General features: G+C 38.4%; 2 protein-coding genes and 1 pseudogene across 2 annotated transcripts; 2 read left to right on the top strand and 1 right to left on the bottom strand.

The window, feature by feature from the left end:
* The first annotated feature begins 5,920 nt into the window (after window positions 1–5,920).
* LOC137759030 (olfactory receptor 7E178-like) lies at window positions 5,921–6,904 on the top strand. The gene has a single exon (XM_068534952.1). It carries the CDS (start codon window positions 5,942–5,944, stop codon window positions 6,902–6,904), a length of 963 nt encoding a protein of 320 aa, XP_068391053.1. The 5' UTR covers window positions 5,921–5,941.
* An 8,598-nt stretch (window positions 6,905–15,502) lies between these two features.
* Window positions 15,503–50,569, top strand: LOC137759029 (centrosomal protein of 78 kDa-like). The gene is given in 15 exon segments (XM_068534951.1): window positions 15,503–15,851; window positions 15,854–15,901; window positions 15,904–15,957; window positions 19,075–19,247; window positions 19,339–19,411; window positions 20,464–20,543; window positions 20,545–20,568; window positions 22,919–23,093; window positions 25,722–25,831; window positions 26,716–26,719; window positions 27,563–27,627; window positions 27,918–28,029; window positions 31,536–31,671; window positions 48,140–48,278; window positions 50,384–50,569. Coding segments are annotated over 15 exon segments (1,728 nt in total).
* Window positions 50,570–69,850: 19,281 nt separating this feature from the next.
* Window positions 69,851–70,816, bottom strand: LOC137759028 (olfactory receptor 2G2-like; annotated as a pseudogene).
* Between the last annotated feature and the right edge of the window lie 1,273 nt (window positions 70,817–72,089).

The raw sequence follows: 72,089 nt of genomic DNA, 5'->3' as shown, positions 1-72,089 counted from the left end.
GACTTTAACATAATTTTTTATCAGGTCCTGGGGTAGAAAAGGGGTAAATTCAGATTTGAATGCAGACAATGAAACTCCATTCATAGGGCACCTAGACAGTATTCTTTCCTGAGAACTCAACCTGTATTCAGAGAGCTGAATTTAGGGGAAATGCAATCCCTCTATAAGGGAGAATTCGCTTGAAAGCTTTTAAGCTGGCATAAAAGACCAACTTTGGGTTTCAGACCTGGCCTTGGTCCTAAATTTCTAAACTGTTCATAGAGGGCTGGATTTGATGTGAAATTAATCCTTCACAAATGTTTAGGATTAGAGACATCTTTTTTTTTTTTTTTAACTTTGGATTTATTTATTTATTTATTTATTTATTTATTTATTTATTTATTTATTTATTTATTTATTTATTTATTTATTTATTTATTTATTTATTTATTTATTTATTTATTTATTTATTTATTTATTTATGGCTGTGTTGGGTCTTCGTTTCTGTGCGAGGGCTTTCTCCAGTTGCAGCAAGCGGGGGCCACTCTTCATCGCGGTGTGCGGGACTCTCACTGTCGCGGCCTCTCTTGTTGCGGAGCACAGGCTCCAGACGCGCAGGCTCAGCAATTGTGGCTCACGGGCCTAGTTGCTCCGTGGCATGTGGGATCTTCCCAGACCAGGGCTCGAACCCGTGTGCCCTGAATTGGCAGGCAGATTCTCAACCACTGCGCCACCGGGGAAGCCCCTAGAGACATCTTTAAGCAGTTTCATCAAGCTACTACAAACAAAGATAGCAACAAGCAAACTCTCTTCCTTTCATCCCATGCAGAGACACCCTGCTCACTGTGCTCTTCCCTTTGGGGGTTCATGACAGACCACAGTGATAAGCATGGGTGGTACCTGCTACATCAACTATAGGAAAGAAGGCTGAGCTGACGGTGGGGCTCTCAGAAAGAATCAGCTCATGACGATTCAAGGCAGTTCTCTCTCTTGCCCCTGTTCTTGGATTTTGTTTCACTCTCCACTTGCTCCTTCCTGCTTGTAATTTATACCCTCTTGCTCTCTAATGGAGTATAGACTCAGGGTCTTGGGTTCTATTTTTAGGCAGGAAACAAGAAACAGTTTAAAGGTATACCTTAGGAAGTTTGGAAGAGACTTCTGATCCTCTGCTTAAAGTCTCTGAAGTGGAGGGAAACAGAGTGGACATGTTCAATGCATAGGCCTCAGAGACCCACAATCTAATTTTGAATCTTATCTGCTCTAGTTATTATCTGAATGACACTGATCAAATTCTTAATATCTTTGAGCCTGAATGTTGTCGTCTAAATTGATATCAGTTGATAGAACTGCATTGTGTAAGAATTAAACAAAATGGGCCCTAAGCATGTGACTAAATGTGTGATGCTTACATCATAGTAAAGCCGAAATAAACTTTAGGTATTTTTATCAGTAGCAGCAGCAGCATCAAGGTTAAGTACCATATCCTGTGATCTGAAGTGTGATCGTCCCTAAATCCTGAGAGAACATTTTATTTTTGTTCTTCTGCAAGTAGATTCAGAGTGCCTGGGGGGAAACATCTGAGTTTCCTTCATTTCTGAATTCTCAGAGACTCTGCTTACTTGGCACAGAATAGGCTACAAGAACAAAAATCTCTGCTAAATATTGAATAGACCCTTCTTTGGTTCTCAAAAAATTGTGTGGGCAACATGGCTTCCACACACTGGGCACTTTCCTGCTTGTTTTGACGTTCCTTCCAGTGATGTAGGACTAGATAAAAGATGTATCAGTGTTTGTAAGCCTCTGTGTCACTTTCTGCAGGAGCTATTATTTTCCATATAATAGAATCTACAACGTTCGGTTATTTAAAAAAAAACACCAGTGGATCATAAAAATAAAAGAGAGACAGAGAGAGGGAAAGAAAAAGGGAAATTAATCTGACTGCATGGACTGAGACACATTTTAGGATTTCCACTCATTCTGTGAATGAATTCGCTGAAACATGGTAGGCTTCTATGTCTGTCCCTTACGAGAGAATATAAGATCATTAAACCTTTATTAGGATTGTACGTCATCAATACCTAACTACTCCAAGGATGATTCAAATTCTGATTTAAAAACCATGACTGAGGGACTTCTATCGTGGTGTAGTGGTTAAGAGTCTGCCTGCCAATGCAGGGGACACAGGTTCGATCCCTGGTCCGGGAAGATCCCACGTGCCACAGAGCAGCTAAGCCCGTGTGCCACAACTACCAAGTCTGCACTCTAGAGCCCGTGAGCCACAACTTCTGAGCCAGTGCACCATAAGTACTGAAACCCACGTGCTGCAACTACTGAAGCCTGCTCGCCTAGAGCCCCTGCTCTGCAACAAGAGAAGCCACGACAATGAGAAGCCCATACACCACAACGAAGAGAAACCTCCGCTCACCGCAACTAGAGAAAAAGCCCGTGAGCAGCAACGAAGACCCAACGCAGCCCAAAAAAAACCCCAAAAACAAACAAAGAAAAAAAAAGCACTGACTATTTATCGAGTACTGACCTCTCTTAGATGTCCCTACTGGGACTCAGGATGGGTCACCCCAAAACATGCTGAAATAATATATTGATCAGTTTGAATTGAAGTTGCTTGTGAAGGAGCTGATACAAGAGGGAAACTCTGACCTTCTCTGTCTCCCTGAAAGCAGGAAAGAAATCTCTCATATGAAAGGAACACTCCCTGCATCTGGAGGTAGAAGGACCTCCTTATCATCAGACATAGGGAATTTGGAGTTTAGAAGCCTGTATAAACAAATCTTATTGTTTCTTTAATTTGCTATCCCAAGCCTAAACTTTGTTTAGATTCTTCACTAATTAAGCCCCCAAATACCAAGATTCTTTGTCCTGTCAATCCCTCACCAATTTATTGTTTCTTCCTCTAAAAAGTATAAAAGCTGCCTGCTTTGACCACTTCTTAGGTCCCATTTCTATGAGACCTGCATATGCATGAATTAAAATTTGTTTCTTTTTCACCTGTTAATCTGTCTGTATCAATGTTATTATTATTCCATGCACAAGAACTCAAGAGGGGTAGAAGGGGAAATTTCCCCTTCCTTGACACCACGCATGTCCTGCAAATGGATGCTGTTGACGCTACTTCAATGTAAGGGGTACCAGTGCAGAGAGGTGGAGAGATCTACACACATTCCACATTTAGTGGGTGAAAGACATGGGACTCAAGACTAATGCCTCCTGATTTCCATTTCAGGGCTCTGTCCCACTGGAGTGGAATGATTGATTGTTTTCTTTCCAAACCTGCTTTAGTCCCAGATGATCAAATGGAAGTACAACCATGGAGTCCTTCTATTTGGATTTGGTAAGTTCATCTGTGAATTAGCAGAATGCATCAAGTGGTTTGCAGGGGACTTTTTGCATGAATATAATGGACCATAGACTTTTCTATGAATAGTAATGCATTTTCCAGCCCATTTTGGAAATCTGACATATGGAAATAACATTCCTTATACAAAACAGGAATCTTCATGTGGCTCTATCATGAAAAACTATTTCTAGTCAGACTTTAGGAATCTTTTTTACTTAATCCTGAAAATCAGAGTATGTGCTTGATCTAGTCTGATTTTTCCACTAGGAAAACTATTATAAGTAATTAATAGCAAACTTTCACAAGTTTCCATTTTTACAATTGAAACAATAATCTTGTATGCATATATCTTTTAGAAATTCTAACTTATGTAATATGGAGGATGGCACAAGAATTTCCTTAACTGTCATAATGAGAACTTGAAAAATAAAATGAAGTTTATCCTTCAGGTAATACTATGCTCATTTTACGTATTGAAATAGATGTATGTGCTTCACAGAGAGGCTTAAAAGACAATATTTTGTAAATCAGAATTCAGTAAACAATATGCATTGTGTAATAGTATTTAAGTAAGTTTTCAAGAAAACTGCTTACAAATACATAAATCAACACCAATATTATAGAAACATTGAAAGGAAAATGCATATACCAAATTCATGACAATGTTTACCTTTGGGCAACATTGAAGTTCAGGGGAATAAAATCATGCAGAAATAGCAAGAAATACTCAGGTTTTATCAGTAATAAATGTGAATTCTAAAGTATTATTAAATATTTATATTTTAATATGGTAAAATGGTATTAATAATACATAACATTAATGCAGCATTTAATATGCTGGCAATGGTTCCCTACCCTGGCTAAATGTAAGTATGCCCAGAGGACTTACAGGTAGAGATTCTGATTTAATAGGTTCTAGGCTGTGGCCTGTCCATAGTTAAATTTTGAAAGGTCAAAAGGTAATTATAATAATCAGCTAGCATGGAAAACCACTGTTAAGTACTTTATTTTAATTTAATTTCTTACAGCAACACTGTAAGATCAGTTCAATTAATATAAACATTCTACAGATGCACAAACTACCCATGTATTTGTGATATTAGTCTTTGGCTTTTTCCCTTTTGATTTTCCCCTAATTAATCATGTTTTGACCTGTCAGGAGAAATGAAGACCTGAGTTCCTTCAGGGAGCTGAATGTAGGGGAAACACAATTTCTCAATAAGGAAGAATGACTTGAAAAGCTCTTATGCTGGCATAAGAAGAACTTAGGGTTTGAGCTTGGCTTTGGTTCCCACTTTTTCAACTGTTCATAAGAGGGTTGGATTTGATGAGAAATCAACCCTTCACAAATGTTTAGGAGTAGAGACATTTTTAAGAAATTTTACATAGCCACTACAAACAAAAAGAGCAAAAAGCAAACTCAGCCTCAGAAGTTTCTCTGGGAGTGTATAGTGCTGATAGAAAAAAACCCTGCAAAAATGAAAATAATGAGCATTTATTAAAAGTTTATTATTTCTTCATTGGTGCATCATATATTAATGCTATCTTCAGGATCAGCGATGCTGTATGATTTTATGCTTTTAACAAAAATATGTTTATCAGAATGTGAAGTCCACCAAGGTCAAATATTTGTATTTGAATTATATGTGAAGGGACTCTGACCAGACAACCCACACATTTGAGTGAGCACTTATCTCCATGGAAGATGGATGACATAAAACCAAGTAAAGGGGCTTCCCTGGTGGCGCAGCGGTTGAGAATCCGCCTGCCGATGCAGGGGACACGGGTTCGAGCCCTGGTCTGGGAAGATCCCACATGCCGCGGAGCAGCTGGGCCCGTGAGCCACAACTACTGAGCCTGCGCGTCTGGAGCCTGTGCCCCGCAACAAGAGAGGCCAAGATAGCGAAAGGCCCGCGCACCGCAATGAAGAGTGGCCCCTGCTTGCCGCAACTGGAGAAAGCCCTCGCACAGAAACGAAGACCCAACACAGCCAAAAATAAATAAATAAATAATTTTTAAAAAAGTCATTATTTAATTGAAAAGCTTAAAAAAAAAAAAACCAAGTAAAGATGAAAAACCCTTAAAGATAACTGGCATACAAATTACATCTGTGAACATTGATTTTAATTTAGGATCCAGTTAGTGTGGTTTTAGCTCTTTAGGACTAAATTACAAATCAAGGAAATTTCCTGTACTGTATTTGGATAAGATACAGTACATTTGGGTGCTTTTTGGTGTCCTTTAACTAGAATGATTTTTTTTTGTAAGAGAGAATACTTTTAATTCCATCTGCTTCCTTCAAATGGAGGGTACAGATATTTTATTGTGTTCATGGATTTGTGATCTCAGATTGTCCTTACTTCTCTCATACTCTCTAGCCTCATGCCTCTAAAATAGGTGTATAAAGAAATGGTGACTATTTGGGGCATCAATAAAAATGTGCTCACAACTGAGAAATATTGCTGAAGGTGCTGGAGTGTACGGTTTTCAAGCATGGATACTTTATTTGTGAATTTCTTAAATCCAAAGTATGGAAATTATTAGGGTGCCTCTACATTTGTTTGCTTATTCAACACTCTCTTCTTTTTCAAAAGGTGTCCCATAAACATGGAAGCACAGAATCTAACAGATGTCTCAGAATTCCTCCTCCTGGGCCTCTCAGATGATCCAGACCTGCAGCCCCTCCTCTTTGGGCTGTTCCTGTCCATGTACCTGGTCACTGTGCTCGGGAACCTTCTCATCATCCTGGCTGTCAGCTCTGATTCCCAGCTCCACACCCCCATGTACTTCTTCCTTTCCAATCTGTCCTTGGCTGACATCAGTATCAGCACCACCACCATCCCCAAGATGCTAGTGAACCTCCAGACACACAGCAAATCCATCACTTATGCAGGGTGCCTAGCTCAGGTGACCTTGTTTTCTCTTTTTGGATGTTTGGAGAGTCTACTTCTGACAGTGATGGCCTATGACCGGTTGGTGGCCATTAGTCACCCCCTACACTACCTGGTCATCATGAACCCCTACCTCTGTGGCTTGTTGGTCCTGGTGTCATTTTCCATCAGCGTTTTGAGCTCCCTGCTGCACTCCTTGGTGATGTCACATGTTACCTTCTGTGCAGATGTGGAAATCCCTCATTTCTTTTGTGACCTTTCTCAACTCCTCAACCTTGTCTGTTCTGACACCTCCGCCAATAACATATTAATCTATTTCATTGGTACAATCTTTGGTGGAATTCCTCTTTCAGGGATCCTTTACTCTTACAGTCATATTATTTCCTCCATTCTGAGAGTCTCAACATCAGGTGGGAGGTATAAAGCCTTCTCCACCTGTGCCTCTCACCTGTCAGTTGTTTGTTTATTTTATGGAACAGGCATTGGTGTGTACCTCAGTTCAACTGTCTCATCTTCCCCCAGGAAAGCGGCAGTGGCCTCGGTGATGTACACTGTGGTCACCCCTATGCTGAACCCCTTCATCTACAGCCTAAGGAACAAGGACATCAAGAGTGCCCTGTGGAGGATATCAGCAAAATACCTAATGTCAACACCCATGCTATCTTTTTTTGGTTCATAGGACTGGAAAAGGCCGCAAAATCAAATATGTGCAACGAGAAAGTCTCAATCTGCTGTCATGTAGCATATATATACCTTTATGGCTCTCTGCTTTCTGTTTACACAATTTTTCATCTTAGAATAGCTCTAATGGAATTGGGAAATTATTTGGATCCTCCTTGTGAGTCATAGCCCTTCCAGGATTTTACATAACACCTCAGTATACTCTCTCACTTTTCTTTATACATTATCCTGGACCCTTGGTAATGGGCTGTCTTGTTTCTATCATTGCAAAATAATCATAGCTCTCTCTCTTTTTTGTTATTTATTGTTTCTATACTTTTCCTATGATTTTTCCCTATTTGTTTGGTGGATCTAAACCCTACCTTAATGACAAAGACATCTAATATATTTTTGCTCCTTAATGATTTTTGAACAAATAGGATGGCTATTTAATTTTATTTCCAACCCAAGGTTTTTGAAATTGAAATAGGAACCTATTAATACTGAGTTCGGATACACAGTTATCAACTGGGACTTTCCTAAGAAAACTGGGGTGTATGCTTTCCAAGGAGCAGGTGGGAGAATACCTACCAAAACAAAGTTGATTCCCAGGTTTTCTGATAATTCTCTTTCCCATTCCATTTAACTTCTCCCCAATCATATCACATAGCTGGACACAAAGGGGCAATAATTGAATGATTCCACACCTAAAGTAGTCAAATTTATAGAGACAGAGAGTAGAATGGTGGTTGCCAGAGGCTTTGGGAGGAGGAATGGGGAGTTAGTGTTTAATGGGAAGAGCGTTTCAGTCGGGAAAGATGAAAACATTCTGGAGATGGATGGTGGTGATGGTTGCTAAGCAAGGTGAATGTACTTAATGCCACTGAACTGTACACTTAAAAATGGTTAAGAAGGTAAGTTTTATGTTATGTCATTTTACCACAATAAAAGAAAATCTCCTGTCAGGAATGAGGGACATATGCTTCCATGTTGGGTGTTACTCAGCCCTGAGGAATCAGGTCCTAGAGGGATCGGCCTCAGCTACAGAGACCACCAGGCAGCCTACATCCGATGACTGTACAATGTCAGTGTGTAAGCATTTGGCTCCTTTGCCCCAACTCCAGCTAACTCTAAGGGCTCATCCTAGCTCCAGAGCTCCCTGGTGGTTTTCAAAGGGCTATGATGGGCTTCAATTTGGCTTGAATTTTTCAACTGTCCTTCCTTGCTACAAACAGTTTGCCAAACTGCAAAGTCTGAGGGAACAGTCCTCACAGGACTGCCCTCATTTCAGACACCAGCGCAAATTCAGTGGTTCCCGGGGGACCCTCACTGCAGGCCAGTTGGCTACAAATTCAGGGACTCCCTCACATTCAATGATTTTCTACAATATTCAAATTAAGGGAACTCCCTCAGGTTCCATACTGACCTAGCATGGCTCACAGAACTCAGGAAAACACTCTACTTAGGCTTATAGTTTTATTAGAGCAAAAAGATACAAATTTGAACCAGACAAAGGAAGATACACATAGAGAAAGATCTGGACGGTCCCATATGTGAAGTTTCTTGTTGTCTTCTCTCTGTGGAGTGCAGACCCATTACCTCCTCCTGGCTACAATGTATAACAATAACCCCGCCCCCCCCCCCCCAAAAAAAATTGCCAACTGGGTAGCTCATCTGAGCTTCAGTGTCTAGAATTTTTATGGAGGCTTTATTACATAAACATGATTAGTTAAATTGTTGCCCATATGGTTGAACTCAATTTCCAGCTTCCCTCCCCAGAGGCTGGGTTGGTGTCACTTTACCCAAAGCTCCAACCCTTCAATGGTTTGCCTTTTGGGCATGACTGGACCCAATCTTGAATCATCTCATTAGCATAAAGTATCAGATATGGTCCACAGGGCCCACCGTGCGTGAATAATCAATCACTCCTATCACTAAGGAAATTTCAAGGGTTTAAAAGTTACTTCCCAGGAACTGGGACAAAGGTCATCTCTCTCTTTAGGTAAGGCCAAATTCCTTACTATGCATATGCCCTTCCATAAGTTTTGACTCCAGGGCACTGCCTGGTAAACTTCCTGCATGCTAATCACTGTCTCAGTCAGCTTCCCAAGGAACTCAACTTTGGACACCTTGTTACTAAGAAAATTAATTTGAGAAGGCCAAAGAGACAGTTCCAAGGTAGTTCTTTGAATAGTAAGCAATGTTCTATGAATTACAAACCTGTTGCTGGGCTCAGTGATGGGAAGATTTAAGGAGAGGAGATGAAGAATAGACACTTTGGGGCAGCAAGGAGGTCCCCATAGAGAATCTTAATGAATCTGGAAGTCCAAACTCAGAGATGTTTTATAGAAAGAAAGTGCAGAGTTTGAAATAATAAGGTAACACACATAGCTGCATGTGTATTATACTTTATAAATATATTTAAAATATTTGACCCCACAGTAGAAATAAAATGACTTATGAATAATAATTTATTTGTCTGCTGTCATCCTCCTGAAATTTCTGCTCCTCAAATTTCTAGAGTCAATTGTCAAACCCTAAGCACTCCCTGCTTCCCCATTCCCGATTTTCGTTACAAATTTGATAAGGGTCCCAAAGTTCTTCCATTCATTAGATTTTTTTTTTTATGGGTTTTTTTTTTTTAAATTTTTTTTTAAATTTTATTTATGGCTGTGTTGGGTCTTCATTTCTCTGCGAGGGCTTTCTCTAGTTGTGGCAAGCGGGGGCCACTCTTCATCGTGGTGCGCGGGCCTCTCACCATCGCGGCCTCTCCTGTTGCGGAGCACAGGCTCCAGACGCGCAGGCTCAGTAGTTGTGGCTCACGGGCCCAGCTGCTCCGCGGCATGTGGGATCTTCCCAGACCAGGGCTCGAACTCGTGTCCCCTGCGTTGGCAGGCAGATTCTCAACCACTGTGCCACCAGGGAAGCCCCTCATTAGATTTTGAAGACATTGATTATGGGGATGACCTCAGTGTTTAACACTGAGTACATTCCTGCCGTTCTGGGAAGAGGATATTTCTGAAGAACAGAGGAACACTCCGAGGCTTGTCCACTAGAATGGAGAGACAGGTGACACCAACTTGCAGAAGGTGCTTTATCTTCGTTTTGCAGACATACTACTTTATTCTTGTTTCCATTGTCAAAATTCAGTAGCGTGTAGCTATTCAGATTTTCAGGTGAGAAACCTAAACGTTTCCAGGTCACGCAATCTCCCAAATTTTGTCATCTTAGATCCTTGTTTCCTTTCTCCCATATCAAAGCAATTAAATTATCTGAAAACTATGCCTCAGTTACATGATTTAATTTCCCCATCCTTCAAAAACAGTTCATACAGCCATTTTGCTCTTGCAAGAGTGTCCTAAATGGCTTCTCAATACTCAGTTTCTCTCCCTTTATGTGGCATCCAGACTGACTTTTTAGGTGGAACCAAAACTTATGATTTCTTTGCTTAAAACTTCTTAGTCATTTTCTATTCCTCCTGAGATAAAATTGGAGCTCTCTGCCAAAGTTCTAAGACCCTTCATTATTTAGCCTCTTCCATCCCTTTCCAGCTCCCTCACTGGTCCATGGGCCAGCGCCATCAGCATCATCTGGGAACTTCTAAATGCAAATGTTCAGGCCCCACACCACACCTGCTGAATCAGACCACTGTGGCTGGAACCCAGGTATCTCTAGTTCAGCAAGCCCACCCGGTGATTCCACTACACAATAAACTTGAGTATCCACTTGTCTAGAAATATTGGCTTTCTTGGAGTTCTTCAAACCGACCATGTTCTTTCCAGCCTCTAGACCATTGCATTTATTTCTCTATGTCTAGAATTTTCTTCCTCTTTCCTACTCAACTTTTTACTTAAATATCAGCGCTTAAAGATGCCTTCCCTGACCTCCCATCTAAATTCTCCTAATGTTCTCTCCATCAAGTTAGTCTCTGCTCCCCTTTTACTATTATTACTTTCTGAGTGACTCACACATTTTGAGTATTATGAGGGTGAATCTTTGCACAAGCTGCCTCAACTATCCTATTCCAAGTTAAACTGATCCATCAAGAAAGTGAGTTTTCCTCCTCTTCCAGGCTAACATCCTTCGTGAGATGTGATATTATTGATTTAAACAGGCAAGACAATGGACAGTTTCATTGCCTAAACAATACTTGATAGAAATTTGTTATGAAATCTATAAAGTTGTTGATTGTGCCAAAGGAAAATTGCATCATAGTGCAACAGGTAAGGAAGACTTTATCCAACACTACTGCAATCGAAGTCAAGATTTTTGCAATAGGGGAGGAGATTGAACCTATCTCCACTGAAAGAAAAGATGGGAGGATTTTTAAAGCTGGGGGAAGCTAAAGGAAAAATACTGGAAGATATTAGGGGAGGGAGGGAGGTTGATAGGATTAGGCCATCTCTTTTTGCTAATTGCTGCTTTTTGAATTTAAGCTCCTACCCTCCCACAGAAGATGAGAGATAGGGAAACTAACTTACTTGCTGATTACATTTCAAAGGGATGGCATTAAGAAAATCATTCTTGGGTTGTAAAAAGGACAAGAAGCTTGGAGAAGATTTATCTAATTTGAAAGGAGCAGAGAAAGAATTTGAAAGTTATCTAATGTAAGTGCTCTAAGAAAAGAGAGGTCTGGAACAGATAGTCAGGTAGAAACTTGTGTAAAGTTTAATTAAGCTGAGGTGAGCCTTAAGGTGGTCTCAGTCAGTGGATATCCAAAATTTTCACTGTTGTTCCAACTTTGCAATTCTTTGGGTTTTGAATATGGTCTGGTAAGCTAACCTACATACTGAGGCAGCAGTTTTAAATTATGTTGACAAGTAACTCGAGTTCTAAACTCAAATGACAGCGTTAACAGTGAGAGTCAAGGCAACAAATCTGGAATGGTAAGATCGTAGGTGAGCACACATCAAGAGCATTGTGTGATTTAGATAACCAAAAATATCAAGAGCAATTCAGCAAAAGGCAGAAGTGAGTTGCCACGATTGAAAATCATGCTTCTTTTCGCAGTTTCCAGAACCAAGCCTGATTTCAGTCTCAAAGCCTAGAGATTAAAGGAACTAAAGGGGGAGGTGGGCCCCCCTTTTGGAAGCCCATTATTGTTCTCCAAAATGGTGATATTTTTCAAGGACACTACTTGGTAGCAAGATGATTCCATCAGATTCCAATCCTAGAGTAGACAAAGATTCTTCTTTACCGAGATGAATATTTATGTGTATATGTTTGCCATTGCCTACAGTGCCTTGGCAAACACGACCATCCAAAGACTTAGCACATCATCCAATTTCTTATCGTGTAGATATGAAAATAAACCTTAACCAAGAGATACAGTTGTCTTAAGATATTCTGCATCCCTTGAAGCTGCTCAGCATCATGTACCTAGAGGGTGGCAATTTTGTGATTCAATTCCTACCCTCCTGAATTGTAATCCAGCACTCTGCCCTGGCACCATACTTGAAGATATGTCCCCTTTCAGCCAGATTTCATCACCATCTGGATCTTGTGCTTCAACCTCGGTAAATTCACGTTGAAAATGAGGCAACTAGGGCCAACAACTTACTAGCACTTGATCAGTTCTAATATTCTGGACCATGCAGTTTTTCTATCTCTAGTGACACATTTTCGTAGCTTATTTTGCAAATATACTAAATATATGGAGAAGAGTTCAACCTTGCCAATAACTAAATAAATAATTCATCCATCAGTGTATTTTCTGTTTGGACATATAGCATGATCTGATAAACTCGGAGATCCAGAATTTAAGCTCTATGAGGGCAAAGATTTTTGTCTTTTTTCCCCCTTCACTTCTGTATTCAGATACTCGCATCAGCCTGGCACACCAAAGGTGCTCAGTAAGTATTGTCGAATAAATGAATTTGATAAGAACTAGCAATGGTATTGATAAAATGCACTATTTCACTATTCTTACTCAACGATTCTGAGTCTGTATTTGAAGTGGCTGGTATCAACCTGCAGGACTGGAAATCCAACCTGACGTGCAGTGATAGATAAGTAAAAGGAGGGATGCAGAGAGCAGGACTGAGGCTAACAGAGCAATCACCATAAGAGGTTAAGACAAAGTATACACAAGGCAATTCTGACCAAAGTCACTTACGGAGGATGTATGAGAAACAAAACTCGATGTGATTAAGAGGCAGAATTTCTGGTGGTAGAGGGTGTAGAGAAAAGGGAACCCTCCTGGTGGGAATGTAAATTGGTACAACCATTTTGGAGAACAGTATGGAGATTCCTTAAAAAACTAAATATAGAACTACCATATGATCCAGCAATCCCACTCCTGGACAAATATCCAGAGAAAACCATACTTGAAAAGATACATGCACTCCAATGTTCATTGCAGCACTATTTACAATAGCCAGGACATGGAAGCAACCTAAATGTCCACTGACAGAGGAATGGATAAAGAAGATGTGAGATATATATATATATATATATATATATATATATATATATATATATATATATATATATATATATATAATGGAATATTATTCAGCCATAAAAAAGAACAAAATAATGCCATTTGCAGCAGCATGGATGGACCTAGAGATTTTCCTACTAGGTGAAGTAAGTCAGACAGAGAAAGACGAATATCGTATGATATCGCTTATATGGGGAATCGAATACAGAATGATACAAATGAATGTATTTACAAAACAGAAACAGACTCACAGATCTCAAAATCAAACTTATGGTTACCAAAGGGGAAACGTGGAGGGAAGTGATAAATTGGGAGATTAGGATTAACATACACACACTACTATATATAAGGTAGATAACTAATAAGGACTTACTGTAGAGCACAGGGACTCTATTCAATATTCTGTGGTGACCTATATGGGAAAAGAATCTGAAAAAGAATGGATATATGTATATGTATAACTAATTCACTGTGCCGTACACTTGAAGTTAACACAACATTGTAAATCAACTATACCTCAATAAAAATTTTTAAAAAGAGGCAGGATTTCTTTAGCTAACTGCTGCTACCACTGTCAACTCAAAAGCCCTGGACCAGTGTTCCCATCTCTGAATATAGAGTGTTCTCCCAAGAACTTTTTGTAGAGCCCTCTTGATGTCCTTGTTCCACAGGCTGTAGATGAAGGGGTTCAGCATTGGGGTGACCACAGTGTACATCACTGAGTCAATCATGCCTCTCCAGGAAGATGAATCAGAACTGAGATACACACCAAGGCCTGCCCCATAGAACAAAGAAACCACGGACAGGTGAGAGGCACAGGTAGAAAATGCCTTATGTTTCCCATTAGCTGAAGGGATTCTCAGGATTGAGGAGACAATTCAGGTGTAGGAGAAAAGGATCCCTGAGAAGGGAACAATGCCAAGAAATCCAGTCACCATATATAGCAGGATGTAATTGACCAGTGTGTCTGAGCAGGCAAGTGTGAGGGCCTGAGAAAGTCCACATTAAAAGTGTGGAATGACCCAGTTGGTACAGAAAGACAGCCGCAACGTCAAGAGACTCTGGATTAGGGAGTATGACAAGCTGATGAACCAGGACACAAGAACCAGCAGACCACAGAGCCAGGGACTCATGATGACTGTGTAGTACAGGGGGTGACAGATGGCCACAAATCTGTCTTAGGCCATCACAGTGATGAGAAAAGTGTCCATACCTCCAAAAACCAAGAAAAAATACATCTTGGTATTTTTTGCAGGGTGATGCAGCCTGCATAAGTGTTGGATTTGCTCCGTGTCTGGATGTTCACCAGCATCTTTGGGACCGTGGTGGAAGTGAAACAGATGTCAACAAAGGACAGGGTGGTGATGAAGAAGTACATGGGGGTGTGGAGCTGGGAGTGAGAGCTGACGGCCAGGATGCTGAGATGGGTTTCAATCTCTTGTCTTATAGCCTAGCATGTCATCTATGAAAACATTTCACATGTTGAGAAGGATGTGTATTTTACTATTCGGTTGAGTGTTCTGTAGACATTTATTAGGTCTTGTTAATTCATAACGTTTTCCAAGTCTTCTATAACCTTGTTGATCTTCTGCCTAATTGTTCTATCCATTATTGACCGTGGAGTACTGAAGCCTCTACCTAATGTTGTGGAATTATCTATTTCTTCCTTCAATTCTTCACGTATTTTGGTATTTTCTTCTTCATGTATTTTGGTTTTATCTTATTCAGGGCACATATGTTAATAATTTTTGTATCTTCCCTTTTTTTATCATAAAATGTCCCTTTTCATACCTAGTAACTTTTTGGTTTGTTTTAAAGTCTATTTTTTCTGGTATTAGTATAGCCACTTCAGCATTCTTATGGTTTCTATTTGCATGATGTATATTTTTTCACCCTTTTACTTTGTACACATTAGACCTTTGAATCCAAGGAGTGTCTCCTATAGAAAACATTTTTTAAAACTCAGTTTGACAATATCTGCCTTTTGATTGTACTGTTTAATTCATTTACATTTAGTTTACTCCTCAGGCCAGGTCCCCATGGGAGGTGGGGCTGCGTGCGGACGCATGGCGAGCGTGCTGACGTCCACGAGCCCCGCCCCCACGGGGCCACCCGCAGGCGTGAACCGCAGCCTCGCGGCGCGGAGGGCAATGAGACAGGCGCCAACGGCCGGCGATGCGGCGCGCAAGGAGGCGCGGGAGGGGGCGCGGGAGCGCGGCATCGAGGGGCCGGCCTAGCTGGGGCCCGTGGCCCTGCGTCTTCTGGCTGCGACGGGGGTCCACCGTCCGCAGCCACCGGGCGGGGGGCTCCCGAGGGGCCGGGAGGCGAGCCGGGGCCCCCAGGCGGGTGTGGGCATCGTGTCCGCAGCCAGCGTCCCCGAGGCCGCGCTCGGGCCATGACCACTCGGTGAAGTTGCGCTGCGACAGCGCGGCCGACTTCTTCCAGCGCTGTGAGGACCTGTGCGCGCTACAGGACCCGGTGCCTCTGCCCGCCTTGCGCGCTTCCCTGCGGGAGGGCCTGCTGGACTTAACGCCGACCGCCTCCGCGGGTTGGAATGGGCGCCGCTCCTGAGCACCCTCTGCCCCTGATCTGTATCCAGAGCTTCTTCCAGCCACGGCTTGGCGAGACGGGTTTGTAGTTCCCGCTTCCAGGGGCTCTCGTGTGGGCGCTGCGAAGCGGGGTTTTAGATGGTGCAAGGTGGAGGTGGGCACTAGAACCGGTGCCCAGTGCCCGGCTGTGCGTGCACTAGACGGGGCGTGTGGCCTAGGACTCCTGCCGGCTCGGTGACCCCGGCCGAGTGCCTTAAGGCTTCTAGGTCTCAGTGTTCTCATCTGTAGCATGGGCTTAACAAGACCTACTCTCTGTGGCGGTTACAAGGACTCACTCTGTTAATGCTTGTAGACTCTACAATGTAGAACACTTAGCACAGTTTGGAGCAAAGTTAATTGTTGCACAGATGTTACCTGGTCTGTTGAATGACTTTTGCCTGGTACAGACCAAAGCGATTAGGAAATGGATATATCCCAGCTTCATTTCCTTTCCATTAAAACAGGGCTCAGGAAAAAAAAAATTTTTTTCAATAGTCGTATCATATAGTGGAAAGAGCACCGGTGTGAAGGCAGCTTAGGGTTTGAATTCCAGGGCTTATGCTCTCTGTGGCCTGGGCAGGTTTCTTTTGCACTACAATCCCCGCACTTGTAAAATGACATTAAAAACCACTCTTTCTGTGGGTTCTTAGAATTAATTAAGCAGGTTATGTGTGTAAAGTATCCTGGCCCTTGAATGACTTGTCAGAACTAACGGCTGCTGGAGACGATGCTTCTGCCCTAGGTCATCTCCCCTTCTACTGGGCGGCAAGTAAACACAAGCACAGTAGTCAGTGCTCTGGAAGAAGTGAGTTCTGGTGCTGCAGAGCACAGAATCTTTTTTTTTTTTTAATTTAATTTTTATTTTATATTGGAGGATAGTTGATTTACAGTATTGTGTTAGTTTCAGGTGTACAGCAAAGTGATTCAGTTATACGTATATCCATTCTTTTTCAGATTCTTTTCCCATACAGGTTGTTACAGGATATGGAGTAGAGTTCCCTGTGCTATGCAGTAGGTCCTTGTTGATTACCTATTTTATATGTAGTCGTGTGTATGTGTTAATCCCAAACTCCTAATTTATCCCTCCCCCCGACCTTTCCCCTTTGCAGAGCACAGAATCTTGGAAGGGAAAGTTCAGGGTAGGCTTCTTGGAGGTGGTGCCATCCATTCTAAGGATATGTAGAAGCTCCTGGGGTGGCAGGAGGGAGCAGTGTGTGTCAAAGTTTGAGAAACATAAGAAAATATGGCAAAACTAAGGTACAGGAGTGGAACTCAGGGTTTGGGAAAGAAATGAGAGTTGATACTGGAAAGCTAGTGGGGCCCAACAGAAAGGGGCCTTGTTTGTCCTGTCAGAAGTTTGGATGTTTATCCTGAAGGCTGTGGGAAACCCTAAAGAACAGTGAGATGGACTTCTGGTTTAGAGACTCACTCGGACCTCCATGTGGAAGGCAGTTGATTGGGTGCAGGGTGAATTGTAATCTAAGGGTCCCACTTAAGTTATAAAAGGTTGGACTGGATTTTGGAGATCCGAGAGAGAATGCATGAGACCTGGTGACCAGTTAGAAAAGGGAGGGCAGCAGGCGTGGGTGACAGTTTACAGCTGCATCTTTTTGTGAGATACAGAGCACAGTAGGAAGGGATCGGGGTGGGGAGAGGATCTTACTTCATCCTCAGTGCTTTAGAGGGGCCTGGTAGACGTGTCTGGGCCCAAGGTACAGATCTGGGCTTTTTGGGAGGACAGGTATTTGAAGGCATGGGAGAGACTTAGGTTACCCACAAGAAGATCCAAAGAATCATAGGTCTGAGAGTTTTTTAAGTGGGTATATTTGAGGATGTTTATAAGCTGAGAGAAAATAGCCAGCAGAGGAAGGGTGTGAAGATCTAGGAGAGGAAATTATTTTTCATTTGTTTTCAAAAAGCTGAATACTTACCGTGTGCCTGGCCCTTTTCTAGGATCTGGGGTTCACACCATCTGTTATCTCTTCTGCAAAGACAGTTCAACTCATCCCCTGGTGAAGAGAAGTCAGATTATTCTTTGCATCCCATTCAGGTGTAGGAACTGTTCTGTCCCTCTGAAGGGACTTTACTTAACCAGAGTAATAAGTTAGAAATCAAAAGAAATTATAGCTGGAAGGGACCTTAAAGGCCAGGGTACTTAATTTTGCCTAATATTTTACATTGAATGTAAGAACAATTTATTGCAGAGCCCATTCTCTTCAGAGTTCCTTCACTGACCTTTCTTTATGTCTTGCATGCAGTGGGTCTAGCTTGTAGATTTTGGCCTCCTCCTAAATTTGCTTCTTCATCCATATTCCATTTTGCCCGGACTATGGCAGAAGCTCCTGGGTGGTTTCGCGGCTCCTGGGCTCCATTCCTCTAAGTTCATCTGCCTACTCGGGTTGAGTGATCTTCTAACATAAAAAGATATGCTTAAAATAATGCTGCTAATGGCTTGCCCACACAGAGTTAGTGCATACTAGCCGCCCAGCGTGTGCTCTGCGCAGAGGCGTGTAGTCTGAACTGTGCTCAGCCAAGCCTCATGGTTCTCTTTGGCCCTGAGGAAGGGGAGCTTTTTGTGATCACTCCCTTTATCTAATTGGTCCTTCAGCAGCGGGGCGCCTTTTTCTAATCAACGGAGGCACCCTTACTCAGCCAGTGGTAGCCCCAGGCCTCATCACCTGTGGGATACAAGCCATGCTGTCTCCCAGGCTTGCTTCGGCCAACATCTCTATTTTCATTTCTGTCTGTTCTCACACTTGGACCCCTGGCCTTTAGTCATCCCCACCTGCAGTATTTACAGTGCCCAGCAGGTGTCAGGCTTGAGTGTCTTTGCACGGGTGCTCCCTCTGCATTTAATGCACCTCCTACTCCAACTGTGCATAGTCTCTTCTTTCTAGATTCTACTTCAGGGTTATCATGAAGCCGTCAGATATAACTTTTTGCCTCCATAGGAACCTCTGTGCATAAAGGTTATGGTTCTTTATCTCATGTGATTGAAATTTTGAGTTTACACATGTCCCTCCTTAGTGAAGGCTTTAAGGGCAGGAGTCATTTCTAATCCTTAGCACAGAGCAGATGCTTTTTTTTTTAAATTTTTTAGATGCTTTTTAATGATGATAAAACGTTTAAATCACTCATTTTACAATAATTTTGGTTTAGGTTGTGACAGAAATAAAGTTTACAGAAGTCGTGTTCCTGCGATAAGAAATAAAGGTGTGACCTTCCAGTTGTGTAAAGCTCATGAATGCTGTGTAAGTGCGTCGGGTGCGCTAGGGAACCTGGCACTAAATGGGCTAGTTCTGAGAGAGAGAGACTTAACTATGTTAACAAAGGTAAGCCTTCATTGTGTCCTGCCAACATTTGATAGTCGCTTTTGGGGCAAACTAAACCAATAAAAGTTTAAACTTGTTCTCCCCATTAAAGGGATTGAATAAATCAGCCAATTTGGTGCACCTGTGTCTTGTGAATTGTCCTATTGGAGATGGAGGTTTAGAAAGTGAGTTTCAGTCTTCTTTAAGTCTCTTCCCATCAGACTGGTCTCGTGATTTCCTACACACCATGTCACTTCCTGTCTACCTTTTCTTGGTGTTGTTCATGCCTGGATTGTCTCCTGTACCTGCTCAAACCTTGGTCCATTCTCATTTGTACCATGGAAGTTTGTCATGCTGGATGCTGTCAGAACTAATTTTACTTACGTTTGTGTTAAGCCACAAAACACACATTTTTTATATTTTCTGTTTTTTGTGTTTCTTTATATTTTTATGGTTTCTCTTCAAGAAATATTATGAGAAGGGAAATAGCAAGATGTAAAGAGCAAAAAAGTCATCATTCTCTTTAGATTGTTAGAACATGTATCTGCAATCATAATTGTAATGCACTGTGGTATGTGTTAAAATAGGCAATAAATGTAACATCCCGTAGGAGCAGCAAATTCAGTGGTGTTGGTGAGGGTGTGTCATGGAAGTAATCACAAAGCAGGTGACTGTTGGTTGGGGTCCTGAAACATTAGTGTGTTCCCTGTGTCCAGTAGTGGTCTGGAGGGGTCAGGAAGCCTGCCTTTCAGTTTGAGGGAACAGAGGGTTTGAGGTCCTCTCTCTTCTATTGCTCCAGTATACTGCATAGCAGCTAATAAAATACCGGGTTTATAGTTGACATTTAAATCGCTGATTGGTAATCCAGATTGGGATATATCATTGGAAATGAAAATAGGAAAAATCTTATTCTTTTTAGGCGTTTCTTTTTTTTCCTGTGTCTCAAAAGGTATGTAGTACTTTAAAGAGTGGTTGGGAATAAAGTTTGCAGTATTCAGTGTATTCAGTTCTAGTATCAAAATAGACGTAAACTGTTGCTGTAAACTGGAATAACACTTTGTTACTGACAAGTTTCCGAATGCATCAGTTCGTCAATTACCTGTTTGGGAAGATTGTAGTTAATGATTTTAAGACTGTGGCTATAAACCTCCAGTTGACTCAAGAAAAGCAAATAAGTCAAGATTTACAAATGTATAGGCTCTTCATCTTGTGTGTGTGGTTTTTTTTTTCCTTTTAGTTATTTGCCAAGGTATAAAGAACTCTATCACTCTTAAGACAGTACACTTCACGGGGTGTAATCCGACATGGCAGGGAGCAAGATCACATGGCCAAGATCTTAAAGGTGATTTTATGTTTAAACTTTCATGAAAACATATGTGATTGAAGCACATTAATACATTGACCCAGATGGCAGTTAAGTTTTGTCTTTTGGTACACGTGAGTGCAGCTTTCGTTCTGTTGACAGAATACGACCAGTGTTTAGTTTGGGATTCTACCATTTAGTAAAGATAGTCCACTTAATTTTAGAAATGAGAGATTTAATATATAATACATAATAATACTTTTATGTATTTTTAGTTACTGAAAACATTGACTGTGATACTGTGAAGAAACTAGGCCACTGTAGTCTTCAAGACTTAAATAAATCAACTGTTTATTAGCTGCTGTAGTTTATAAACTAATAAAAATCACTACATCAGCGATTTGTAAATACAGTTTTTAAAATAATGCCTTAACTTTACAGTGGTTATAATCACGGTATTTAGGCCTAAAGTTATTTAATACTTTGACATGAAGCCTTGTTAACAGGTTGGTGGTACAGATCAGGGATAGGTAAACTATGGCTGGTGGGCCAGATCCAGCCTGGTTCTGACTTGCTAAAATGCACCTGGTTTTGTAAAGAAAGTTTTTTTTGGAACATAGTTGCACCCATTGTTTACCATGGTAGTTGTGGCTACTTTCGCCCTATGCCAGTGGGGTAGGGTAGTTGCAACAGAAACTGTATAGCCCACAAAGCTGGAAATGTTTAAATTTTAGATTTTAAAAATTGAAAAATTCTTTGAGCCTATACAGGGCAAGTCCATTGACCCCTGGGGTAGAAAACAGTCAAGAACTTGGGTGCCTAAGCCAAATGGCCTAGGTTCAAATTCCCTTTCTCCCATTTCATAGCTAGTGACCATGGACAAATCACTTAACGTCTGTGCCTCATTATGAGGTTTAAATGAACTCATTTGTGTAAATAGTGCCTGGCACATACTAAGCACTGTGTAAGTGATTGCTGTTATTTCTCCTTGGAGCTTTTATAAGTTATTGTTAATAGAAAAATGACACTGATGATTTTCCTTTTAGAGTGTCAAAGGCACTTTGAGTCTTTTATTTTTTCAAGAATGTAACAAGACTGTTTTCATTTAAAGTCAGTGTTCCCTGTTACCAAAATTTATTTTATGAATATAAAGAATTGAATGTCTTGGGGCTTCCCTGGTGGCGCAGTGGTTGAGAGTCCGCCTGCTGATGCAGGGGACACGGGTTCGAGCCCTGGTCCGGGAAGATCCCACATGCCGCGGAGCAACTGGGCCCGTGAGCCACAACTACTGAGCCTGCGCGTCTGGAGCCTGTGCTCCGCAACAAGAGAGGCCGCGATAGTGAGAGGCCCGCGCACCGCGATGAAGAGTGGCCCCCGCTTGCCACAACTAGAGAAAGCCCTAGCACAGAAACGAAGACCCAACATAGCCAAAAATAAATAAATTAATTAATTAATTAAAAAAAAAAAAGAGAATTGAATGTCTTTAAGACAATACGTGTGGTTAAATGTTAAACCATTATTTTCCCAAGGCACATCAAACTGGCTCTGCATAGTCCAGGCCTCTAAAGTTTGTGTGCATACCCTAGGGAGCATGTGAGATCCATTTTGTAAATATAGTTTTTAAAATAATGCCTGGGACTTCCCTGGCAGTCCAGCAGTTAAGACTGTGTGCTCCCAATGCAGGGGGCCTGGGTTCGATCCCTGCTCAAGGAACTAGATCCCACATACACGCCGTAACTAAGAGCCCACATGCCACAACTAAAATATCCGGCATGCCACAACTAAAGACTCGGCACAGCCAAACGAACAAACAAACAAATAAATAAATATTTTTAAAAAATAAATAAAATAATGCCTTAGGAGTTAGGAAAAGAAAATATTAGAACCTATTTACCTTTGTATCATTTAAAAAATATCTGTGTAGTTTATAATGTACATAAATTACATGTATAGAACTTCATGTATATAATTTGTTAATAAATAAGATGCATATTAAAAAGTTTTCTTTGGGTTGCCCAGTCAGGTGTTTGGAGACCATTGGAGGACAGAATGATGACATTTAGAGCCTCAGCAACGATAGAATTTAGAACCAATTCCCTGACTTAGAAGGTAAGGAAAATAATTCATAGACTGTAATTGAGTTGTCCAACTTTACGTAAGTGTTCAAAAGCAGGTCATCCAGTGGCTGGAATCTAATCACTGACCGACTAGAATCTGGGTCGCTGGACTCGTAAACCAGAACTGACTGTTTAATTTCTCAGGTTGATTCTCCTGGCATATATGCTTGATATGTGTGTGTGTAAATCTCTGACATAATAAGCCATACTCAGTAGGCACACACTGTTTCCTTATTCAAGCATCGTAATTTCATCCCATTAAATCTTTGAAGTATCAGACTACCAGAAGGCATGAAGAAACCGGGGCTGAGAGTCTTCATTCCAGGAGACCTGATCTTGACTGTATGGCTGGTTTGAGGCGCATCACTCTGAACTGCAACATGCTCATTGGTGACCTGGGTGCAAGTGCTTTTGCAGAATCTCTTAGTGAGGATTTATGGCTTAGAGGTGAATTCTAAAATTGAAAGTATTGAATTTTTAATATGAGATATGCTTAGCATGATACTGTTGTGATAGGATTTTTTTTAAAGCCTCATTTTTCTGTTAGCTTTTATGTTGCTTTTAAACTTTCTCTAAGAGTTGCATATATTCTTTATAGAAAATACAGAGTAACAAGAGGACAATTACCTGTAATCTTAATACCCAGACATAATCACTGTTCATTTTGGTGTATATATTTTCAGTCTTTTTTTTTTTCTATAAATATATTTGTACACTTAGGGATTACAAAAATAGAATTGTAGTATACTTGCTATTTCATATTCCTGCTTTTTTCACTTAATGATGTATCATGTAGTATTCCATCGTATTGATGTCCCATAGTTTAATCAATACTTTGCAATTAGATTTAGACAGTTTGCTTTTCCCTGTCAGAAACAATGTGAATACGTTGTATATACATCTGTGTGTCCATTGGGATTACCTCTGTAGAATAAGGTCCTAGAAGTGGAATGACTAAGTGTGACATATTTTTAAGACTTTCGATACACATTGCCAAATTACCACCCAGAAATGCTATGCCAATTTGTAGTCCACCCCAACAGTGGATGTGAAGCCTGCCTCTCACAAACACTGGCTTGTAGCACTTTCAAAAAACTGTAAAACTACAAAAATGAGTACCTCTGCCTTTTTCATGCAAGTGGGATTACTCCAAATTTGATAACTTTTTTCCGTTAATTTAGTATGAGCATTTTAGCAAGTCAGTAAATTTGCATCTACTGCATCATTTTTTGGGACTGTTCAGTGTTCCACTATATGAATATGCCACAGTACACATAGCTTATCCATTCTTGTATATAAGCTATGTCCAGTTTTTCAGTTACAAATAATACTCTGATATATGTCCTTACCTATATCTCTGACTATTCCTTTTGGTTAAATTCTTAGAGAGTCATTGGATTAAAAAGGTATACACATTTTAAAGGCTTTTGTTACAGAATCTTGGTTTAATCTGATAGGAGAATAACCACAGTTTGTTTTATTTTGTATTCATTTGATTTACTCGTGAGGTTTACCGGCTGTTTGTATTAATTTGGCTAGCTGGTTAATTACACCCTGTGTCCATTCTTCTGTAGTAAGAGTTTGTAAGGGTTGTATCATATCCTGTCAGATCCATATGTCTGACTTGCTATTTCTGTGTGTTGTGGGGTGTTGAAAGACTCCGGTTATTTTAATGTGATGGTCCACACAACACTTAAAAGAAAGACTCATGATAGTTTCCTTTCATGTAATATTTTTTAATACCTGTGCTTTTGTGATGATCCCTTTGGTTTAAATGAGTAGGTTGTTCAGCCCCAGAACTACTAGAACTCATGATCATTTGTTCTAGTTTTTGTCTGACCTGTTACTCAGAGAGTTCTTGACCATCATACTTTCATGATAGGTTTTTAGTATGTAGTCTCTGTTCATACATTCTTTGAATTTGTTATTTTGTGTATCCTCTTAGACTTGTCTTTTTTGCTCTAAAACTAACAGTTGTTACATTTCTTCTATTTTATTTTGTTTTCCCCTTTTAACTAGTTTCAAGTGTGATTTGAAGCTCAAGATCATGATCAAAAGAATGCAGTGCATTTCTGAGCTCCACCAGTTTTTGCTTGCGAGGTTTACACTGCCACTGCCGCCCTTGCTAATTCTGAACTGAGATTCATTTTGTGATGTTTTTTGCTCATAGGTTATATATAGTTATTCTTCAGTTCTGTAATTGTAAAGTATGTTGGATGATTTATTGGTGCTAAAGGCAGGGTTATCATTGCACATCCAAGAAGAGGTTTGTTTTGTTTTGTTTTTTTTCTTTATTGGAGTATAATTGCTTTACAATGGTGTGTTAGTTTCTGCTTTGTAACATAGTGAATCAGCTATACATTTATATATACCCATATCTCCTACCTCTTGCGTCTCCCTCCTACCCTCCCTATCCCACCCCTCTAGGTGTTCACAAAGAACCGAGCTGATCTCCCTGTGCTATGCAGCTGCTTCCCACTAGCTATCTATTTTACATTTGGCAGTGTATATATGTCCATGCCACTCTCTCACTTCGTCCCATCTTCCCCTTCCCCCTCCCCGTGTCCTCAAGTCCATTCTCTATGTCTGCGTCTTTATTCCTGTCCTGCCCCTGGGTTCTTCATAACCATTTTTTTTAAAAAATTCTGTATATATGTGTTAGCATACGGTATTTCTTTTTCTCTTTCTGACTTACTTCACTCCGTATGACAGACTCTAGGTCCATCCACCTCACTACAAACAACTCAATTTCGTTTCTTTTTATGGCTGAGTAATATTCCATTGTGTATATGTGCCACATCTTCTTTATCCATTCATCTGTTGATGAACACTTAGGTTGCTTCCATGTCCTGGCTATTGTAAATAGAGCTGCAATGAACATTCCAAGAAGAGGTTTTTAAATTGGATTATGCATTATGTGTGTGCGTATACGTTTCTGTTTTTCTCCATACCCAAAATTACAAACCTGCCATGGCTGGTCTTGTGCAGGCCTCTTCCACATGTGAGAAAATGAGAGTTGTCTATATGTTAAATCTGTATAGAGTTAGCAAGTGACCTTTTGTCTTTCATCGAAAGCACTTGACCTGCAGCAGTGTGGCCTCACCACTGAAGGAGCAAAGGCTTTACTAAAGACCCTTGAAACCAACAGAACTCTGGTCGTTTTGGATATAAGAAAAAATCCACTTGTTGATATGTGGTCACTTTTTTTTTTAATTGATAAACACATAGCAAAACAAAAAGAATTTGTTCACGTATTGACAATTTTTAAAACTTAATGTGTTGAACTTTCCTCATCATATACAGTAGGCCCTTGAACAACGTGGGGGTCAGGGGTGCCGACCCCTACGCAGTTGAAAATCTGGGTATAAGTTTATAGTCAGTGGTTCCGCATCTGTGGATTCAACCAACCTTGGCTCATGTAGGACGATAGTACATATTTATTGAAAAATATCCGTGTGTCAATGGACCCGCGAGGTTCAAACCCATGTTGTTCAAGCGTCAACTGTACTTTTATAATGTTGCACTTCCCTTATGTTTTTAGCAGATAATGTACTAATTAAAGTGAGTTATACCTTTAAATTGTTCTTATCTCTACTCTGAATAGAGGTGAACCTAGATACTAAGCCTGCTCCTACCAAGAGCATTATTTCCTTCTTGTGTAACCTGTGAATTCTTGCAAGGAGTACATTATTCATTTGTCAGTTTCACAAGTAATTTTTTTAATACCTTCTGTGTGCCAGATACGGGTTTAGGCACTAGGGATAAAGTAGTGAACCAGACAGACAAAAGTCTTGCCCTCGTGGAGCTTACATTCTAGTGAAGAAGTTCAGATAGAAATGAGTAAACAGATAAGTAATATAATTTTAGACAGTAGGAAGTGCAGAAATATTGTAATGTAAGGAGAGTGAGGAGGGGCAGGTAGGACTCCATTGGATAGGTTTGTTAGGGGACGGCTTCACTGGAGAAGTGGCATCTGAACGGAGACCTGAATGAAGAGAGGAGCAAGCCGTGGAAGATCTGGGGTAAGCACATTCCAGGACAAGGAGGCAATGCGTATGCAGGCATGTAGGTGGGTGGAGTATTTAAGGGAAAGCAAGGAGGCCAACATGACCAGAGTACTGAGTGAAGAAGAGTGTGGTATGACATGAGGTCAAGGAGCTAGCCAGGGGTCTGATCTTGTAAAGTCTTGAAGGCCAGAGTAAAGATGTGGATTATTCTAAATGAGTAGAGGGTTTTGAACTGGAAAAAGGCATGATCCAAATAGTATCTGAATAAGGTGACCTGGTATAGAGAATAGACTTGTGGGGATAAAGAAGAGAAACAGGGAGACCAGTTAGGAGACTATCACAGTGGTCCAAATAAGAGATGTTTATGGCTTCGCTTAGGCTGGAAGTTTGGAGCAAGTGAAAAGTGGTTGAATTCAGGCTGTGTTTTGAGGGTGTAGCTAACAAGACTTGCAGATATATTAGATGTGAGGTATGAAGGAAGTAGTAACAAGGAGACAAGTCGTTGATGATTATGTGTACAACTGGGTGGTATCACTTAGAAGAAGGGAGCTGATGGGAGGAGCAGCTTTTGAGGGAATATCAGGACTTTGGTTTGTTATCTTAGATGCGCTTTAGGTATCTAAGTGTCTGGACAGTGCTCAGACTGTACTTTCTATCCAGAGGTATCCAAAGCCACCTTAGATGCAAAATGTTTAAAGTTGACCTCTGCTCCTGCCAAAATAGTAGCCACTGGGGGCAGTCTGCAAGATGGCATCTTAGGTTTTTGAGGAAGAAATTAGAATACACAAAGGGGGAAATAAGTGTATTTAATTTTATGGGAAAAACAATAATTAGTTGGCTTTTGGTTTTAAATGGAAATAGCCACTCATTGGGAAATAATTACTCTAGTTTCAATTTATTTTACTTTAGATCATTCTGTGATGAAAGCAGTTATCAATAAAGGTCTCCAGAATGGAAGGAGTGCCAAGTCAGAGGTATGTAACATGTTTTAGTTCTCTTGGAAGAATTTCTCTTTAATGTCTTGTTTTTCTTTCTTTCTTAAAAGAAAATTATCAAGGTACTTTCTGCCATCTTAAAACTAAGGTTTTAGTCAAATGAAATGGCTTTTCTGTTTTTGAAAATGTCATGTGATGCTTTAATTTAGGTTCCCAGAAATGCAGATTGAAAACCTTTTATTAACTTAAAATATCTTATTTTCCAATTAAGATCAAACCCTCATAAATTACCTGTAGCTTAAATGGCATATTTATCATTTCTGTCTCAGTACCAGCAGATAACTTCTCCATCGGTGAAGGAACCATCCAAAGCTGCTAGACAGAAAAAGAGAACTATAATTTTGGGAAGTGGTCGTAAAGGAAAAGCTACTATTAGAATTGGTAACTCTTTTTTTTAACGCTACTAGAACTTATGCCCCTTATGTTTTCCAGTGTGCTAAAATTAAAACAACCAATATTAACCACATGCATATTAGGAGGCCTATAATTATTTTGATACTTATGAGAATTTGTAGAATACAGATATAATAAATGAATTTAAAGAGATGTTAATATTAACCAACATTATTGTCTGGATTTCATAAAAAGTTTGTTATTTTGAAAATATTTCCTGGTTGATGATTACTTCTAATACTTTGCAATTGAAATTTGGGGTGCACTTTGATGATAATTTTAGTAGTGGTGCTTTTGAGGGATGATTTTGTTTTTTTATATGAAGAATTACCTTTTGTGCTATAAGAAGCAAAATTTCTTCCCAGTTCCAACCTTCCCATTGTTCCCTGCTTCTTTCTTAGAAATTCTTGCTGAAATTTTTGAGTCAGGCAATATCTTGTTTCTCTCAATGATAAAAAAAAAGTTGAAATATGTATTATCTTTATAAAAGACTTGTACAGACAAGTTGATTGACCTAGATGGAACATTTTAGAAAAACATTTTCTAAATGTTTACTGTAATGTATATTTAATTTTCCAAATGATAGTTAACCCAGGATTTTACAACTAAGCCTATAATTTTGTTACCAAATGTAATAAAAAGCTTTTAAAACACTTTAACAATAAATGGTATAAGTTTCACATTCTCCTGAATATATAAATTTGCTATAATTCACTTCTGATAATGTTTGTATTGTTTCTAAGAGACCTTAACTTTTAATTTTCTGGAACATATTATCGTTAGTCACAAATAGTCTTTTCCTTTTTTGGTGATAAGAATGAATAGCAGGAGCAGCACTTGTTAAACCAAATCTAATATGAAACTGACTCTTCCTTGTGAGTAAAGTTGAATTTTGAAACAGTAAAACAATAAGGTTTAATATAAAGCAAAATACATTTTTTATGTTTATGATCTGCCAATTTCCCAGAAGAAGTTTTGTGGTGACTTTAGTTATATACCACATACATTAAAATCACCAATGGACAACACATCTTTTATTCAGGTGCCATCTGAAAATTTTGAAAATTTGTTGACTTAATATCACTGAACTGTCCACTTCAAAATGGTTAAAATGATAAATTTTCTGTTTTGTGTATTTTACCACAATTTTTAAAAAATGTGTTGTTTGAAGATTTTTAGGTTTTATAAAGGTATTGTATTAGCATAACAATGAAACATTTAAAAGATCACCTGTAATCTCATTATCCTATCAAGCAATATTTACATTTTCGTTTTCTCTTCCTGTTATCTACAAACATAATTCCACATAGCTTCGATATAATTAGCCATTCTTATCATTTCATATTAAATTTAAATTTTATGATTCATAGTTACACTGTTTTAACATTGTATTCACAAGGTTTCATTGAGTTGGTCAATTTTTCATATTGGTGAAATATTGGAAATAACCTATAATAAACTATTGTAAACATCTTCATAGATACAGCTTTTTTTTTTCTACTTGAAGATGTATGTTTTTGATTCTCTGTTAATCAACTTGCTTGGGCAATAGTGTATTAAATAGAAGTCGTTAAGAGTGTTTATTAAGTCAAAAAAAAGCTTATGATTTGTCTGCCAATTGTTATTTCAAGATAGTGATATTTTAATAATCAAATAGTACATACAAAGAAGTTAAGATTTGTGATATCACACTAATTACATACTATTATTAAAAATTTATATCATATGTAAAGCATTCTTAAAGTAGCTAAGTTGACTTTTTCTATAATATTAGAAATGGAAATATATATAAATAAAACATGTATATGTAAAACATATTAGGAATTCTACAATATTAGTACCTGGTGGTATATAATAGGGCATCATGGAATGAGAATAAAACAATTAAAATTTTTTTTTTTATTTAGCGTGATTAAACAAGGTGGAAATGTAACTGAAGTATACAAGCTCGTTGAGCTATTTTAAGAGTAATTTTATTTCTTGGGCTTTTTTTTGTATTTGCCTCAGTTATTTGGAGACACAGAGGTAAGCCCAATCAATATCTGGGTATACACTTAGATCCAGGTGAGTATAGGGGTGAAATAATGGTGTGAATTGTGTCACATTTATGTTGTAATTATGTATGCCTAAAAAAAATGGGATCTTTTATTAGAAATTTTTTTATATTCTAACAAGAAAAGTGTAATTAAAAAAATTTTTAATACAAATATATTTGCATTAGTTTCTGAAAGTAAAGGAAGGGTATACACATACAAACCACATGCATACAAACATTTTTTTTTGAGGGTAATTAAGTTAAAAAACACAATAAAATAGCACAAAATGAACTGAGCTCCTATATATTTTTAAGAGGCATGTAAATCACACAGGTTCATGTGGTGATTATCAATAAGCTACACTCTATGAAATATTTATCCTATATTACCACATACACTCTATTTTACACTCCATCCTAATGCTGCTAAAATGTAGTAGAAAGCAGCAGCATAGCACAGGGAGATCAGCTCGGTGCTTTGCGATGACTTAGAGGGGTGGGATAGGGAGGGTGGGAGGGAGGCTCAAGAGGGAGGGGATATGGGGACATGTGTATGCATATGGCTGATTCGCTTTGTTGTGCAACAGAAACTAATGCAGAATTGTGAAGCAATTATACTCCAATACAGGTCTATTAAAATAAATAAATAAAATAACATAAAATATAGTAGATTTGAAGGATAAATATAACCATTTTAACCTATGATTTTTTTTTCAGGAAATTCAAATTTAATATTTAAATGTGAATTTTAATATATGGCTTGTTCTAAATAAAATATTAACACGTAGGTCTAGTTTTTGCAACCAAATATTTCATATAAAGATACTTGCCTCTTTACTACTGAAATATAGGATAAGTCTCCACATTTCACTCTTTAATCCAGTGGGTTTCATTTGTTTTTTTGTGTGTGTTTTCTATACGAAATCAAAGGAAAAGTGAAGGTTGACAGGCTTATAGGAGAGTAACATTGACTCACCTACCACCCAGCAACTTTCAGTCTTATAACTTTTATTGTTTTTACATAGAAAAATTCATCTTAAATTGAAATTTTGGTCTAATTCTGAAGATTCTGTTTGGCAAAAGTCATGGGTGTATCTGTGTTTCTCTGTCCTTGAGATTCAGAAATGCCAAAGGTGTTCAAAGATTCAATAAACTTGAGTGTTTCTGCATGATACATAAAATGTATCATACTTTGGGATTTTTTAAAAATTGATTTTTGCATTTCTGCACATCTCAATACTTTTGTTTTAGTTAAAATAACTTGTTACTGTAGAGAACTTATATTTTTTTAAAATGCTGGCTTATGTAAAACCTTTGTACAAAACGATCCTCTTTTTAGTGGCCTTGCCATCATTGTCAAGTGCCTGTTTGGTTCCTTTCAAAGTGTACACGTGTGACAGTTGCTCTGGAGACCTTTGGTGCATCTTGATTCCTTCTTTTCATGCTTTCTCAAACATAGGCTTGGCCACAAAGAAACCTGTAAGTAATGGAAGGAAACACTCTGCTGGTAAAGAATGTTATGCTCCTGAACCTCTACCACCTGGTGTGTCTGGTTTCCGGCTGTGCCATACTGCAGAACGTGCAAAAAGCAACAGGTAACGTGTTTGCATTCCCTGTCTTTTTCAGTCGTTCAGAATTCTTTATTTTGGAACTTCCATTACGTGGGCGGTTCTGGTGCTTTCTATAGAGGAAAAAAGATAACTCACACATGGCTTCTGCCTAATGAGCCCCTAAGGAAGAAAAACAAAAAGTAATTGGGAGTGTCAGGTTGTTTCTCAAGTGTCACAACAGAGGTAACGCCGTGGGAGTCTTGAGGAGACTAAAAATTATCACCAATTGTGCAGGTGAAAAAAGTTTCACTAAAGGCAGGTGTAGTTGAGCCAAGCCCTACAGCACAGAAGTAGGAATTCGGATATGTACGAATGGGAAAAAAGACATTTTAGGCATGGGAAATAGTTTAATGCAGAATGGATGAGAAATATGCATTAGACCTATTCTAAATCAACTGGCTTATTAACTCAGTAAATCAGATTTAGTGAGTCAAACTAGCTTTACCTGATTACTTATCCAGGGGATAGCTGTTCATAGTAATTTTTGTCATAGAACTGTAAATAAAATTGTTGAACTATAGCTTTAGACTTGCTAAGTGAAATAGATTGCTCTAGATGATTTTCAAGTGACTTACTTGGTAGTATTCACGAAATTGGGGGTTAACAATTGCTTAAGAAAACAAGAGAACTGATTTTAAATAGTACTTGATATTGTAGGTGTTTTCCTTCTCTTGTGTTTCTTGCCTAGAGAAGTTCCTTTAGCATTTGTTGTAAAGCTGGTTTGGTGGTGCTGAACTCTCTCAGCTTTTGCTTATCTGTAAAGGTTTTAATTTCTCCATCACATCTGAATGAGATCCTTGCTGGGTAGAGTAATCTTGGCTGTAGGTTTTTCTCCTTCATCACTTTAAGTGTGTCCTGCCACTCCCTTCTGGCTTGCAGAGTTTCTGCTGAAAGAGCAGATGTTAACCTTAGGGGGATTCCCTTGTGTGTTATTTGTTGTTTTTCCCTTGCTGCTTTTCATTATGTTTTCTTTATATTTAATTTTTGACAGTTTGATTAATATGTGTCTTGGCGTGTTTCTCCTTGGACTTATCCTGTATGGGACTCTCTGTGCTTCCAGGACTTGATTAACTATTTCCTTTCCCATATTAGGGAAGTTTTCAACTATAATCTCTTCAAATATTTTCTCAGTCCCTTTCTTTTTCTCTTCTTCTTCTGGGACCCCTATAATTCGAATGTTGGTGCGTTTAATGTTGTCCCAGAGGTCTCTGAGACTGTCCTCAGTTCTTTTCATTCTTTTTTCTTTATCCTGCTCTGCAGTAGTTATTTCCACCATTTTCTCTTCCAGGTCACTTATCCTTTCTTCTGCCTCAGTTATTCTGCTATTGATCCCATCTAGAGTATTTTTAATTTCATTTATTGTGTTTTTCATCGTTGCTTGGTTCCTCTTTAGTTCCTCTACGTCCTTGTTAAATGTTTCCTGCATTTTGTCTATTCTGTTTCCAAGATTTTGGATCGTCCTTACTATCATTATTCTGAATTCTTTTTCAGGTAGACTACCTATTTCCTCTTCATTTGTTAGGTCTGGTGGGTTTTGACCCTGCTCCTTCATCTGCTGTGTGTTTTTCTGTCGTCTCATTTTGCTTATCTTACTGTGTTTGGGGTCTCCTTTTCACAGGCTGCAGGTTCGTAGTTCCCGTTGTTTTTGGTATCTGTCCCCAGTGGCTAAGGTTGGTTCAGTGGGTTGTGTAGGCTTCCTGGTGGAGGGAACTAGTGCCTGAGTTCTGGTGGATGAGGCTGGATCTTGTCTTTCTGGTGGGCACGTCCACGTCTGGTGGTGTGTTTTGGGGTGTCTGTGGCCTTATTATGATTTTAGGCAGCCTCTCTGCTAATGGATGGGGCTGTGTTCCTGTCTTGCTAGTTGTTTGGCATAGGGTGTCCAGCACTGTAGCTTGCTGGTCGTTGAGTGAAGCTGGGTCTTGATGTTGAGATGGAGATCTCTGAGAGATTTTTGCCGTTTGGTATTACGTGGAGCTGGGAGGTCTCTTGTGGACCAGTGTCCTGAAGTTGGCTCTCCCACCTCAGAGGCACAGCCCTGATGCCTGGCTGGAGCACCAAGAGCCTTTCATCCACACGGCCAAGTACGTGGGGAGCTTCTTGCCTTTTGGGAGGTCTGACGTCTTCTGCCAGTGTTCAGTGGGCGTTCTGTAGGAACAGTTCCGCGTGTAGATGTATTTCTACTGTATCTGTGGGAAGGAAGGTGATCTCCGCGTCTTACTCTTCTGCCATCTTCTCCCTCGATCCCTCCAAGATAATAAAACATTTTTTTTTTTAACAGGAAGGCTGACATAAGTCAATTCAGTCTATCCTATAATTTTTGTATCTTTCACTGACGACTAAATGTTTTACCATATTGATACCATTTATAGGTTTTTGCTTTTGAATATTCTAGCCCCAGTTCTTGGGCTTTATGAATAAGTGAAATTTTGTATAAAATTGAAACAGTCAAGAGCTCTTGTGAAGTAAGAGAGTTGAACAGCATGTGTTTCTACACCCATTAAAATACCCACTTATATTTTTAGCTCAGTGACAGTTTTACCACAAATGCTGTGACATAGTCAAAATATTAAAATAAAGCTAAGTTATGAGTCTGGAGTTAACGTCTTCAAGATAATGAAATAAGTGGTATGTCAGGGAAAAGAGTTTGTACTTGGAATGATCAATTTATTCCAGTGGTTAATCATCATGTGCAGAAGGGCCTCATGAGGCATGAGCATAGGAGTTAAATGATCCCACAGGCACCAAGGAGAGCTCATTTTGCTGTTCTACTACTTCAAATTAATGAATACACTATTATCCTCCCACTCCCAATACACTTGTAAACACAGACACAATGTGTTTAATGATAGGCAAATGGCCCATGCCTTGTGCGTGAAGAATGGCATCTATCTGATCCCAGAGAAACCTAAAACTTTTCCTCAAAGTTTCTCTTTGATTGCACTGTTGTCAAGTTCCCCTTAAGTGAACCTGGGGCTTCATTAATGTCCAGAATGCAGGGAGAGCTGAGTCAGAAGCCCAAGGGATGTTTAAACAAGCTCTTCTCCTGGGATCCAAACTACAGAGGCAAGTGCTTGTAATTTCCTCTATTTAATTATAACTTTTTATTGTTACACTGTAGTGCTCTAACAAGTCCCTTGACATGTCCAGGGCAGGGGTTTAACTGGCAGGGCTCCCAGCTCCAGGAAGTTGTTAAGTAAAGAAAACAAGTCTGCTGTAAAGCCTTTTTTTCCCCTCATGTTCTATGAGAGTTAATTTAAATCTTTGTTCAGCCCCTATGCTTTTAAACTGACCTATTTTTAATAAATAGTCTCCCTGGGACACCAAGTAATTATCAAGTTAGAGAAATCAAACCACCACAAGGGAACTCTCTGTGAAACATCTCCATCAAAACAAAGCCATCACACTTTGAATTCAAATTATTTGGTAATTCTGATGCTTTTTATTTGGTCTCAAGCAAAAGTTCTTTGTTGTTGTTGTTGTTTTATCACATGCTCCCTAATTCACCTTTGAAAAACAGAATATATCACTGAGTTTTCCGTTAATAGAGAAGTTTCAGAAGCAAAGATACTAACATTTATCAACCCAACCAGCACTAGAAAGCCAATTTTGTTTTTATAAACTACTCAAAACGCCACTCCTCTTTCATATCCTCTAACTACACACTACCTTAAAATAAAACAACAACAAAAAATGGTTATTAGACATAGACTAAAATATTTAAATAACTGATTACTTGTCATATCATGAATAAAACTGGAATTTAACAACTGGCCAATGAAGAGTTATGTATGTAACTTTTTAAGAGTTGCAACACAAAATGTTCCGTGTGGATATTGAAAGTCTCATCTAGGGGTTTCTAAGTTTCCACTCTTTTATAGAAGCCACTATCCTCTTTTGTCCTTACATGTTTCTTTTGAAACATTTATATATATTTAACAATCTTATATGTATGTGTGTGTAAATATATATATATATATTTTTTTTTATATGCATTTTCAAGATTATAATTAGAAGTGAAACAACTGTTCCTTATTTGGATAGCTTTCGTGCATAGAGTTTCAATGTTTTTAACTGAAATTTGATATGTTACAATTGCCCTTCTTTTTAGGTACATAGCAGCAAGTGCCCGTCTGAGATCTGTTTTCCATCGTGTATTTTTTCTTATTTCTTATTTATAAAATGTGATATTGTCTCCCCAACCATACTGCTTACTTGTCTCCACCTGGTCTAAGCTGTTCCATAAAGCAGATCTTAAGTCATTAGAAGTAAAGAGCACAGATTTAAAAGGAGCCATTATGAAGAGATAGGCAAAGGCCAAGGGACCTTTCTTGCCTCACACCATTTGAAATTATTCAGGATAGGATATACAGGAATATAAGTTTACATTTTAATATTTATTTGCAGATTTATATATAAAACAATTTATATATAAATTAATGTCTATACATTTATATATTATATATTTATATATTTGCTTATATATGTTTTATAGGTTTACACATAGAATTAAGGTCACATGACACTGAATGGTGTTTGATGATAGAGGTATGTATGTATGGCTAGAGTCCTACTTCTGCAGAAAATTGATTCAACTGGAACCCCAGAAACTCACGTGAGGCCAGATTGAGTGCATGTGAGGGTGAAGAAGGGCCTGGGAACCAGTGGAAAAATCATGAAAGGAAGCACTTTGCTGAATTCCTGATTAATTAATAAATCACGTGTTGTCAGGCAACTCCATAGCTATCATATCTCATGGTCTCAAGCATACTTCCCAATGACTAAAATAATCACATATGATTATAATCTCAGAAAAAGATTATGCACATGAAAAATATATTCTCAAGCCTTTTAGTGAAGATTCAGTGTGCTCACCTATGAGAGATCCCAAATGAAGGAAATGTTACTGGACCCTCTCCAGATTCTTGGACAGCAATACCATAGAAATGAATATCACTCCCACAAGACTCTTAGGAAAGCAAAGCTTTTTATTGAAAGAGATAGCTTGTGCGCAAGGGAGAAGGCAGAAAAAGGTGCCAACTCCCCGAGGACTTTCAGAGAAAGGGTTTTAAAGGCAGTACGAGGGAGGGGACCGCAGGGTGCCTGATCAGCTTGTGCTCAGTTCTCAGACTGGTTGGCATCAAGGTGAAGTTTCAAGCGTCATCAACCTTCTGGTTTCAACCTGTCTGGGGTCTATATTCTTGTGGTCAGTAGTTTTTATCTAGTGGGCACCTGCTTCCTGTAAAAACAACTTAGGAATGTGTGTCAGGCCTTTATCTGTATCTTTCAGGCAACTGGGAGTTGGGTGACTGCTAGGTGGAGGATTTTGTAGTCCCGCTTTTGTTCTTTGGAAACTATGTACATACATCGGTGGAACAAAGAGAGAGCAAATCTTTACTCCTGTGGGTCATTGGTTATTGCCTCAGAAGCCTATGCTTTTAGGTGCTTTGTTTTACTGGGCTTGTCAAGCCCCACTGGCTCATGGCCATTCCCTCGTCCTTTTCCAAAACGGCTGTACTCTTGTCTTCCTGTTTCAAAAATGTAGAATTTAGATACCGCCATCTAAAAGTACAGCATCACCACCAAGGGTAGTGTTCAGGTAGAATTTTTTTAATGAAGAACAAAATGAATGTTTCTAATTCCTTAGCATAGGACAAGTTTGAAAAACTGAATATGGTTAAAATGGTATATTTAATCTTTACCTTGAAAATAATGTAATCAGTATAAACATTGTTTGAAATAAAGTTATTTAAATCAATTCAATTTTGCCTCAGTATTCCTCAGGACACCATGAGATTCTGTCCAGAAGTCTCCAAAAGGGAACTCCTCTTTATACATAAATCCAATCTTAAGTAGCTCTTCTAATAATTAAATTAGAAATGGCCAACAAGGTTCAAACTTTAGTATCCACAAATGACTATCTTTAGACAGGTGTTTCTACCTCGAATATTTTATAAATATCATTTTTATAATAGCTCCTTTATAGTGTTAATTTCTACACTTAAATATTTTATTTAAATGTAATTTATTTTGGAGTGGAGCGTGAGATACAGATGCTACTGGTGTCATTGCAAATGTGTCTCTTCTCACTTGTAATGCCAATCATTTAATGACAGTTTTTCTCAGGATCCCAAGGTAAACTGGAGCCCATTGGGAAAAGGGAACTGGAGGTATACGTGGCAGGATTTAAATAGACCTTATTTTTTTCCAGCTTTATTAAGATACAGTATGACATGTGACATTGTGTAAGTTGAAAGTTGTAGTGATTTTATGTACTTGTGGCAAAATAAGTGAACCTTTCTTTATGAAAAAGATGCTTCATTTGACATACATGAAACTTTCATATATTGATGTTTGTCTATCCCATTTTTCTGACTTGAAGCTTTGAAACCAGTATCATTCTTCCTAAGTTAGTATTACTCTATATTTAATCTTTGTGTCATGTGCTTCCTAATTAGTCTCACTTTTAAAGATAATTCCTGTATACTCTTCAATATAATTATGTGTTTTATAATATTAAGTTATGGAGCTACAAGCAAATAGAATATATATGTATGTGTGTAAATTACCTTTCATTCTTAAACAAAAGTTAGTGTTGTGTATAACTGTTCTATACTTAATCTATATTTGTAATTAAAACAATACATATGTGAGAGTAAAGTCTTCATAACCTTATTTTTCGTCCTTCATTACGTGGAGGGCATAGTGGTTTTTATTAGTTCCCTTATTGTCTTGAAAACCTTGCCATGAATTTGATTACAGGTAAGGATCTCCGTAAAATAGGAGAAAACATTTGCAAATGATGTATCTGACAAGGATTTAATATACAGAATACACCACTTAGGTCAAGGTGAAAGGTAGGAATTAGGAAGAGGGAGGAAAAATGTTCTCATTTTCTCCCTTAATTCATTATTGCCCATGAATCAGTGTTCAATTTTTGCATTTATGCTTTACAGAGATATTGTGGTATAATTTTACTTTCTTAAATATCCTTGTTAAGCCTAGGTATCAAGATTGGTTCCTTCATTTCATAATGTGTGCAAATGTCAACTCATACTGTAGTATACCTGAAACTAATATAATACTGCAAATCAACTGTATTTCAATAAACAGAGATTATGTTTGCTGAAGAAGTTGGAGATTATTTCCTCTTTTTTATATCCTAATGTGTGTAAGATTGCTATATAATTTTTTCTCAGTTCTCGGAATAACTCATGAAGGAAGCCATCTGGGCTCTAACAAGTTCAGTATTTTATATAGATATCAAAGGATTCAAATTATTTATTTCTTCTTTTGCAATTTGGGTAATTTGTGTTCTTTGAAAAATTTATCCATGTTTTCTAAATTGTCAAGTTTATTGTCAGAGGTTTTTTGTTTTTTTGTTTTTTCTCAATATCCTTTGTCTTTTTGATGACTATGGGCTCTACAGTAATGTTCCTTTTTGGTGTTGTTGTTATTTGCTATTTGGGTTTGTTCTCTGTCTTTTTTCATCATTATTATTGGGTTTTATCTGGAAAGGAAAGAGGAGACATTACAACTGACAGCACAGAAATACAAAGGATCATGAGCTTTTAATGAACAATTATATGCCAATAAAATGTACAATCTAGAAGAAACAGACAGTTTGCTATAAATGCACAATCTCCAAAGATTGAACAAGGAAGAAATAGAGACTATGACCAAACCAATTACCAGTAATGAAATTGAATGAGTAACAAAAATACTCTCAACAAAGAAAGCCCAAGAACAGATGGCTTCACAGGTGAATTTCACCAAACGTTTAAACAAGAGTCGACACCTATCCCTTTCAAACTATTCCAAAAATTGCAGAAAAGGAGCACTTCTGAACCAATTTTACAAGGCCAGCACCACTCTGATACCAAAAACAAAGATACCACACACACACAAAAGAAAATTATGGGCCAAAATCACTGATAGACATAGATGCACAAAGCCTCAACAAACTATTGCTAAACCTAATTCAACAATACATTAAAAGGAGCAAATACTATGAACAAGTAGGATTTATCCAAGGGATGTAAGGTTGGTTCAATATCCACATATCAATCAATGTGATACATCACATTAACAAATTGAAGAATAAAAATCTTATGATCATATAAATAGATGCAAAAAAATTCAACATCCATTTATAATAAAAACTTTTAGCAAATGGCCATAGATGGACATACCTCAACATAATAAAGGTCATATGACAAGCACATAGCTAACATCATACTCAATGGTGAAATGTGAGAGCATTTTCTCTAAGTTAAGGAATAAGACAAGGATGTTCACTCTCACTTATTCAACATCACATTGCAAGTCCTAGCCACAGCAATCAGGTAGTAAAAAGAAATAAAAGGAATCCAAATTGTTAAAGAAGAAGTAAAACAGTGTCTGTTTGCAGATAACATGATACTGTATATAGAAAATCATAAAGACACCACCAAAAGAAGATAGGCCAAAGTGGCAGAGTGGAAAGACCCTGAGATCACTTCCTCTCATGGGCACACCAAAATTCCAACAATTTATAGGACAACCATCAATGAAAAAGACCAAAACCTACTGGAAAAGATCTTCTTCAACTAAAGATATAAAGAAAGAATCACAACAAGATGGGTAGGAGGGGTGGAGTTGTGGTATAGTCAAATCCCAGAACTCCAGGTGGGTAACTGACAGATGAATAATTACGATTGCAGAAGTTCTCCACAAGAAGTGAGGGGTCTCAGCCCCACTTTGGGCTCCCCAGCCTGGGAGTCCTGTGCCAGGAAGTTGAGCCTTCCGAACGTTTGGCTATACAGGCCAGTGGGGCTTAATTTCATGAGTCCCAGAGTGCTGAGAAAAATAGAGACTCCACACCTAAGGTATGCACACAAAATCTGACACCCTCCTGGACTCAGCCATAAGTAGTAATTTGAAAGGTCTGTGTCAGACCTATCTGCTGTTCTTGGAGAGTTTCTGGAGAGGCAGGAGGTAACTGCAGCTCACCCTGGGGACACAGACACTGGTGGAAGCCAATTTTTGGAGCTCCTTCTACCACATGGACACTTATTGGCATGTGCCATTTTGGAATCCTGGTGTAGCTTATTAGCCTCAAGACTAAACCCTGCCCCTGCCCAACAGCCTATAGGCACCAGTACTGGGATGCCTCAAGCCAAGCAACTAACTAGGGGGGACACAGCTCCACCCACCAGCAGAAAGGCTGCCTTAAAACCCCTGGAGCACACAGCCACCCCTGGACATTGCCCTCCCCCCTCCCCCACAGCAGGCCCAGGACCAGGCTCCACACACCAGTGCACAGAAACTAGAACAAGGACCCCCTAGGGCCCTGTAGTCAGAGACTCTGCACTAGTGTGCAGGCACCAGCCGCAGAATCCCTGGCCCTGACCACCAGCAAGCCTGCTCTAGACTCAGGACCAGGCTTATTCCCCAGCTGGCAGACACCAGCTGCAAGACAACCACAGTCCTGCATCCTGCAGTACAAGCCACCCACCAGTAGTCCAGCACCTGCCCTGGACTGACTGTGCCCTGGCCCCACCCACAATCAAGCCAACACAAGCTTTAAGAGAGCCTGGATCATATAGTCACGTCAGGAATTGTCCCGACCCACCAGCACTCCAACACCAGTTCTGGGGCCTCTGGACCCTGAAGCCAGACCCCAGGACTTGGCTCTGTCTGCCAGTGAACTGACACAAGCACCAAGACCTGGCTTCACTCATTGTTGGATAAGCACCAGCCCCTGGATCTCCTGAACCCCTAATGTGACTGCCAGTGAGCCAGCACTAACCCCAGGATCCCTGGGGTTCTGCAGCCAAGTGCCTCATGGCCCAGCCCTAACATTCGGGGGCCAGTGGCCTTTGTGTAAGGCAGAGAGTGGCAACTAACTGAACTAGGGGCAACAAAACCTACAAGACCACCAACAGTAGCCAGCCTAGCACAACAGAAGGACGCACACAGCCAACGTAAGGGGCAACTCTAGAGCATATAGCTTTGGTAACCCAGTAGGACTGTACTTCCGGGATGCAAAGTACATCTACAAAAAGCCAGTTCTCAAAGTTCAGGAAACATAACCAATCTATCAGATACATAGAAATAAAAACAGAAAATTAAGCAAAATGAAATAACAGAGGATCTTTTAGCAAATGAAGGAGCAAATAAAATTCCAGAAGAAGAACTGAGTGGAGATAGGCAATCTACCCAGGAAAGATTTAAGGGTAATGATTGTAAAGATGATCAAAGAACTCGGGAGAAGAATGAACGCACAGAGTAAGAAGCTTGTTTTTAATTAAGTGTTGGAAAATCTAAAGAACAAAACAGAGAAGAAATAAAACAGACATCCACGTCCAGAAAGCTGAGAGTGTCCTAAAGAGGATCAACCCAAAGAGGAACACATCAAGACACATTGTAATTAAAATGGTAATAATTAAAGACAAATAGAGAATATTAAAAGCAGCAAGGGGAAGCAAGCCGTTACTTAACAGCGGAACTCCCATAAGACTATCAGCTGACTTTTCAGCAGAAACTATGCAGGCCAGGGGAGAATGGAACCACATATATAATATATTATATTTATATATAAAATATATAAATTTATTGAGGTGAAATTCACAAAGTAATATTAACCATTTTAAAGTGAATGACAGTTCATTGGTATTTAGTACATTCACAGTGTTGTGCAACCAACATCTCTATCTACTTCCAAAACATTTCTATCACTCCAATGTAAAACCACTTACTCATTGAACAGTTTTTCCCATCTTTCCTACCCCCAACACCTGGAAACCACTGATCTGAATTCAGTCTCTATGACTGTCTATTCTTGATATAGTAATAACATCATCAAAATGTGATATTTGTATCTGGCTTTGTTCTCATGGCATATTGTCTTAAAGGGTCATCCACACTGCAGCATGTATCAGTACTTCATTCATTTTTATGACTGAATAATATTCCATTGAATGTATATATCACAATTTTCTTATCCATTCATCTGCCTATGGGCATCTGAGCTGTTTCCATCTTTTGGCTATTGTGCACAGTGTCTTTATGTACGTGCATGTAAATGCTTGTATATGTGATTATTTGTTTTCAATTATTTCGGGCATATACCTAGGAGTATATGCTATAAAGGTCAGTGGGGCTTAATATACCTAGGAATTGAATTGCTGGATCATATGGTAATTTTATGTTTAATTATTTGAGGAAGAAAGAAACTGTTCCCATTTTTTTGATACTCAATTATTTTGTGTAGATCCAAATTTCTATCTAACATTTTTCACCTAAAGGGCTTCCTTTAACATTTTTTATAGTAATGGTCTGCTTCAGTGTATTCTCTCAGCTTTTGTTTGTCTGAAATTCTCCTTATTTTTGTCTTTTTTAAATTGAAGCATACTTGCTTTACAATATTGGGTTAGATTTAGGTGTCCAGCAAATTGATTAGGATATATATATATTTCAAATCTTTCCCATTAAAATTTATTACAAGATATTGAATATAGTTCCCTGTGCTATACAGTAAATCCTATGTAAATCCTAAAAAGCTATGCCATACAAATGGAGAACAAAAAAAGACAGATAGCAATAGTTATATCAGACAAATTAGACTTTAAAACAAAGAGTATTTCAAGAGAAAAAAAGAATATTACATAATTCATCAAAGTAGAAGATTACAAAATTGTAATATATACACAGCCAAAATATAGGAGCACCTAAATACATAAAGGAAATATTAATGGACATCAAGGTAAAAAGTGAGAGTAACACAAAAATAGTAGGAGACTTTAACACCCCCCTTACACCAATGGACAGATCATCCAGACAGCAAGTCAATAAAGAAACACTGGCCTTAAATGACACATTAGACCAGATTGACTTAAAAGTTTTATTTACAACTTTTCATCCGAAAGCAGCAGAATACACATTCTTTTCAAGTGCGCATGGAACATTCTCCAGGATAGACCACATGCTAAGCCACAAAACAAGCCTCAGTAAATTTAAGAAAATTGAAATAGTATTAAGTGTCTTTTCTGAACACAAAGCTATTATACTAGAAAACAATTACTAAAAATAAACCACCAAAAACCTTCAACAAACAAAAAAAATCTGAGGGGAATAAAGACAAAAACACAATGATCTAAAATCTGTGAAATGCAGCAAAAGCAGTTCTAAGAGGGAAGTTTATAGCAGTACAAGCTTAACTCAGGAAACAAGAAAAGTCTCAGATAAACAACCTACTCTTACACCTGAAGGAACTAAAAAAAGAAGAACAACAAAACCCAAATTTAGTAGAAGAAAATAAATCATAAACATCAGCAAGAAATAAATGGAATAGAGACTAAAGTACAATAGAAAGATTGATGAAAGTAAGAACTAGTTCTTTGAAAAGATAAACAAAATTGATAAACCTTTAGCAAGACTCATCAGGAAAAAAAGAGAAAGAGCCCAAATCAACTAAATCAGAAATGAAAAAGGAGAAGTTACAAACAAAGCCACAGGTATACAAAGAATTATGTGATTACTACAGATAATTATATACCAATGCAATGGACAACCTAGAAAAAATGGACAAAATCTTAGAAATGTACAATCTCTCACCTAAACAAGAAGAAATAGAAAGTATGAACAGACCAATTACCTATAGTGAAATTGAATCAGTGATTTAAAAAATCCCAACAAACAAAAGTACAGAACCAGATTGTTTCTTAGGTGAATTCTACCAAACATTTAGAGAATTAACACCTATTCTTCTCAAATTATTCCAAAAAATTGTAGAGAAAGGAATGCTTCCAAACACATTTGAGAACATCACCTGATAACAAAAACAAAGATATCACACACACACAAAATTACAGGCCAATATCACTGACAAATATAGATGCAAAAATCCTCAACAAAATATTAGCAAACTGAATCCAACAATACATTTAAAAGGTCATACACCATGATCAAGTGAGATTTACCCCAGGAATGCAAGAAATTTTCAATATCAGCAAATCAATCAATGTGATACACACAAACACACACACACACACTCACACAGCAATCTTATTCAGTCATAAAAAAGAAGGAAATCCTGCCATTTGCAGCAACATAGGCAAAACTTGAGGTCAATATGCTAAGTGAAATAAGCCAGACAGAGAAAGGCAAATACTTCATGGTATTACTTATTAGTGAAATCTAAAAAACAAACAAAAAAAGAAATTAAAAGATCAAACTCATAGAAACAGAGAGTAGAATGGTGGTTGCCAGCGGCTCAGAAGTGGGGAAAATGGGGATAAAGGGTACAAACTTTCAGTTATAAGATGAATAACGTATGAGGATTTTATGTATAACATGGTGACTATGGTTATCATACTGTATTGTACAGTTGAAATTTGCTAAGAGAATAGAACTTGAATTCTTACACACACAAAAAAGTAACAATATGAGGTGATGGATATGTTAATTAACTTGACTGTAGGCATCATTTCATAATGTATATGTACCTCAAATTGTCACAGGTACACTTTTCAAATATTATAATTTTATTTGTCAATTATACCTCAGTAAAGCTGAAAGAAAACTACTTTTTTAAACATAAAATGTATGTTTCTCACTGTTGGACAAAGCAGTTACAGATATGGAAAGGAGGCATGACCATTGCCAAAGCTGGCACTCTCTGGAAACTCTTTTCAATCTAAATTTTAAAAAATATCACAGAATTTGGAAAAATTTTGGATAAACAGGAATGCATGTAAAATAAATCAGAATCTTGATAGTGACATCTTTTTATATATGTTGATTCTTGCTTAGGATTATTCTAGGACCGTATCCCACGTATCTAATATATTTTGCTTTGCTTTGGAATTTTCCAAGAAAATACCTTTTAAAAATTCTTTCCTACAAAAAGGAACAGTGATTTTTAAAATATATGCATGGAACAAGAGGAGTTTTCTGTCAAAAGCAGGCATAGTCCTTGGTAACAACTGAATTGTCTGGTGTTTCCACTTGAAGCCTCTTAGCCACATTTCTGTTTCTGTAGGGCAAGAGCAAATCCCAGAAAAGTAAGTTTTCTTCCTTTATAGAAATTTCTTTATTTGGCAGAAAATAACTCATGAAACCTGTGGAAGGCAACTTTTCAACTCTCAGTCAATATAATCTACATTAAGCATCCATCAAATGAAGGATTTGAAGTGATAACTTAAAAAAAAAAATCCTGCTAGGCAACTAGTTATTGATTCTCTGTTCAGCCTGATGGATGAAGGTGCAAACACAAGTGATTGGAGAAATCACAAACCTGGCTGCCTGCCTGCCTGCATCAGGCCGTGTCAGGCAGGACTTCTGGCTAGAAAGCACCATCATTGGTTTTACCAAAAACATAGTTCCTTCTTCTTGATTAATCAGAATTTGATCCTAGCAGGAGGTCTGCTTTCCATCTTCTTTCTTTGGGATTTTTGGAGAAACCCAGAGGACAATTTACAATAAAACATAATTACTTTTAGCCTAGTTGCTTATATGCTTGGGATTATTTGAAGGATGAAGTTTGTGATTTATACCAAGAAAAAATTTGGCATGTTAATAGTATGAAGGAGCTTGTAGAAAGAGCTTAATTTATGTTAGAGATTAAATCCATTTCAGGGCCTTTAGAAGCATTGATTCATATTAAAATAAAAAATGTGCTAATTACAGTTAACAAAAAAGATCATACACCATGATCAAGTGAGATTTATCCCAGGGATGCAAGAAGTTTTCAATATCCACAAATCAATCAATGCAATACACCATGTTAACAAATTGAAGAATAAAAAACATACGATCATCTCAATAGATGCAGATATTTTTTGACAAAATTCAATCCATTTATGATAAGGACTGTCCAGAAAAAGGGTATTAGGGGAACATAACTCAACATAATAAAAATCGTATATGATAAGCCAGTGGTGGGCCATACTCAATGGTGAAAAGCTGAAAATATTTCCTCTATGACCAGGAACAAGACAATGATGCCCACTCTTGTCATTTTTATTCCACATAGTATTGGAAGCTCTAGCCACAGCAATCTGACTAGAAAAAGTGAAAAAAGAAATCCAAATTGGACAATTACTATTTGCTGTTGACAAGATACTATGCATAGAAAATCCTAAAGATGGAACCAAAAAAACCAAAAAGACACATAGAGCTCATCAATGAATTTGGTAAAGGTGCAGGATACAAAATTAATATACAGAAATATGTTGCATTGCTATACACTAACAATGAACTATCAGAAAGAGAAATTAAGAAAACGATCCCATTTTCAAGTCACTTGAAAACCAATGAAATACCTATGCATAAACTTACCTAAGTAGATAAAAACCTGTACTCTGAAAACTGTAAGAAAGGATGAAAGAAATTAAACATGACACAAAGGGTGGAAAGATATACGATGTTCAAGAAACCAAGATGGAGGAGGAGTAGGAGAATGTGGAGTTCATCTCTCTCCACAAATGCATCAAGAATACATCTACAGATGGGACAGTTCTCACAGAACACCAGCTGAACACTAGCAGAAGACCTTGGACACCAGAAAGGACAAGAAAGATCCCTGCATACCTGGGTAGGATGAAAGAAAGAAGGGAAAAGCAAAAGGAGAGGAAGCAGGACAGAATCTGTGCCCTTGACGGGGAGCTGAAGCAGAGGAGAGGTTCCCACATCCAAGAAAGCCCCCTCACCAATGGGGAAATCAGTTGGGACGGAAGGGGAACATCTGAAGCTGCTGGAGGAGGGTGAAATGGCCAGTCTGTGACAGACAGGACAGAGTGAGACCTACACAGATGTTCCATGCCACAGCCCTGCACGCCAGACTGGGATGTGTGTCAGTACACACAGGGGCTGAGAGCTGGAATGTGGGGATTGGAAAGCAAATCCATGGACCACTGATGGCTGTGAGTCGACAGTCTGAGGGGATGAGAGGGAGGAAGTCCAAAACCAGGAATGCTTGTGGAGGAAACCCAGACAGCCATAGAAACAAGGTGCCACTGTTGAGTGATGCTCAGGAGATGTAGCCACCATTGCAGCCTCTATCTTCCCACACGCCAGCCCCTGCCCCACCAGGTGCTAGGAAAAGCCCCCACCAGGGCTGGCCTTCTCACACCTGCCACTAGGCACTAGAAAAAGACCCCACCAGGGCTGGCCTTCTTGTGCCAGCTGCCAGGCGCTAGGAGAGTCTCTGACTAGTGCTGGATCCCTCACACCGGTGGCTGCCAGCTTTCCTGCACACCTGTTGCCACCAGGGCCCCCATGACCCAGGAAGTTGTGCCACCTCTGTGCCCTGTCCTCAGCGGGGCAGGCCTGAGTGCTCTGGGGCAGCCTCAGGAGCAGACTGCTGTGGGTTGCCCACACAGAGAGCTGGGGCTAAAACCACAGCTGAGCCCCAGGAGCGGGGCAACTAAGAAAGAGGAACAAAACTTTTTCTGTGCAGCTGCACAAATCGCAGATTAAATCCTTGTTATCAGCTTGGTAAACCCTACATCTATGGAGTATCTGAATGGACAATGAGTGTTCCCACTACTGAAATCAGTCTAGCTCCAGCAACTGTGGACTTTGGGGACGAGTACACATGGGAGTTGGGCCGAGTCAGAGTCTGAGCTGCCCGGACAGTGCCCACAAAAGGATGAGAGACCTATATAGAGGTTTTGGAGGGCCCCCTGGGGAGGCAGAGGTTGGCTGTGACTCACAGTGGGGCCAAGGAAACTGACAGCTGAGACCCCAGGAAAATATAATTATTAATATTTTTTATGTTTTCTTTTGTTCTGTTGTTTTTTCATTATTATTTGTTTTCATTTTTATTTACTTAAAAAAAATTTAATGTATTTTTAATTTTCTAATATTTCTATTTTTAGGATACTTTTCTGTTGTTCTGTGTTTTTTCCTGTTTTTTTCTTTCCTTTGTTCCATTTTGCTTTTATCTTTTTTCCTCTGTTCTATTTGTTCTTATCTTTTTTTTACATTTTAAAAATCATTTTTGTATGTTTGTTTTGTTTTCTTTGCTTCTTCCTTCAGTCTTCATTCTGCTTTTGTTTTGTTTTTTATTTTTCTTTTTGTTAGTTTTGTTTTTAATTGTTTGATTTTGTTTTGGGATTCTTTTGTTTGTCTGGTTGTTCTCTTGTTTTTGTTTCTTATTTTGTATGTGTGTGTGGTTCTTTGTTTTTTTCTTTTCTGTTTGTTTGTTTTTGCTTTTACCACTCATCTGGGGTTTTGTTTGCCTGTTCATTTGTGTGTTTTCAATTGTTACTGTTGGGGCTTCCCTGGTGACGCAGTGGTTGAGAATCTGCCTGCCAATGCAGGGGACACAGGTTCGAGCCCTGGTCTGGGAAGATCCCACATGCCGTGGAGCAGCTAGGCCCGTGCACCACAACTACTGAGCCTGGACGTCTGGAGTCTGTGCTCCACAACAACAGAGGCCGCAACAGTGAGAGGCTTGCGCACCACAATGAAGAGTGGCCCCCGCTCGCCACAACTAGAGAAAGCCCTCAAACAGAAACGGAGACCAAACACAGCCAAAAAAAAAAAAAAAAAAAGTTCTTTATTAAAAAAAAAATACTAGCAAACTGAATCTAACAACACATTTGAAGGCTCATACACCATGATAAAGTGAGATTTATCCCAGTGATGCAAGGATTCTTCAATATATGCAAAACAATCAATGTGATACACCATATTAACAAATTGAAGAATAAAAACCATATGATCATCTCAATAGATGCAGAAAAAGCTTTTGACAAAATTCCACACCTATTTATGATAAAAACTCTCCAGAAAGTGGGAACAGAGGGAAGCTACCTCAACATAGTAAAGGCAATATATGACAATCCCACAGCCAACATTGTTCTCAATGGTGAAAAACAGAAAGTATTTCCTGTAAGATCAGGAACAAGACAAGGGTACCCACTCTTGCCACTATTATTCAACATAGTCTTGGAAGTTCTAGCCATGGCAATCAGAGAGGAAAAGAAATAAAAGGAATCCAATTTGGAAAAGAAGAAGTAAAACTGTCACTGTTTGCAGATGACATGATACTATGCATAGAAAATCCTGGGGGCGGCCTTCAGGATGGTGGAGGAGTAAGACGGGGAGATCACTTTCCTCCCCACAAATACATCAGAAATACATCTACATGTGGAACAACTTCTACAGAACACCTACTGAACCTCAGAAGACCTCAGACTTCCAAAAAGGCAAGGAAATCCCCATGAACTGGGGTAGGGCAAAAGAAAAAATAAAAAAAGAAGAGACAAAGGAATCAGGACCGGACCTGCACATCTGGGAGGGAGCTGTGAAGGAGGAAAAATTTCCACCCACTAGGAAGCCCCCTCACTGTTGGGGATGGGAGTGGGGGGAGCTTCGGAACCTCAGAGGAGAGCACAGCAAAAGGGATGCAGAGGGCAATGTGGAGAGATTCCCGCACAGAAGTTAGGTGTCGACCAGCACTCACCAGCCTGAGATGCTTGTGTGCTCACCTGTAGGGGCAGGTGGGGGCTGGGAGCTGAGGCTCGGGCTTCAGAGGTCAGATCCCAGGGAGAGGACTGGGGTTGGCTGTGTGAAGACAGCCTGAAGGGGGCTAGTGCACCATAGCCAGCTGGGAGGGAGTCAGGGGAAAAGTCTGGACCTGCCAGAGAGGCAAGAGAGCATTGTTTCTGGGTGCATGAGGAGAGGGGCTTTCTGCTCTGTGTGCCCACAGATGGCAGAGAGCCATAAGCTAGCTTCAGAGGTGGGCGCGAGCTCTGGCTATCATCTCGGACGCCAGAGGTGGGCATGGACCGCTACCACTACTGACGCTGCCACCAAGGACCCTGTGTGCAAGTGCAGGTCACTACCTACACCCTCCTGGAAGCTTGTGCAGCATGCCACTGCCAGGGTCCCATGATCCAGGGCCAACTTCGGGAGAACACATGGCACACCTCAGGCTGTTGCAACATCAGGCCGACCTCTGCCACTACAGACACTCCCTGCATCCCAGTTGTGACTGCCGTATCTCTCCCTCTCCCTGGCCAGAGTGAGCAAGAGAGCCCTAATCAGCCATTGCTTTAACACCCTCTTTTCTGGGCGGGGAACAGACGTCTGAGGGTGACCTACATACAGAGGTGGGGCCAAAACCGAAGCTGAACCCCAGGAGCTGTGCAAACAAAGACGAGAAAGGGAAATCTGTCTGTGCAGCCTCAGGAGCAGCAGATTAAATCCCAGCAATTGGCTTGGTAAACACTGCATCTGTGGAATACCTGAATATACAATGAGTGTTCCCAAAATTGAGGTGGTGGACTTTGGGGGCAATTGTGGACTTGGGTTTTGGTTTTGGTTTTATGTTTATCTTAGCTTAGTTTTAGTGTTTGTCTTCATTTGTGGGTTTGTTTATTGCTTTTGTTGCTCCCTTCCTTTTTTTTCCCTCTTTTTGTGAGTGTGTGGGTATGTTTCTTTGTGTGATTTTGTCTGTTTAGTTTTACTTTTAGCATTTGACTTCGGGTTCAGTCTAGTTTTTTTTTCTTTGTGTGATTTTGTCTGTTTAGTTTTACTTTTAGCATTTGACTTCGGGTTCAGTCTAGTTTTTTTTTCTTTGTGTGTGTGTGAATGTGTGTATGTTGCATTGTGTGATTTTTGTCTGTTTAGTATTGCTTTTAACATTTGTCTTGGGGTTCTGTCTGTTCTTTTTTTTTTTTTTTTTCTTTTTGTGAGTGTGTGTGTATATTTTTCTTTGTGTGATATTGTCTGTTTAGCTTTGCTTTTATCAGTTGCTTTTGGGTTCTGCCCTTTTTTTTTCTTTCTTTTCTTCCATGCCAAGCAGCTGGCAGGGGGTTTGTGCTCTGGCCAGATGTCAGGCCTGAGCCTCCGAGGTGGGATAGCTGAGTCCAGGACGTTGGACCATCAGAGAACTCCCAGCCCCCTGGAATATTAATTGGCAAGAGCTCTCCCAGAGATCTCTGTCTCAACACTAAGACCCAGCTCCACCCAACAGCCAGCAAGCTCCAGTGCTGGATGCCCCATGCCAAACAACTAGCAAGACAGGAACACAACCCCACCCATTAGCAGACAGGCTGCCTAAACACATAATAAGTTCACAGACACCCCAAAACACACCAATGGATGCAGCCCTGCCCACCAGAGGAACAAGATCCAGCCCCACCCACAAGAACACAGGCACCAGTTCCCCCCCCCCCCAACAGGAAGCCTACACAAGCCACTGAAACTACCTTACCCACTGGGGGCAGACACCAGAAGTAAGAGGATGGACAAACCTGCAGCTTGCAAAAAGGAGACCCCAAACACAGTAAGTTAAATAAAATAAGGAGACAGAAAAATATGCAGCAGACGAAGGAGCCAAGCAAAAACCCACCAGGCCAACAAATAAAGAGGAAATAGGCAGTCTACCTGAAAAGAATTCAGAGTAATGATAGTAAAGATGATCCAAAATCTCAGAAATAGAATGGAAAAAATACAAGAAAAGTTTAACAAGGACCTAGAAGAACTAAAGAGCAAACAAACAGTGATGAACCACACAATAAATGAAATTAAAAATTCTCTAGAAGGAATCAATAGCAGAATAACTGAGACAGAAGAATGGATAAGTGACCTGGAATATAAAATAGTAGAAGTAACTGTCACAGAGCAAAATAAAGAAAAAAGAATGAAAAGAATTGAGGACAGTTTCAGAGACTTCTGGGACAACATTAAATGCACCAACATTTGAATTATAGGGGTCCCAGAAGAAGAAGAGAAAAAGAAGGGGTCTGAGAAAATACTTGAAGTGATTACAGTCAAAAACTTCCCTAATATGGGAATGGAAATAGTCAGTCAATCCAGGAAGTGCAGAGAGTCCCATACAGGATAAACCCAAGGAGAAACATGCCAAGACACATATTAATCAAACTATCAAAAATAAAATACAAAGAAAAAAAATTAAAAGCAGCAAGGGAAAAGCAACAAGTAGCATACAAGGGAATCCCCATAAGGTTGACAGCTGACCTTTCAGCAGAAACTCTGCAACCCAGAAGGGAGTGGCAGGATATATTTAAAGTGATGAAAGGGAAAAACCTACAACCAGGATTACTCTACCTAACAAGGATCTCATTCAGATTCGACAGAGAAATTAAAACCTTTACAGACAAGCAAAATCTAAGAATTCAACACCACCTGACAAGCTCTGCAACAAATGCTAAAGGAAATCCTCTCGTCAGGAAAGAAACATGCAACTTAAAACAACATTGTATATACATAGACTGCTATATCAAAACCTCATGGGCAAACCTGGGCAAAACCTCATGGGCAAAACCTCACAGCAAACTCAAAAACTATAATAAATATACACACAAAAAAGAAAAGGCAACCCAAACACAACAGTAAAGATGGTCATCAAACCACAAGAGAAGAGAACAAAAAAGGAAGGAAAGAAAAAAGACCTACAAAAATAAACTCAAAGCAATTAAGAAAGTGGCAATAGGAACACACATATCAATAATTACCTTAAATGTAAATGGATTAAATGCATCAACCAAAAGACGTAGACTGGCTGAATGGATACGAAAATAACATTCCTATATATGCTATCTACAAGAGACCCACCTCAGACCTAGGGACACATACAGACTGAAAGTGAAGGGATGGAAGAAGGTATTCCATGCAAATGGAAATCAAAAGAAAGCTGGACTAGCAATGCTCATATCAGACAAAATAGACAAAAATAAAGACTGTTGTAAGAGACAAAGAAGGACACTACATAACAATCAAGGGATCAACCCAAGAAGATATAACAATTGTAAACATATATGCACCCGAAATAGGAGCACCTCAATATATAAGGGAAATACTAACAGCCATAAAGGCAGAAATCGACTGTAACACAATAATAGTGGGGGAACTTTAACATCCCAATTGCATCAATGGACAGATCATCCAGACAGAAAATCAATAAGGAAACATGGGCCTTAAATGACACATTAGACCAGATGGACTTAATTGATATTTATAGAGCACTCCATCCAAAAGCAGAAGAATATGCATTCTCCTAAAGTGCACACAGAACATTCTCCAGGATTGACCAAATCCTGGGCCACAAAATGAGCCTCGGTAAATTTAAGAAAATTGAAATCATATCAAACATCTTTTCTGGCCACAACGCTATGAGATTAGAGATAAACTACAAGAAAAAAACTATAAAAAACACAAACACGTGGAGGCTAAACAATATGCTACTAAACAACCAATGGATCACTGAAGAAATCAAAGAGGAAATCAAAAATACCTAGAGACTAGTGAAAATGAAAGCACAATGATCCAAAACCTATGGGATACAGCAAAAGCAGTTCTCAGAAGAAAGTTTAGAGCAATACAATCTTACCTCAGGAAACAAGGAAAATCTCAAATAAACAACAGAATCTTACATCTAAAGCAACTAGAGAAAGAAGAGCCAACAAAACCAAAGGTTAGTAAAAGGAAAAAAATCAAAAAGATCAGAGCAGAAATAAATGAAATAGAGACAAAGAAGACAATAGCAAAGATCAATGAAAGTAAAACCTGGTTCTTTGAAAAGATAAACAAAATTGATAAAACTTTAGCCAGATTTATCAAGAAAAAAAGGAAAGGACTCAAATAAATAAAATTAGAAATGAAAAAGAAGAAGTTACAACTGACACCACAGAAATACAAAGGATCATAAGAGACTACTATTTGCAACTGTATGCCAATAAAATGGAAAACCTGGAAGAAATGGAAAAATTCTTAGAATAGTACAGTCTCCCAAGACTGAACCAGGAAGAATTAGAAAATATGAACAGACCAATCACAAGCACTGAAATTGAAACTGTAATTAAAAAAATCTCAACAAACAAAGTCAAGGACCTGATGCCTTCACAGGCAAATTCTATCAAACATTTAGAGGGGAGATAACACCTATCCTTCTCAAACTCTTCCAAAAAATTGCAGAGGAAGGAACACTCCCAAAATCATTATATGAGGCCACCATGACCCTGATTAAAAAACCACACAAAGATACCACTAAAAAAGAAAATTATAGGCCAATGTCACTGATGAACATAGATGCAAAAATCCTCAACAAAATACTAGCAATTCAAATCCAACAGTTCATTAAAAGGATCACACACCATGATCAAGTGGGATTTATCCCAGGAATGCAAGAATTTTTCAATATCTGCAAATCAATCAGTGTGATACACCACATCAACAAATTGAAGAATAAAAACCATATGATCATCTCAATAGATGCAGAAAAAGCTTTTGAGAAAATTCAACATCCATTTAGGATTAAACCTCTCCAGAAAGTGGGCATAGAGGGAACCTACCTCAACATAATAAAGGCCATATATGACAAACCTACAGCTAGCATCATACTCAACGGTGAAAAGCTGAAAGTAGTTCCTCTAAGATCAGGAACAAGACAGAGATGCACACTCTCACCACCTTTATTCAACAGTTTTGAAAGCCCTAGCTATGACAATCAGAGAAGAAAAAGAAATAAAAGGAATCCAAATTGGAAAAGAGGAAGTTAAACTGTCACTGTTTGCAGATGACATGGTACTATACATAGAAAATCCTAAAGATGCTACCAGAAAACTACTAGTGCTCATCAATGAATTTGGTAAATTTGCAGGATACAAAATTAATACACAGAAATCTGTTGCATTTCTATATGCTAACAATGAAAGATCAGAAAGAGAAATTCAAGAAACAATCCCGTTTACCACTGCATCAAAAAGAATAAAATACCTAGGAATAAACCTACCTAAGGAGAGAAAAGACCTGTACTCCGAAAACTATACGATGCCGATGAAAGAAATCGAAGAAGACACAAACAGATGGAAAGTAATCCATGTTCTTGGATTGGAAGAATAAATATTGTCAAAATGACTATACTACCCAAAGCAATCTACAGATTCAGTGCAATCCCTATCATATTACCAATGTCATTTTTCACAGAACTAGAACAAAAAACCTTAAAATTTGTATGGAAACACAAAAGACCCCGAATATCCAAAGCAATCTTGAGAAAGAAATATGGAGCTGGAGGAATCAGGCTCCCTGACTTCAGACTTTCTACAAAGCTATAGCCATCAAAACAGTATGGTACTGGCAAAAAAAAAAAAAAAAATAGAACTATAGATCAATGGAACAAGATAGAAAGCCCAGAAATAAACCCACGCATCTATGGTCAATTAACCTATGACAAAGGAGACAAGACTATACAATGGTGGAAAGACAGTCTCTTCAAAAAATGGCTCTGGGAAAACTGGACAGATACATGTAAAAAAAAATGAAATTAGATCATTCTTTAACACCATATACAAAAATAAGCTCAAAATGCATTAAAGACCTAAATATGACACTGGACACTATAAAACTCCTAGAGGAAAACAGGCAGAACACTCTCTGACATAAATCACAGTAATATCATTTCCAATCCATCTCCCAGAGTAATGGAAATAAAAACAAAAATAAACAAATGGGACCTAATGAAACTCAAAATCTTTTGCACAGCAAAGGAAACCATAAACAAAATGAAAAGATCAGCCACAGAATGGGAGAAAATATTTGCAAATTATGTGACTGACAAGGCATTAGTCTCCAAAATTTACAAACAGTTCGTGTGGCTTAATATCATCAAAACAAACAACCCAATAAAAAAATGGGCAGAAGGCCTAAATAGACATTTTTCCAAGGAAGACATACAGATGGCCAAAGGCACATGAAAATATGTTCAACATCACTAATGATTAGAAAAATACAAATCAATAGTACAGTGAGATATCACCTCACACAAGTCAAAATGGCTATCATCAAAAAATCCACAAACAATAAATGCTGGAGAGGTTGTGGAGAGAAGGCAACCCTGCTACACTGTTGGTGGGAATGTAAATTGGTACAGCCACTATAGTGAACAGTACGGAGGTTCCTTAAAAAACTAAAAATAAAGCTATCATATGACCCTGCAATCCCACTCCTGAACATATATCCAGAGAAAAACATGGTCTGAAAGGATACATGCACCCCAATGTTCATTGCAGCACTGTTTACAATAGCCAAGACATGGAAGCAACATAAATGTCCATCGACAGAGGAATGGATAAAGAAGATGTGGTACATTTATACAATGGAATATTACTCAGCCATGAAAAAGAGTGAAATAATGCCATTTGCAGCAACATGGAGGGACCTATTATATTGAGATTATGAGATTATCATGCTGAGTGAAGTAAGTCAGACAGGGAAAGAGAAATATCATATGATATCACTTACATGTGAAATCTAAAATGAAATGACACAAATGATGGTATTTACAAAGCAGAAACAGACTCACAGACTTAGAGAATGAACTTATGGTTATTGGGGAGGGAAGGGTGGAGGGAAGGGATAGTTAGGGATTTTGGTATTGACATGTACACACTGCTGTATTTAAAAAAGATAACCAACACAGCACAGGGAACTCTGATTAATGTTATGTGGCAGCCTGGATGGGAGAGGAGTCTGGGGAAGAATGGATACATGTATGTGTATGGCTGAGTCACTTTGCTGTGCACCTGAAACTATCACAACATTGTTAATCGGTTATACTCCAATATAAAATAAAAAGTTAAAAAAAAATCTTATCAAGCATCTTTTCCAACCACAACACTATGAGATTAGAAATCAACTACAAGAAAAAGAACTGCAAAAAAACACAAACGTGGAGGCTAAACAATATGTTACTAAACAATCAATGGCTCACTGAAGAAATAAAAAATTCCTAGAAACAAGTGAAAATGAAAACACGATGATCCAAAACCTATGGGACACAGCAAAATCAGTTCTAAGAGGGAAGTTTATAGTGATACAAGCTTACCTCAGGAAACAAGAGAATAGGATATTCAAAAGACATCTGCTATTGTGAATAATGCTTTAATAAACATGGGAGTACAGATATCTTTGTGGTATTTATCTATCATTAATTGATCTACCTATATTTATATATGTTTTCTATATTGATAGATAGATGATAGATGCATACATACATACATGCATACATACATACATATTATTCTGCCATTAAAAAGAAGGAAATCCTGCCATTTTTGACAACATGGATGGACCTTGAGAGCATTATGCCAGGTGAGATAGAGAAAAAGACAAACACTAAATGATATCACTTAAATGTGAAATCTAAGAAAGCCGAACTTGTAGAACCAGTTCATGGGCCATTGCAGGGTCATAGCTGGGAACAAGGTCAGTATGCCTATTACCCAGTTCACAGGTGGGTGAGACTCCTACACGGTCCTTTGGCATATGGTACTGGATCTTATAGTTTCCAAAAAGACATTTTTTTGTCCAAGGTTTAATACCAAATTATTTTTGTTGAGGGTGGGGACAAAGTGAGAGATGCCTTATTTCAATAGATGAGGATGTCACTCGAGCTGATATTTTATTTTTAATATTAGTTTCCATGTGTTCCTTGCTCTTATATAGAAATATAATTTATATTTGTACGTTTTTCTCATATTCTGTGACTACTGAATTCACTTCTTTGTTCTCAGAGTTTTTTTGTGGATTCTTTTGTAGGTTCTACATCATGTCACATACAGTTAGGAAGTCTTATTTCTTCTTTTTTTATTTATAAGATTTTCTTTTCTTTTCTTGGCTTATTGTGCTATGTTGAATAGCAGTGGTAAGAGAGAACATTCATTTTTGCCCTGTTGATAGTCTTGGAGGAAAGCATTTAGTCCTTCAATATTAAATATGTTATGGTAGATTGTTTTCATCAAGCTGATTAGGGTTGTATTGCTAGTTTAATGAGTTTTCCACATGTATTGATGTTGAATTTTGTAAATAACCTTCTTTTGTCTGTTGTTTATGGTGTTTACATTGACTGAGTTTTGCAAATTGAATCAACATTGCACCCTGGGCATAAACCTTACTTGGTAGTGTGTACAATTTATTTTATGTTGCTTAATTATATTTTCTGATATTTTGTTAAGGACTTTCATGTATACATTCATGAGGGATATATGTCTCTATTTTTCTTATTTTGTACTGCCCTTTCTGATTTTAATATAAGAGTAAAACTGGCTTCATAAAATGAATTAGGAAGCATTTTGTCCACTTCTGTTCACTGGAAAAGAGTTGCAAAATTATTGTTAATTCTTCTTTACATGTTTTGTAGAAATCTCCAGTGATATCATCTGAGCCTAGAGATTTCTTTTTCAGAAGTTTTGTAATGATGAATTTAATTTCCTCCATAATTATAGGACTATTCAAATTGTCGATTTCACATTGGGCTAGTTGTAGTAGTTTGTGTTTTTGGTCTAATTGGTCCATTTCACATAAATTTTCAAGTATATATCAAATGTATGTGTCAAATGCAGGTATGTGTTCATAGTATTTCTGTACTATATATTGATGTCTGGGGTACCTAAAGTAATACCCTCTGTTTCATTTCTACTATCAGTCTTTTTTATTTTCTCTCATTTTGTCTTCATGAGTCTGGCTAGATTTTGTCAATTGCATTGATATTTTCAAAGATCATTGTTTTTTACAATGATCTTCTCTATTGCTTCCTATATTCAATTTCATTGATATTCAGTCATATCTCTATTGTTTCTTTCTATTCTTGCTTTGAGTTTATTTTGTGATTACTCTTGTAATTTCCTGAGGTTGGCATTTTGACTATTAACATGTGGCTTTTTCTCATGTCAAATATGAACATCTAGTGGTAAAAATTTCTCTCTCAGAACTGCGTAGCTGTCTCTCACAAATTTTAATATGGTGTATTTATTTTCATTTAGTTAAATCTCTTTTTAAAATTTCCATTGATCTTTGACATATAGATTATTCAGAAGCAGATTGTTTAATTTCTGAGTGTTTGGAGATTTTTGTTATTTCTATGTTATTTTTGTTATTTCTATGCTATTGACTTCTAACTTTGTTCCATTGTGGTCAGAGAACACAATCTATATGGATTCAATTGTCTCAAATTTATCAAGCTTTGTTTTATGGCTCAGGTCATGGTCTATCTATGTATATTCCCTGAGCACTTGAAAAAACTGTGTATTCTGTTATTGTTGAGTAGAGTGTTCTGTAAATATCAGGTAGGGCCTGCTACTTGATTATATTGTTGAGTGTTACTATATCCTTGCTAATTTCCTATCTAGTTATCTTTTCAGTAGTTAAGAGAGGGTTGTTAAATTCACCAACTGTAATTATGGATTCGTGTATTTGTCCTTTTAGCTCTTTTGCCTATTTTATAGCTCTGTTCTTTGGGGCATACATTTAGAATCACTATGACTTCTCGGTGGATTTATCCTTTTATTATTATATACTAACCCTCTTTTTCTGGTAAATTTATTTGCTCTGAGTCTGTTTAAATGATGTTAAATACCAACACTACTTTTTTCTGATGGATGTTCCTATGGTAAATCTTTTTTTTATTATTTTACTTTCAACCTACCTGTATCATTGTACATAAAGTGAATTTCTAACAGACTGAATATCCTTAGGTCGTTAAAATAATTCATTCTGCTAATCTCTTTTAATAGGTGTATTTAGACTCTTTACATCTAATGTATTATTAGCAAATTAGGGCTATAGCTGCCATTTTATTATTTGTTTTCTGTTTATTTTGACTAATTTTTCCCTCTGTTTCTTTTCCTGCATTCCTGTGGGTTACTTGAATCTCCTTTAGACTTCCATTTGCTTTTTCAATAGTGTCTTTCTGGTATCTATTTTAGACAACTTCTTAGGTTTTTTTGGTATCACATTACTTATAATACATCGGTCTATTGGTGTCACCATTTCTCCAGTTTGAGTGAACTGTATATTTTTTTTTCCTTTATTTTATCTTACCTTTCCTCATTTATAATACAATTGTCTTAAGGATTTCTTCTGAATGTGTTTCTTCAACATATATAAACATCACAGTGTTTTATGTTTGCTTTGACTGTCAAACATAATTTAGAAAACTTATAAAAAGAAAATGTCTATTGTATTTATGCAAAAGTTTACTCTTCCCAAAGTTTTTTCTATCTTCCTGATGTTCCAAGATTTTTCTTCAATAATTTCTTTCCTATTTAGAAAATTTCCTTTAGCCATTCTTTTAGGGTAGGTCTGCTGGCAAAAACTTCTCTTAGTATTTTGTCAGCTGAGAATGTGTTGATTTTTTCTTCATTCCCCAAGTATATTTTCAGTGGACATAGAATTATGGGTTGACTTTTAAAAACACCTAAAAAATACTGTGCCGTTTACTTCTGGCTTTAATAGTTACATTTTTAAATTAATTTTTATTGGAGTAGAGTTGATTTACAATGTTGTGTTACTTTCTGCTGTACGGAAAAGTAAATCAGTTATACATATACATATATTTTGTATATGAAAACACAAAAGACCCCGAACAGCCAAAGAAATCTTGATAAAGAAAAACGCAGCTGGAGGAATCAGACTCCCTGACTTCAGACTATACTTCAAAGCTACAGTCATCAAAAAATTATGGTACTGACACAAAAACAGAAATATAGATCAATGGAACAGGATAGAAAGTCCAGAGATAAACCCACACGCATGGTCACCTAATGCATGACAAAGGAGGTAAGGATATACAATGGAGAAAAGACAGCCTCTTCAATAAGTGGTGCTGGGAAAACTGGACAGCTACATGTAAAAGAATGAAATTAGAACATTCTCTAACACCATACACAAAAATAAACTCAAAATGGATTAAAGACCTAAATGTAAGATGGGATACTATGAAACTCTTAGAGGAAAACATAGGCAGAACACTCTCTGACATAACTTGCAGCAAGGTCTTTTTTGACCCGCCTCCTAGAGAAATGTAATGGTCTCTGATGAGAAGTCTGCTGTCACTCAAACTGCCTCCCACAACTCCCAACCACAGAGGTAAAATGCTATTTTTTTTCTCATGGATTTCAAGATTTTTTTGCCTCTGGTTTTCAGAAGTTCGATTATAATGTTTTTTGATGTGGGTTTCTCTGAATTTACATGTTTGAGGTTCACTCAGCTTCTTGACTCTGCATGTTTATTTCTTCTGCCATTGTTGGACATTTTTCAGCCATTTTAAAAACATCTTTATTGGAGTATAATTGCTTTACAATGGTGTGTTAGTTTCTACTTTATAACAAAGTGAATCAGCTATACATATACATATATCCCATATCTCCTCCCTCTTGCCTCTCCCTCCCACCCTCCTTATCCCACACATCTAGGTGGTCACAAAGCATCGAGCTGATCTCTCTGTGCTGTGTGGCTGCTTCCCACTAGCTATCTATTTTATATTTGGTAGTGTATATATGACCATGCCACTCTCTCACTTTGTCCCAGGTTACCTTTCCCCCTCCCCATGTCCTCAAGTCCATTCTCTAGTAGGTCTGTGTCTTTATTCCCATCTTGCCCCTAGGTTCTTCATGACCATTTTTTTTTTTTAGATTCCGTACATACGTGTTAGCATACGATATTTGTTTTTCTCTTTCTGACTTACTTCACTCTGTATGACAGACTCTAGGTCCATCCACCTCACTACAAATAACTCAATTTTGTTTCTTTTCATGGCTGAGTAATATTCCATTGTATATATGTGCTACATCTTCTTTATCCATTCATCTGTTGATGGACACTTAGGTTGCTTCCATGTCCTGGCTATTGTAAATAGAGCTGCAATGAATATTTTGTTATATGACTCTTTTTGAATTATGGTTTTCTCAGGGTATATGCCCAGTAGTGGGATTGCTGGGTCGTATGGTAGTTCTATTTTTAGTTTCTTAAGGAACCTCCATACTGTTCTCCATAGTGGCTGTATCAATTTACATTCCCACCAACAGTGCAAGAGGGTTCCCTTTTCTCCACACCCTCTCCAGCATTTATTGTTTGTAGATTTTTTGATGATGGTCATTCTCACCAGTGTGAGATGATATATAATTGTAGTTTTGATTTGCATTTCTCTAATGATTAATGATGTTGAGCATTCGTTCATGTGTTTGTTGGCAATCTGTATATCTTTTTTTGGAGAAATGTCTAGGTCTTCTGCCCACTTTTGGATTGCGTTGTTTGTTTTTTTGATATTGAGCTGCATGAGCTACTTGTAAAATTTGGAGATTAATCCTTTGTCAGTTGCTTCAATTGCAAATATTTTCTCCCATTCTGAGGGTTGTCTTTTTGTCTCATTTATGGTTTCCTTTGCTGTGCAAAAGCTTTTAAGTTTCATTAGATCCCATTTGTTTATTTTTGTTTTTATTTTCATTTCTCTAGGAGGTGGGTCAAAAAGGATCTTGCTGTGATTTATGTCATAGAGTGTTCTGCCTATGTTTTCCTCTAAGAGTTTGGTAGTGTCTGGCCTTACATTTAGGTCTTTAATCCATTTTGAGTTTATTTTTGTGTATGTTGTGAGGGAGTGTTCTAATTTCATTCTTTTCCATGTAGCTGTGCAGTTTTCCGAGCACCACTTATTGAAGAGGCTGTCTTTTCTCCATTGTATATTCTTGCCTCCTTTATCAAAGATAAGCTGACCATATGTGTGTGGATTTATCTCTGGGTTTTCTATCCTGTTCCATTGACCTATATTTCTGTTTTTGTGCCAGTACCATACTGTCTTCATGACTCTAGCTTTGTAGTATAGTCTGAAGTTAGGGAGCCTGATTCCTCCAGCTCCGTTTTTCTTTCTCAAGATTGCTTTGGCTATTCGGGGTCTTTGGTGTTTCCATACAAATTGTGAAATTTTTTGTTCTAGTTCTGTGAAAAATGCCAGTGGTAGTTTGATAGGGATTGCATTGAATCTGTAGATTGCTTTGGGTAGTAGAGTCATTTTCACAATGTTGATTCTTCCAATCCAAGAACATGGTATATCTCTCCATTTATTTGTATCATCTTTAATTTCTTTCATCAGTGTCTTATAGTTTTCTGCATACAGGTCTTTTGTCTCCTTAGGTAGGTTTATTCCTAGATATTTTATTCTTTTTGTTGCAATGGTAAATGGGAGTGTTTTCTTAATTTCACTTTCAGAGTTTTCATCACTAGTGTATAGGAATGCAAGAGACTTCTGTGCATTAATTTTGTATCCTGCTACTTTACCAAATTCATTGATTAGCTCTAGTAGTTTTCTGGTAGCATCTTTAGGATTCTCCATGTATAGTATCATGTCATCTGCAAACAGTGACAGCTTTACTTCTTCTTTTCCGATTTGAATTCCCTTATTTCTTTTTCTTCTCTGATTGCTGTGGCTAAAACTTCCAAAACTATTTTGAATAATAGTGGTGAGAGTGGGCAACCTTGTCTTATTCCTGATCTTAGTGGAAATGATTTCAGTTTTTCACCATTGAAGAGGGTGTTGGCTGTGGGTTTGTCATATATGGCCTTTATTATGTTGAAGAAAGTTCCCTCTATGCCTACTTCCTGGAGTGTTTTTATCATAAATGGGTGTTGAATTTTTTTGAAAGCTTTCTCTGCATATATTGAGATGATCATATGGTTTTTCTCTTTTAATTTGTCAATATGGTGTATAACATTGATTTATTTGCATATATTGAAGAATCCTTGCATTCCTGGGATAAACTCCACTTGGTCATGGTGTATGATCCTTTTAATGTGCTGTTGGATTCCGTTTGTTAGTATTTTGTTGAGGATTTTGCATCTATGTTCATCAGTGATATTGGCCCGTAGTATTCTTTTTTTGTGACATCTTTGTCTGCTGTTGGTATCATGGTGATGGTGGCCTTGTAGAATGAGTTTGGGAGTGTTCCTCCTTCTGCCATAAGTTGGAAGAGTTTGAGAAGGATAGGTGTTAGCTCTTCTCTGAATGTTTGATAGAATTCGCCTGTGAAGCCATCTGGTCCTGGGCTTTTGTTTGTTGGAAGATTTTAATTACAGTTTCAATTTCAGTGCTTGTGATTGTTCTGTTCATACTTTCTATTTCTTCCTGGTTCAGTCTCAGAAGGTTGTGCATTTCTAAGAATTTGTCCTTTTCTTCCAGGTTGCCCATTTTATTGGCATATATTTGCTTGTAGTAATCTCTCATGATCCTTTGTATTTCTGCAGTGTCAGTTGTTACTTTTCCTTTTTCATTTCTAATTCTATTGAGTTGAGTCTTCTCCCTTTTTTTCTTGATGAGTCTGCCTAATGGTTTATCAATTTTGTTTATCTTCTCAAAGAACCAGCTTTTAGGTTTATTGATCTTTGCTATCATTTCCTTAATTTTTTTTTCATTTATTTCTGATCTGATCTGCATGATTTCTTTCCTTCTGCTAACTTTGGGGGTTTTTTGTTCTTCTTTCTCTAATTGCTTTAGGTGTATGGTTAGGTTGTTTATTTGAGTTGTTTCTTGTTTCTTAAGGTAGGATTTTATTGCTATAAACTTCCCTCTTAGAATTGCTTTTTCTGCATCACATAGGTTTTGGGTCGTCGTGTTTTCATTGCCACTTGTTTCTAGGTATTTTTTGATTTCCTCTTTGATTTCTTCAGTGATCTCTTGGTTATTAAGTAGTGTATTGTTTAGCCTCCATGTGCTTGTATTTTTTACAGATTTTTTCCTGTAGTTGATATCTAGTTTCATAGCGTTGTGGTCGGAAATGATACTTGCTATGATTTAAATTTTCTTAAATTTACCAAGGCTTGATTTGTGACACAAGATATGATCTATCCTGGAGAATGGTCCATGAACACTTGAGAAGAATGTGTATTCTGTTGTTTTCGGATGGAATGTCCTATAAATATCAGTTAAGTCCATCTTGTTTAATGTATTATTTAAAGCTTGTGTTTCCTTATTTATTTTCATTTTGGAAGATCTGTCCATTGGTGAAAGTGGGGTGTTAAAGTCTCCTACTATGATTGTGTTACTGTCGATTTCCCCTTTTATGGCTGTCAGTATTTGCCTTATGTATTGAGGTGCTCCTATGTTGGGTACATAAATATTTACAATTGTTATATCTTTTTCTTGGATTAATCCCTTGATCATTATGTAGTCTCCTTCTTTGTCTCTTGTAATAGTCCTTGTTTTAAAGTCTGTTTTGTCTGATATGAGAATTGTTACTCTAGCTTTCTTTTGATTTTCATATGTATGGAATATCTTTTTCCATCCCCTCACTTTCAGTCTGTATGTGTCCCTAGGTCTTAGGTGAGTCTCTTGTAGACAGCATATATACGGCTCTTGTTTTTGTATCCATTCAGCCAGACTATATCCTTTGGTTGAAGCATTTAATCCATTTACATTTAAGGTAATTATTGATATGTATGTTCCTATCACCATTTTCTTAATTGTTTTGGGTTTGTTCTTGTAGGTCTTTTCCTTCTCTTGTGTTTCCCTTCTGGTTTACAGAGTTTCTGCTGAAAGATCAGCTGTTAGCCTTATGGGGATTCCCTTGTATGTTATTTGTTGTTTTTCCCTTGCTGCTTTTACTATTTTTTCTTTGTATTTAATTTTTGATAGTTTGATTAATATGTGTCTTGGTGTGTTTCTCCTGGGATATATCTTGTATGGGACTCTCTGCACTTCCTGGACTTGATTAACTATTTCCTTTCCCATATTAGGGAATTTCTCAACTGTAGTCTCTTCAAATAGTTTGTCAGTCCCTTTCTTTTTCTCTTCTTCTTCTGGGACCCCTATAATTTGAATGTTGGTGCGATTAATGTTGTCCCAGAGGTCTCTGAGACTGTCCTCAATGCTTTTCATTATTTTTTCTGTATTCTGCTCTGCAGTAGTTATTTCCACTATTTTATCTTCCAGGTCACTTATCCGTTCTTCTGCCTCAGTTATTCTGCTATTGATCCCTTCTAGAGAATTTGTAATTTCATTTATTGTGTTCCTCATCACTGTTTTTTTGCTCTTTAGTTCTTCTAGGTCCTTGTTAAACGTTCCCTGTATTATCTCCATTCTTTTCCCAAGATTTTGGATGATCTTTACTATCATTATTCTGAATTCTTTTTCAGGTAGACTGCTTATTTCCTCTTCATTTATTAGGTCTGGTGGGTTTTTGCCTTGCTCTATTATCTGCTGTGTGTTTCTCTGTCTTCTCATTTTGCTTAACTTACTGTGTTTGGGATCTCCTTTTTGCAGGCTGCAGGTTCATAGTTCCCGTTGTTTTTAGTGTCTGTCCCCAGTGGCTAAGGTTGGTTCAGTGGGTTGTGTAGACTTCCTGGTGGAGGGGACTAGTGCCTGTGTTCTGGTGGATGAGGCTGGATCTTGTCTTTCTGGTGGGCAGGTCCACGTCTGGTGGTGTATTTTGGGGTGTCTGTGGCCTTATTATGATTTTAGGCAACCTCTCTGCTAATGGATGGGGTTGTGTTCCTGTCTTGCTAGTTGTTTGGCATAGGGTGTCCAGCACTGTAGCTTGCTGGTCATTGAGTGGAGCTGGGTCTTGACGTTGAGATGGAGATCTCGGGGAGATTTTCACCATTTGATATTACATGGAGCTGGGAGGTCTCTTGTGGACCAGTGTCCTGAAGTTGGCTCTCCCACCTCAGAGGCACAGCCCTGACACCTGGCTGGAACACCAAGAGTCTTTCATCCACACGGCTCAGAATAAAAGGGAGAAAAAATAGAAAGATAGAAAGAAAAAGAGAAAATAAAATAAAATAAAATAAAATAAAATAAATTTATTAAAATTAAAAATAAATAATAATTATTAGAAAAAATTTTAAAGTAATAAAAAAATAATAAAAGAAAGAAAGAAGAGAGCAACCAAACCAAAAACAAATCCACCAATGATAACAACTGCTAAAAACTATACTAAAACAAACAAACAAACAGACAGACAGACAGAACCCTAGGACAAATGGTAAAAGCAAAGCTATACAGACAAAATCACACACAGAAGCATACACATACACACTCACAAAAAGAGAAAAAGGGAAAAAAAAATATACATCTTTGCTCCCAAAGTCCACCTCCTCATTATGGGATGATTCATTGTCTACTCAGGTATTCCACAGATGCAGGGTACATCAAGTTGATTGTGGAGATTTAACCCAATGCTCTTGAGGCTGCTGGGAGAAATTTCCCTTTCTCTTCTTTGTTTGCACAGCTCCTAGGTTTCAGCTTTGGGGGCTCTGGCTCACTCAGGCCGGGGGGAGGGAACGGTATGGAGTGCAGGGTGAGCCTGCGGCGGCAGAGTCCAGTGTGATGTTGCACCAGCCTGAGGCACGCCATGTGTTCTCCCAGGGAAGTTATCCCTGGATCATGGGACCCTGGCAGTGATGGGCTGCACAGGCTCCCGGGAGGGGCAGTGTGGATAGTGACCTGTGCTTGCATACAGGCTTCTTGGTGGCTGCAGCAGCAGCCTTAGCGTCTCATGCCTGTCTCTGGGGTCCGTGCTGATAGCCGCGGCTCACGCCCGCCTCTGGAGCTCGTTTAGGTGGTGCTCTTAATCCCCTCTCCTTGAGCACCAGGAAACAAAGAGGCAAGAAAAAGTCTCTTGCCTCTTTGGCAGTTCCAGGCCTTTTCCCAGACTCCCTCCCGGCTAGCTGTGGTGCACTAGTCCACTTCAGTCTGTTTTCACACAGCCAACCCTGGTCCTCTCCCTGGGATCCAACCTCTGAAGACTGAACCTCAGCTCCCAGCCCCCACCTGTCCCGGCGGTTGAGCAGACAAACCTCTCAGGCTGGTGAGTGCTGGTCAGCACCGATCCTCTGTGCAGGAATCTCTCCGCTTTGCCCTCTGCACCCCTGTTGCTGCACTCTCCTCCATGACTCCAAAGCTTCCCACCTCCACCACCCGCAGTCTCTGCCTGCGAAGGGGCTTCCTAGTGTGTGGAAACTTTTCCTCCTTCACAGCTCCCTCCCACTGGAGCAGGTCCAGTCCCCATTCTTTTGTCTCTGTTTTTTCTTTTTTCTTTTGCCCTACCCAGGTACCTGGGGAGTTTCTTACCTTTTGGGAGGTCTGAGGTCTTCTGCCAGCGTTCAGTAGGTGTTCTGTAGGAGTTGTTCCACATATAGATGTATTTCTGATGTATTCGTGGGGAGGAAGGTGATCTCCACGTCTCACTCTTCCGCCATCTTGAAGCTCCGCTCACAAAGCTTTTTTGCCTACAATAGCCTATACAATTTAAAGCTTGCAAAATAAATTGAAAAGAAAGTATACCACAATACATTCACACAAAAATTTCCAGAATGAAGATAGAAGAGTTCCTCATTCTCATAAAGGAAATAGTAGAGGAAAAGCTCATTTAGAATGACGTTATGCTAAAATACCATTTTTAGCATCAATAAGAAAAAGTGTTTGAATAAGATTTTATCTGGGGAGAAAAATCTCAAAAAGGTGAAAATAAACTTTATATTTAAAACACATTTATATGTATAAATGTAGATTTATATGTAAACTATATAGGGTCATAATAAAAACAAAGCATTAACTGTATTTTCACTCCACAGAAAATTCTGCATCTGTGTGTCAGATCACAGCGTTTCACTGGTTCAGTACACATTTAGAGAGCCAAGCTCCTTCCATCTGCCTTACCCATCATCTTTAGTGTGTGGCTTTTGTCTTCAGGCTATTTTTACACCTCCATATATTTCTTCCAAATTCTAAGAGAAAGGAGCATACAGTGAAAGAAAAGTCTTTGACCTTATGACAGCTTGCCTGAGGCATATCCATGCCAGATGCATTTATACAAAGAAATAAGTCTTCTGTCCATCTGGAGCTATAGAAGGCTGAGAGACTAAAGGTATTATTGGTAAACGTAGGAAGGAAGAGATGTCTAGTTGAACACATGATTTTAATATTTTTACATAGCTCTTAATCTTCTAAAGAGAGTTTCATATGCTACATATATAGTATAACCTGCAGAAAAGACACTGAAGCATAACTTGAGAAAATGATTCACCTTATGCTACTACTGAGTAATGACAAAATCAGAACTAGAAATATATTCTGTAGGGTTTAGCAGAATGTTAAATATTGTATAAGTAATTAGCCAAAAGATAATGTAAGAAAATGATATAAATAAGCTCCTATTAAAAGATGTTTGGGACTTCCTTGGCAGTCCAGTGGTTAAGACTCTGAGCTCCCCATGCAAGGGGCATGGGTTTGATCCCTGGTTGGGAAACTAAGATGCCACATGCCATACAGCATGGCCAAGAAAATATTGTAAAAAGTAAAAATTAAAAAAATAAAAGATCTTCATCACAGTATCACTTTAAATTTTTAAAATAATCATGTAATGATCTATCCCCAGAATCTTCCCTAGAATTTTTTTAATGCTCCTTTAACCTCTTTGCTTCTTAAAATATAGATAAGAGGGTTGAGCATTGTGGTCACCACACTGTAGAAGAGGGAGACAAACATTCACTGGTCCTTGGCTCCACTCTAGGCTGACTGCAGATACATGAAGATGATGGTTCCATAGAAAATGGTGACAACCAGCAGATGAGAAAAGAAGTCTCAAATGCTTTCTTTCTCCCAGTAGCCAACTTGATCTTCAAAACTGCTTGGTAAATGTAGCCATAGGTCCAAAATAAAGGAGACAGGTACTATAAAAAGAGGATACCAGCCACACAGAGCTACACACACACACACACACACACACACACACACACACACACACAAACACACACACTCACAAGTGGTGTCCACACAAGCCAACTGGATAAACACAGGAACTTCACAGATGAAATGATCCACTTGGTGATGACTGCAGAAGGGCAGCTGCGTGGTGAGAGTGGACTATACCATGGTGGGATCTATCTCACTGAACCATGCCAAAGACACTGGGATGTGACAAAAGTCAATGTGCATGATAAAGACATAATATAGAGGACAGCAAATAGCAGCATAGAAATTGTAGGCTATCACTGCCAGGAGGATACACACTATGAATCCCAGTGCATGGGATATGTAGAGTTGAATCACACATCTATGATAGGTGGTAGACTTAACTGAATCTCTCAGATTAACTAGAATCTGAGGAATAATACCTATGGTGAAGTAGAGATCCAGGAAGGAGAAATTTAAAAGGAAGAAATATATTGGTATATGAAGCTTGGGGTCCAGATGAGATAATAGGATGACAGTGATGGTCCTCAAAATGGTTAGTAAATACAAGATCAAGGTAATCACAAATAGAACTTTCTGTAACTGAGGATAATTAGAAAACCCCAACAGAGTGAAAACTGTTAGGTTATTCTCATTAGTAATCCTCAGCATCCTCATGTGCAAATTATGTCCCAGAAAGCTGACTTATAGCTGAGAAAGATGACATATTATGTATGGTTAAGTGATTGACAATGTCACCTTCCCCCAAAGTATTGTATTTTAAACACTTAGAAGCTATGTTTACATCTAGTGATTTAGATCTGTTTTCCTACTTTGTAAATTTTAAGTAAATGCCATCCCTCTTTACCTCTTAGCTGTCCTCTCTGATGCTCTCTTAAGTAAAGAGCAGTAGATCTCTAATAAATACCATCATCTGCTTTGGGAAATAAGATGGACCATCACTTTCTCATAATCCAACTAAAGTTAACACTTTCTGTTAGCGTATTCCTGGTTACAGAAAGGGAAAAACACAGATAATTCCAATTAGGGACACAAAACTTAGGTTTTATTTAGATTTTAAGGTTTTATTCAATTAAGGAAGAAAAAAAACTTGTCACCCATAAAGAATGAAAATAATTATCAGGTTACATGATTGAAATACACTAAATGTGATTAGCATTCATTAAAAATTAACTCCTGAGAGCTTATGTGATGTGACAAAGCTGCCCAGCACACACAGTATGTATAGGGGATGCTCCTACAAAAGGCCATGCTTTTAAGACCAGGAGAGATACATGTATTGCCTAATTTATAGGGAAAAAAGTGCAGAATGTCAAACAAAATGAGGAGATAGAGGAATTATGTTCCAAACAAAAGAACAAGATAAAACCCCAGGGAAAAAACCCTAAATGAAATGGACATAAGCAATTTACCTGATAAAGAGTTCAAAGTAATCATCATAAAGATGCTCACGAAACTCAGGGTAAGAATAGAGGAACACACTGAGGACTTCAACAAAGAGTTAGAAAATATAAGAAAGAACCAATCAGAGTTATAGAATACAATAAAAGAAATGAAAAATAAATACCTAGAGGAAATCCATAGCAGAATAGACAATACAGAAGAATGGATAAGTGATATGGAAGACAGACTAGTGGAAATCATCCAATCAGAACAGCAAAAAGAAAAAAAAGAATTTTAAAAATACCTTATGAGACCTCTGAGATGATGTCAAGCATACTAACATCCACATTATAGGGGTCCAAAACAAAGAGAAAAGAGCAGAAAACTTATTTGAAGAAACAATGGCTGATTGTAAAGCAAATATATTCCAATAAAAATTCATTAAAAGAAACAGTGGCTGAAAACTTCCTTAACCTGGGAAAGAAAACAACCATCCAGGTCCAGGAAGAAAGAAAATCTCAAACAAGATGAACCCAAAGAGATCCAC

The sequence above is a fragment of the Eschrichtius robustus genome, chromosome 2 (assembly GCF_028021215.1).
Source record: "Eschrichtius robustus isolate mEscRob2 chromosome 2, mEscRob2.pri, whole genome shotgun sequence".
NCBI lineage: Eukaryota > Metazoa > Chordata > Mammalia > Artiodactyla > Eschrichtiidae > Eschrichtius > Eschrichtius robustus.
The sequence above is the reverse complement of the archived record's forward strand: the minus strand, read 5'-3'. Positions and strand labels throughout refer to the sequence as shown.

Excerpts from the sequence above, each read along its gene's own strand:
- LOC137759030 (XM_068534952.1), top strand. The coding sequence starts at position 5,942 with ATGGAAGCACAGAATCTAACAGATGTCTCAGAATTCCTCCTCCTGGGC.